This window comes from Papio anubis, chromosome 1 (assembly GCF_008728515.1).
Source record: "Papio anubis isolate 15944 chromosome 1, Panubis1.0, whole genome shotgun sequence".
In the NCBI taxonomy this organism is placed as follows: domain Eukaryota; kingdom Metazoa; phylum Chordata; class Mammalia; order Primates; family Cercopithecidae; genus Papio; species Papio anubis.
This window is the reverse complement of record NC_044976.1, coordinates 108,200,635-108,272,331: the sequence shown is the minus strand read 5'-3', so window position 1 is coordinate 108,272,331 and position 71,697 is coordinate 108,200,635. Positions and strand designations below refer to the sequence as shown.

Here is a 71,697-nt window from a genome sequence, read left to right as displayed (position 1 = left end):
CAAATGATGCTGGCCCACAGGAAAATTGCATGCCTCTGTCCTTTATAGTAACTTGGATAATACTTTGAATATGTTCTTTTTTTTTTTTTTTTCATGCTTTAAGTTCTAGGTTACATGTGCACAACGTGCAGGTTTGTTACATAGGTATACATGTGCCATGTTGGTTTGCTGCACCCATTAACTTGTCATTTACATTAGGTATTTCTCCTAATGCTATCCCTCACCCTGCACTCCACCCCATGACAGATCCCTGTGTGTGATGTTCCCTGCCCTGTGTCCAAGTGTTCTCATTGTTCAATGCCCACCTATGAGTGAGAATATGTAGTGTTTGGTTTTCTGTCCTTGAGATAGTTTGCTCAGAATGATGGTTCCCGGCTTCACCCATGTCCCTGCAAAGGACATGAACTCATCCTTTTTTATGGCTGCATAGTATTTCATGGTGTATATGTGCCACATTTTCTTAATCTAGTCTGTCATTAATGGACATTTGGGTTGGTTCCAAGTTTTTGTTGTTGTGAATGGTGCCGCAGTAAACACACGTGCACATGTGTCTTTATAGTAGCATGATTTATAATCCTTTGGGTATATACCCAGAAATGGGATCACTGGGTCAAATGGTATTTCTAGTTCTAGATCCTTGAGGAATCCACACACTGTCTTCCACAATGGTTGAACACTCCCACCAATGGTGTAAAAGTGTCCCTATTTCTCCACATCCTCTCCAGCACCTGTTGTTTCCTGATTTTTTAATAATTTCCATTCTAACTAGTGTGAGATGGTATCTCATTGTGGTTTTGGTTTGCATTTCTCTGATGACCAGTGATGATGAGCATTTTTTAATGTGTCTGTTGGCTGCATAAATGTCTTCTTTTGAGAAGTGTCTGTTCATATCTTTTGCCCACTTTTTGATGAGGTTGTTTGTTTTTTTCTTGTAAATTTATTTAAGTTCTTTGTAGATTCTGGATATTAGCCCTTTGTCAGATGGGTAGATTGCAAAAATTTTCTCCCATTCTGTAGGTTGCCTGCTCACTCTGATGGTAGTTTCTTTTGCTGTGCAGTTCTTTAGTTTAATTAGACCCCATTTGTCTATTTTGGCTTTTGTTGCCATTGCTTTAGTGTTTTAGTCATGAAGTCCTTGCCCATGCCTATATCCTGAATGGTACTGCCTAGGTTTTCTTCTAGGGTTTTTATGTTTTTAGGTCTAACATTTAAGTCTTTAATCTATCTTGAATTAATTTTTGTATAAGGTGTAAGGAAGGGATCCAGTTTCAGCTTTCTACATATGGTTAGCCAGTTTTCCCAGCACCATTTATTAAATAGGGAATCCTTTCCCCATTTCCTGTTTTTGTCAGGTTTGTCAAATATCAGATGGTTATAAATGTGTGGTGTTATTTCTGAGGCCTCTGTTCTGTTCCATTGGTCTATCTCTCTGTTTTGGTATCAGTACCATGCTGTTTTGGTTACTGCAGCCTTGTAGTATAGTTTGAAGTCAGGTAGTGCGATGCCTCCAGCTTTGTTCTTTTGACTTAGGATTGTCTTGGCAATATGGGCTATCTTTTAATTCCATATGAACTTTGAAGTAGTTTTTTCCAATTCTGTGAAGAAAGTCATTGGTAGCTTGATGGGGATGGCATTGAATCTATAAATTACCTTGGACAGTATGGCCATTTTCACAATACTGATTATTCTTATCCATGAGCATAGAATGTTCTTCCATTTGTTTGTGTCCTCTTTTATTTCGCTGAGCAGTGGTTTGTAGTTCTCCTTGAAGAGATCCTTCACATCCCTTGTAAGTTGGATTCCTAGGTATTTTATTCTCTTTTTGGCAGTTGTGAATGGGAGTTCACTCATGATTTGGCTCTCTGTTTGTCTGTTATTTGTATATAACATAGGAATGCTTGTGTATAGGAATGCTTGTGATTTTTGCACATTGATTTTGTATCCTGAGAGTTTAGTGAAGTTGTTTATCAGCTTAAGGAGATTTTGGGCTGAGACAATGGGGTTTTCTAAATATACAATCATGTCATCTGCAAACAGGGACAATTTGACTTCCTCTTTTCCTAATTGAATACTCTTTATTTCTTTCTCCTGCCTGATTGCCCTGGCCAGAACTTCCAACACTATGTTGAATAGGAGAGGTGAGAGAGAGCATCCCTGTCTTATGCCAGTTTTCAAAGGGAATGCTTCCAGTTTTTGCCCATTCAGTATGATATTGGCTGTGGGTTTGTCATAAATAGCTCTTACTATTTTGAGATACGTTCCATCAAAACCTAGTTTATTGAGAGTTTTTAGCATGAAGTGCTGTTTAATTTTGTCGACAGCCTTTTCTGCATCTATTGAGAGAATTACGTGGCTTTTGTCATTAGTTCTGTTTGTGGTGATGGATTATATTTATTGATTTGAGTATGTTGAACTATCCTTGAATCCCAGGGAGTAAACCCACTTGATCGTGGTGGATAAGGTTTTTGATGTGCTGCTGGATTCAGTTTGCCAGTATTTTATTGAGGATTTTCACATCGATGTTCATCAGGCATATTGGTCTAAAATTCTCTCTTTTTTTGTTGCGTTTCTGCCAGGCTTTGGTATCAGGATGATGCTGGCCTCATAAAGTGAGTTAGGGAGGTACTGGACTTTTTTTGGTTGGTAGACTATTAATTACTGTTTCAACTTCAGAGGCTGTTATTGGTCTATTCCGAGATTCAGCTTCTTCCTGGTTTAGTCTTGGGAGGGTGTATGTGTCCAGGAATTTATCCATTTCTTCTAGATTTTCCAGTTTATTTGTGTAGAGGTGTTTATAGTATTCTCTGATGGTAGTTTGTATTTCTGTGGGATCAGTGGTGATATCCCTTTATCATTTTTTATTGCATCTATTTGATTCTTCTCTCTTTTCTTCTTTATTGGTCTTGCTAGGAGTCTATCAATTTTGATGATTTTTTCAAAAATCCAGCTCTTGGATTCATTGATTTTTTGAAAGTTTCTTTTCTGTGTCTCTATCTTCTTCTGTTCTGTTCTGATCTTAGTTGTTTCTTGCCTTCTAGTGGCTTTTGGATTTGTTTGCTCTGCTTCTCTAGTTCTTTTAATTGAGATGTTAGGGTGTCGATTTTAGATCTTTCCTACTTTCTTTTGTGGGTATTTAGTGCTATAAATTTCCCTCTACACACTGCTTTAAATGTGTCCCAGAGATTCTGATACATTGGGTCTTTGTTCTTATTGGTTTCAAAGAATATCTTTATTTCTGCCTTCATTTCATTATTTACCCAGTAGTCATTCAGGAGCAGGTTGTTCAGTTTCCATGTAGTTGTGTGGTTTTGAGTGAGTTTCTTAATCCTGAGTTCTAATTTGATTGCCCTGTTGTCTGAGAGACAGTTTGTTGTGATTTCTGTTCTTTTACATTTGCTGAGGAGTGTTTTACTTCCAACTATGTGGTCAATTTTGGAATAAGTGCGATGTGGTGCTGAGAAGAATGTATATTCTGTTGATTTGGGGTGGAGAGTTCTATAGATGTCTATTAGGTTTCCTTGGTGCTAAGTTCAAGTCCTCATACCCTTGTTAACCTGCTGTCTTGTTGCTCTGTCTAATATTGATGGTGGAGTGTTAAAGTCTCCCATTATTATTGTGTGGGAGTCTAAGTCTCTTTGTAGGTCTTTAAGGACTTGCTTTATGAATCTGGGTGCTCTTGTATTGGGTGCATATATATTTAGGATAGTTAGCTCTTCTAGTTGAATTGATCCCTTCACCATTATGTAATGGCTTTCTTTGTTTCTTTTGATCTTTGTTGGTTTAAAGTCTGTTTTATCAGAGACTAGGATTCCAACCCCTGCTTTATTTTTACTTTCCATTTGCTTGTTAGATCTTCCTTTATCCCTTTATTTTGAGCCTATGTGTGTCTCTGCACGTGAGATGGGTCTCGTGAATACAGCACATTGATGGGTCTTGACTCTTTATCCATTTTGTCAGTCTGTGTCTTTTAATTGGGGCATTTAGACCTTTTACATTTAAGGTTAATATTGTTATGTGTGAATTTGATCCTGTCATTATGATGTTAGCTGGTTATTTTGCAGTTTCTTCCTAGCATCGATGATCTTTAAATTTGGCATGTTTTTGCAGTGGCTGGTACCGGTTGTTCCTTTCCATGTTTAGTGCTTCCTTCAGGAGCTCTTGTAAGGCAGGCCTGGTGGTGACAAAGTCTCTCAGCATTTGTAAAGGATTTTATTTCTCCTTCACTTATGAAGTTTAGTTTGGCTGGTTATGAAATTCTGGGTTGAAAATTCTTTTCTTTAAGAATGTTGAATATTGGCCCCCACTCTCTTCTGGCTTGTGGAGTTTCTGCTGAGAGATCCATTGTTAGTCTGATGGGTTTCCCTTTGTGGGTAACCCGACCTTTCTCTCTGGCTGCCCTTAACATTTTTTCCTTCATTTCAACCTTGGTGAATCCGATAATTATGTTTCTTGGGGTTGCTCTTCTCGAGGAGTATCTTTGTGGTGTTCTCTGTATTTCCTGAAATTGAATGTTGGATTACCTTGCTAGGTTGGGGAAGTTCTCCTGGATAACATACTGAAAAGTGTTTTCCAACTTGGTTCCATTCTCCCCGTCACTTTCAGGTACACCAATCAAACGTAGATTTGGTCTTTTCACATAGTTCCACATTTCTTGGAGGCTTTGTTCATTTCTTTTTACTCTTTTTTCTCTAAACTTCTCACTTTATTTCATTAATTTGATCTTCAATCACTGATACCCTTTCTTCCACTTGATTGAATCGGCTATTGAAGCTTGTGCATGTGTTACATAGTTCTCCTGCCATGGTTTTCAGCTCCATCAGGTCATTTAAAGTATTCTCTACACTGTTTATTCTAGTTAACCATTTGTCTAATCTTTTTGCAAGGCTTTTAGCTTCCTTGTGATGGGCTTGAACACTGTCCTTTAGCTTGGAGAAGTTTGTTATTACTGACCTTGTGAAGCCTACTTCTGTCAGTGAGAGACAGGACTAGCTGGATTTCCTAGGCCGACTAAGAATCCCTAAGCTTAGCTGGGAAGGTGATTGCACCCACCTTTAAACACGGGGCTGCAACTTAGCTCACACCCAGCCAATCAGGTAGTAAAGAGAGCTCACTAAAATGCTAATTAGGCAAAAACAGGAGGTAAAGAAATAGCCAATCATCTAACGCCTGAGAGCACAGGGGGAGGGACAATGATTGGAATATAAACCCAGGCATTCAAGCTGGCAATGGCAACCCCTTTTGGGTCCTCTCCCATTGTATGGAAGCTCTGTTTTCACTCTATTAAATCTTGCAACTGAGCATTCTTCTGGTCCGTGTTTGTTACGGCTTTAGCTGAGCTTTTGCTTGCTGTCCACCACTGCTGTTTGCCGCTGTCCCAGACCTGCTGCTGACTTCCACCCCTCCGGATCCGGCAGGGTGTTCGCTGTGCTCCTAATCCAGTGAGGTGCCCACTGCTGCTCCCAATCAGGCTAAAGGCTTGCCATTGTTCCTGCATGACTAAGTGCCCAGGTTCTTCCTAACTGAGCTGAACACTAGTCACTGGGTTCCATGGTTCTCTTCCATGACCCACAGCTTCTAATAAAGCTATAACACTCACTGCATGGCCCAAGATTCCATTCCTTGGAATCCCTGAGGCCAAGAACCCCAGGTCAGAGAACAAGAGGCTTGCTGTCATCTTGGAAGTGACCTGCCACTATCTTGGGAGCTCTAAGAACAAAGACCCCCCAGTAACATTTTGGTGACCACGAAGGGACCTCCAAAGCCGTGAGTAATATTGGACAACTTTCACTTGCTATTCTGTCCTAGCCTTCCTTAGAATTGGAGGAAAATACTGGGCACCTGTTGGCCAGTTAAAAATGATTAGCGTGGACGCCAGACTTAAGACTCAGGTGTGAGGCTGTCTGGGAAAGGGCTTTCTATCAACCCCCAACCCTTCTGGGTTGGGAGCGTTGGTCAGCCTGGAACCAGATTCCACTTTCAATTTTCCTAGGGAAGCCAAGGGCCGAATAGAGGCAGAAAGCTGTCATCCCAAACTCCTGACGTTAGCCAGTTGAGATCATGGCACAGCCAGAAGTTTCTACTCAACAGTTGCCCATGCGTGTGCCCCTACCTTTCCTTCTGACCCACACTTCCTGGGTCCCAACCATGACTTTCTTGAAAATGTAGCCCCAAAATTCTCCTTACCTCTGAATCTACTTCCTCTGATCCCTACTTCCTAGGTACTAATGGTTCAGACTTTCATTTCCTCTAGCAAGTTCTATCTCCAAAGGAATCTAAGGAAGCTCTACACTGTGTCCTTAGGCCCCTAAGCTATGAACCCAGAGAGTCTTGTCCCTGGTGTCCCTCCCAATTTAGGCATATAGCTCTCAACATGGGCAGTTATGTGGGACCTATTCCCCACCACCCTTGCCAGAGCCCTAAGTTTGTAAATGGCTAGGAGGATTGCTCTCCCATTGCGTAAGATGCTCTCCTCCCCCAATTTCTACCCAGCTTTCCCCTCTGCAATACAATCTCCAAGCCTTGGCTCCTTGGCCAGGACCTTAGAACTGATGACCTAGTACTTTAACAACTGGAAATGGGTCTACGACAACATAATAGATCAGGATGAAAGTGAATTGAGTAAGTCAAGGAGAGAAGAGACATAGAGACAGAGACAGAGAGATAGACAAAAGAGAGCGAGAGAGAGAAAAACAGAGATAGAAGTAGTAAAGAAAAAACAGTGTGCCCTATTCCTTTAAAAGCCAGGGTAAATTCAAAACCTATAATTGATAATTGAAGGTCTTCTCCATGACCCTATAACACTCCAGTACTACCTTGTTGTCAGTGTAAACAAGGGCTTAGCCTGAAAACACTGAGACCACTGACAACCAGTAACCTTCCTATCAAAAATCCTTAACCCAGGAACCCACTGATGGCCCAAATGCATTCAATCTGTAACGGCAACTGCTTTGTTAACAGAAGAAAGTAGAAAAGTAACTTTTAGAGGAAACCTCATTGTGAGCACACCTCACCAGTTCAGAATTATTCTAAGTCAAAAAAGCAAAAAGGTAGCTTACTAACTCAAAAATCTTAAAGTATGGGGCTCTTCTGTTAGAAAAAGGTGATTTAACATTAACCACTGAAAATTCCCTTAACCCAGCAGATTTTCTAACAGGGGATTTAAATCTTCATTACCATACAAAAGTCCGACCAGACCTAGCAGGAACTCCCTTCAGGACAGGATGATAGATGGTTCCTCCTGGGTGATTGAGGGGGAAAAAAAACCCACAGTGGGCATTCAGTAATTGATAGGGAGACTCTTGTGGAAGCAGAGTTAGGAAAATTGCCTAATAATTGGTTTGCTCAAACAAGAGCTGTTTGCACTCAGCCAAGCCTTAAAGTACTTACAGAATCAAAAAGACTCTATCTCAATCCTGACTCAAAATGTTACCTACACCCTCTCTGAAACGAATTTGCATAAGAACTGTTGTTTATGGGAATGCATCTTGATGGGGCAGCCACGTTGTTATGAAATACTCAGGAACCCAGCCCAGCTCCAGAACTCACCTCTGAGGGCAAAGGCAATGTTGTGCGTGCTGGTGAAGGACCACTAGAATCCAGCAGCCCAGAACCCTTTATCTGTGGTCAAGAAAGGCGGGAAAACAAGTGCAGGACTGCTACATCAGTGAGTGTAACTAATCCAATAAGCAGAGGTCCATGGGTGGTTACGCACCCTGGAAAGGAATAAGCACTACGACCATAGAGGATGCTCTATGACTAATGCTCATTGGAAAATGACTAGGGGTGCTGGCATCTTTATGGTTTTTTTTTCAGATGAGAAACATTTCCCCCAAGGCAAAACACCCCTAAGATGTATTCTGGAGAATTTGGCCCAGAGTGTATGTACCTTTCTCCCTGTCAGACTTGAAGCAAATTAAAATAGACCTAGGTAAATTCTCAGATAACCCTGATGGCTATATTGATGTTTTACATGGGTTGGGACAATCCTTTGATCTGACATGGAGAGATATAATGTTACTGCTAGATCTGACACTAACCCCAAATGAGAGAAGTGCTGCCATAACTGCAACCCGAGAGTTTGGCGATCTCTGGTATCTCAGGCAGGTCAATGATAGGATGACAACAGAGGAAAGAGAACGATTCCCCACAGGCCAGCAGGCAGTTCCCACTGTAGACCCTCACTGGGACACAGAATCAGGACATGGAGATTGGTGCCACAGACGTTTACTAACTTGCGTGCCAGAAGGACTAAGGAAAACTAGGAAGCAGCCCATAAATGATTCAATGATGTCCACTGTAAGGAAGAAAATCCTACTGCCTTTCTGGAGAGACTAAGGGAGGCATTGAGGAAGCATACCTCTCGGTCACCTGACTATTGAAGGCCAACTAATCTTAAAGGATAAGTTTATCACTCAGTCAGCAGCAGACATTAAAAAACAACTTCAAAAGTCCGCCTTAGGCCTGGAGCAAAACTTAGAAACCCTATTGAACTTGGCTACCTCGGTTTTTTATAATAGAGATCAGGAAGAGCAGGAGGAACAGGACAAATGAGATAAGAAAAAGGCCACCGCTTTAGTCATGGCCCTCAGGTAAGCAGACTTTGGAGGCTCTGGAACATGGAAAGGCTGGGCAAATCGAATGCCTAATAGGGCTTGCTTCCAGTGCAGTCTACAAGGACACTTTAAAAAAGATTGTCTCAATAGAAATAAGCCTTCCCCTCGTCCATGCCCCTTATGTCAAGGGAATCACTGGAAGGCCCACTGCCCCAGGGGATGAAGGTCCTCTGAGTCAGAAGCCACTAACCAGATGATCCAGCAGCAGGACTGAGGGTGCCTGGGGCAAGTGCCAGCCCATGCCATCACCCTCACAGAGCCCCGGGTATGCTTGACCATTGAAGGCCAGGAGGTTAACTGTCTCTTGGACACTGGCGTGGCCTTCTCAGTCTTACTGTCCTGTCCCAGACAACTGTCCTGCAGATCTGTCACTAGCCGAGGGATCCTAGGACAGCCAGTCACTAGATACTTCTCCCAGCCACTAAGCTGTGACTGGGGAACTTTACTCTTTTAACATACTTTTCTAATTATGCCTGAAAGCACCACTCCCTTGTTAGGGAGAAACATTCTAGCAAAAGCAGGGGCCATTATACGCCCGAACATAGGAGAAGGAACACCTGTTTGTTGTCCCCTGCTTGAGGAAGGAATTAATCCTGAAGTCTGGGCAACAGAAGGACAATATGGATGGGCAAAGAATGCCCATCCTGTTTAAGTTAAACTAAAGGATTCCACCTCCTTTCCCTACCAAAGGCAGTACCCTCTTACACCTGAGGCCCAAAAAACACTCCAAAAGATTGTTAAGACCTAAAAGCCCAAGGCCTAGTAAAACCATGCAATAGCCCCTGCAATACTCCAATTTTAGGAGTACAGAAACCCAACAGACAGTGGAGGTTAGCGCAAGATCTTAGGATTATCAAGGAGTCCTTCTATACCCAGCTGTACCTAACCCTTATACTCTGCTCTCCCAAATACCAGAGGAAGCAGAGGGGTTTACAGTCCTGGACCTTAAGGGTGCCTTTTTCTACATCCCTGTACATCCTGACTCTTAATTCTTGTTTGCCTTTGAAGATCCTTCGAACCCAACATTTCAACTTACCTGGACTGTTTTACCCCAAGGGTTTGGGGACAGCCCCCATCTATTTGGCCAGGCATTAGCCCAAGACTTGAGCCAATTCTCATACCTGGACAGTCTTGTCCTTCGGCACGTGGATGATTTACTTTTAGCCACCCATTTGGAAACCTCATGCCATCAAGCCACCCAAGCACTCTTAAATTTCCTTACCACCTGTGGCTACAAAGTTTCCAACTCAAAGGCTCAGCTCTGCTCACAGCAGGTTAAATACTTAGGGCTAAAATTATCCAAAGGCACCAGGGCCGTCAGTGAGGAACGTATCCAGCCTATACTGGCTTATCCTCATCCCAAATCTCTAAAACAACTAAGAGCGTTCCTTGGCATAACAGCCTTCTGCCGAATATAAATTCCCAGGTATGGTGAAATAGCCAAGCCATTATATGCACTAATTAAGGAAACTCAGAAAGCCAATATCCAATTAGTAAGATGTACACCTGAAGCAGAAGCAGCTTTCCAGGCCCTAAATAAGGCCCTAACCCAAGCCCCAGTGTTAAGTTTGCCAACAGGGCAAGACTTTTCTGTATATGTCACAGAAAAAACAGGAATAGATCTAGGAGTTCTTACACAGGTCCGAGGGACGAGCTTGCAACCCGTGGCACACCTGACTAAGGAAATTGATTTAGTGCCAAAGGGCTGGCCTCATTGTTTATGCGTAGTGGCAGCAGTAGCAGTCTTAGTATCTGAAGCAGTTAAAATAATACAGGGAAAAGATCTTACTGTGTGGACATCTCATGATGTAAACGGCATACTCACTGCTAAAGGAGACTTGTGGCTATCAGACAACTGTTTGCTTAAATATCAGGCTCTATTACTTGAAGGGCCAGTGCTGAGAATTGCGCACTTGGGCAACTCTTAACCCAGCCACATTTCTTCCAGACAATGAAGAAAAGATAGAACATAACGTTCAACAGGTGATTGCTCAAACCTATGCCACTCGAGGGGACCTTCTAGAGGTTCCCTTGACTGATCCTGACCTCAACTTGTATACTGATGGAAGTTCCTTTGTAGAAAAAGGACTTCGAAAAGCGGGGTATGCAGTGGTCAGTGATAATGGAATACTTGAAAGTAATCCCCTTACTCCAGGAACTAGCCCTCAGCTGGCAGAACTAATAGCCCTCACTCGGGCACCAGAATTGGGAGAAGGCAAAAGGGTAAATATATACACAGACTCTGAGTATGCTTACCTAGTCCTCCATGCCCACACAGCAATATGGAGAGAAAGGGAATTCCTAACTTCCGAGGGAACACCTATCAAACATCAGGAAGCCATTAGGAGATTATTATTGGCTGTACAGAAACCTAAAGAGGTGGCAGTCTTACACTGCTGGAGTCATCAGACAGGAAAGGAAAGGGAAATACAAGGGAACTGCTAAGCGGATATTGAAGCCAGAAGGGCTGCAAGGCAGGACCCTCCATTACAAATGCTTATAGAAAGACCCCTAGGATGGGGTAATCCCCTCTGGGAAACCAAGTTCCAGTACTCAGCAGGAGAAATAGAATGGGGAACCTCATGAGGACATAGTTTCCTCCCCTCAGAATGGTTAGCCACTGAAGAAGGAAAAATACTTTTGCCTGCAAGTAACCAATGGAAATTACTTAAAACCCTTCACCAAACTTTTCACTTAGGCATTGATAGCACCCACCAGATGGCCAAATTATTATTTACCGGACCAGGCCTTTTCAAACCTCTCAAGCAGATAGTCAGGGCCTGTGAAGTGTGCCAAAGAAATAATCACCTGCACTGCAGGCCGTACATTTCAATTCTTGTATCTTTAACATCCTTATTAAGTTTGTCTCTTCCAGAATCGAAGCTGTAAAACTACAAATTGTTTTTCAAATGGAGCCCCAGATGCAGTCCATGACTAAGATCTACTGCGGACCCCTGGACCAGTCTGCTATCCCATGCGCCAACGTTGATGACATCGAAGTCACCCCTCCCGAGGAAATCTCAACTGCATGACCCCTACTATGCCCCAGTTCAGCAGGTAGCAGTTAGAGTAGTCATCGGCCAATCTCCCCAAGAGCACTTGGGTTTTCCTGTTGAGAGGGGGTACTGAGAGACAGGACTAGCTGGATTTCCTAGGCTGACTAAGAATCCCTAAGCCTAGCTGGGAAGGTGACCACATCCACCTTTAAACACGGGGCTTGCAACTTAGCTCACACTCAACCAATCAGGTAGTAAAGGAGCTCACTAAAATACTAATTCGGCAAAAACAGGAGGTAAAGAAATAGCCAATCGTCTATCACCTGAGAGCACAGGGGGAGGGACAATGATTGGGATATAAACCCAGGCATTCGAGCCGGCATTGGCAACCCCCTTTGGGTCCCCTCCCATTGTATGGGAGCTCTGTTTTCACTCTATTACATCTTGCAACCGAACACTCTTCTGGTGTATGTTTGTTACAGCTTGAGCTGAGCTTTGTCTCACCGTCCACCACTGCTGTTTGCCGCTGTCACAGACCCGCTGCTGATTTCCACCCCTCCAGATCTGGCAGGGTGTTCACTGTACTCCTGATCCAGCGAGGCACCCATTGCTCCTCCTGATCAGGCTAAAGGCTTGCCATTGTTCCAGCATGGCTAAGTGCCCGGGTTCTTCCTAATCAAGTTGAACACTAGTCGCTGGGTTCCATGGTTCTCTTCTGTGACTTCTAATAGAGCTTCTAATAGAGCTATAACACTCACCGCATGGCCCAAGATTCCATTCCTTGGAATTCATGAGGCTAAGAACCCCAGGTCAGAGAACAAGAGGCTTGCTGCCATGTTGGAAGTGGCCTGCCACCATCTTGGGAGCTCTAAGAACAAGGACCCCCTGGTAGCATCAGCTTGTCAAAGTCATTCTCCGTCCAGCTTTGTTCTATTGCTGGCAAGGAGCTGCAATCCTTTGGAGAAGAAAAGACACTTTAAGAGTCAGGTCCCTCAGCTGCAGGTCTGTTGGAATTTGCTGGAGGTCCACTTCAGACCCTGTTGGCCTGGGTATCACTAGTGGAGGCTGCAAAACAGCAAATTTTGCAGAACAGCAAATATTGCTGCCTGATCCTTCCTCTGAAAGCTTTGTCTCAGAGGGGCACCCTCCTGCATGAGGTGTCAATCGGCCCCTACTGGGAGGTGTCTCCCAGTAAGGCAACACGGGAGTCAGGGACCCACTTGAGGAGGCAGTCTCTTCGTTCTCAGAGCTCAAACACCATGCTGGGAGAACCACCGCTCTCTTCAGCGCTGTCAGACAGGGACTTTTAAGTCTGCAGAAGTTTCTGCTGCCTTTTGTTCAGCTATGCTCTGCCCCAGAGGTGGGATCTACAGAGGCAGTAGGCCTTGCAGAGCTGCAGTGGACTCTGCCCAGTTCGAGCTTCCCCAGCCACTTCGTTCACCTACTCAAGCCTCAGCAATGGCGGACGTCCCTCCCCCTACCAGGCTGCTGCCTCACAGGTCAATCTCAGACTGCTGTGCTTGCAGTGAGCAAGGCTTCGTGGGCATGGGACCCACCGAGCCAGGCACAAGATATAATCTCCTGGTGTGCCATTTGCTAAGACCGTTGGAAAAGCTCAGTGTTTGGGTGAGAGTGTCCCGATTTTCCAGGTTCCGTCTCACAGCTTCCCTTGGCTAGGAAAGGGAAATCTCCTGACCCTTTGAGCTTCCTGGGTGAGGTGATGCCCCACCCTGCTTCAGCTCACCCTCCGTGAGCTGCACCCACTGTCCAACCATTCCCAATGAGATGAACCAGGTACCTCAGTTGGAAATGCAGAAATCAATGTCTTCTGTGTTGATCACCCTGGGAGCTGCAGACTGGAACTATTCCTATTCAGCCATCTTGGAACAGACCTCCAGAAAATCTGAATATGTTCTTACCAAATGTATGAATAATGCAAAGTTCACAAGGACGACTAATGTATTAAATGACAGATTCCACATTCAAATTAGTCAGAATAGCTAGAATGATGAACCAAAAGCCCCAAGACGAAATTTTATGGGGAAAAATGTAAAGCTAAACCTTCAGGTTCAAAAAACTACTTGCAAGAATGAACTGAAGGACTTGGATGAGAGCAACTCATGTGGGGAAATTTCTGGATATTGATAGTTGACACTAGCTTAATAGGAGATAGCATTATGACTTGATTTCTCAAAAAGGTAACCAAATTTTAGACCACATTGATACTGTACTAATATCAACTAACTCATCAATCAAGTTTCTTCCCAATAGATTAAAATGATTTTAAAATAGTTCATTGAAATGTTTACTGGGGCAAATGCTCAGCATCTATCAAATACAAAATGAGCAGCCTGAAGATTCCAAACGGTTTCTTCTAAATCGTGCACTTCTTCACAGAAGGAGCTAAGTATGTACCAGGCCAAGGACTTGGAGAAGCAGAAATAGATCAGGCTGGAGCTGTGGGGATAGCCATTGCCCTACAACAAACTACATGGGCTGCAGCAGCACTTGGTGCCCTGCCCCGGCACTCCCTCACTTCTGCCCTCAGAATTTCACACACAGGTCTCTTGCCCCCCACCCCCCCCAACTCCATACTATACAGAGAAAGGAATTCTGGGAGCTGTAGTTCCAGCTTAGTTAAATTGACACTATGCAAATCCAACACATCTAAAAGATTATTTTTTAACTTAGAAACCTTTCATTCTGAAATAATATTCAATTTCCAAAACACTGCAAAAAGAATTCTTGTATGCCCTTTACTGAGCATTCTTAAATGTTAACATCTTACATAACCATATATTATTACCAAAATCAGGAAATTGACATTTATACTGTTAACTACTTTATGGATCCTATTCAAACTAAGTTAAATGTCCCACCAATCTCCCTTTTCTGATATAGAAAATCCAATCCAGGCTTCAATATAGCATTTAGTTGTCATGTCTCCCTAATCACCTCTATTCTGGGATGGATCCTCAGTCTTCTGAAAAACTTTTTAAGAATAAAAAACCAGGCCGGGCGCGGTGGCTCAAGCCTGTAATCCCAGCACTTTGGGAGGCCGAGATGGGCAGATCACGAGGTCAGGAGATCGAGACCATCCTGGCTAACATAGTGAAACCCCGTCTCTACTAAAAATACAAAAACTTAGCCGGGCGAGGTGGCAGGCGCCTGTAGTCCCAGCTACTCGGGAGGCTGAGGCAGGAGAATGGCGTGAACCTGGGAGGCAGAGCTTGCAGTGAGCTGAGATCCGGCCACTGCACTCCAGCCTGGGTGACAGAGCGAGACTCCGTCTCAAAAAAAAAAAAAAAAAAAAAGAATAAAAAACCAGAAAATGTCCAGAATGGTGAAGGCCTGGAAAGCAAGTCCCCTGAGGGAATACTGCTGGAACCGGAGCTATCAGCCTGGAGAGAAGTCTTAAGGGATACATTAGTCATCTTCAAAGTTGTCTTCAACACTAAAGGATCTTCCTGCAGAAGATGGAATGGACTTATTCTGTGTTGCCCCAGAGGGTGGAAATAGAATTAACATATTCTGTGGAGCAGGTAATTCTATAGGTGGAATTACTACTAGGAAGAGTTCAACTTGTCACTATGTAGAAATTCTGTCAGTTAGAACTAACTGTACCCTAGGCCTGGGTGAGAGCAAACAGAGCTGGATGAGAGCAAACAGATAGGCCTGAGTAATAAGAAGCTAGGTGGAGGCAGGTGGGAGGGGGAGGGGATGGCAGGAGCAGGAATAGACAGGGGCAGCTGGCCAGGGCCCACATGACTTAGGGATATTGCATTCAGGGCAGAGAGCAAAATGAACAGATACTTCATTGGCAGGCCCAAGTGAGAAGGTGGGTGGGGCAGCAGCAGACACAGAGGACACTTCCACCCAAATGGTTTCCTATCAAATTCTATTAATAGGCAACTTGAGCCACTACCTGCAGCCCTACCTGAGGACAATTCCTCTAGTTTGTCCAGTCTTCAAAGGTCTCTTTTAAAAGGACCTGTGTCATGAGAGAAAGGGTGATATGGAGGGACAGAAATTGCCTTTGGTCTGGGAGTTCTGTGTTGGGAGCAGAAGTACAGCAGCACCTCTTAGCAGGTACTGAGGCATGCTGGGAGCTGGAAAGGAGTCAAATCCTTGGCATGGCTTAAGTCTGGTCGGTACTTGTAGCTGAAGGTTTGACCAGGATCCTTCAAAGTGATGATATCCATCTGAAATTCATGTCACCACTGAAAACAAAGCCAACTAAATGGCAGTGAGGGAAAGCAATTAGCCAAAGCATACACAAAGATCTTAGTTACATTTCTACTTTCCAAGTCAGTCAATAATTGGGATTTCTGGTCCAGTAAATATTTAGTTCAACAAAATCATCATGAGTAAGTAGCTAACAACTGTATCACAATGCAATGCTGTCATTACCATGGTCTCATCCGTCTGCTCACAGATTCACATATCTGTTTGTCCATCTTGCCATTAGTCTGTCCATCATCTGTTCCTCCACCCATCCATTCATACTTTCTCCATCAAGCAAACCTTGATTAATTTACTTATGGTCTGCTGGGCGTGGGGGCCACACCTGTAATCCCAGCACTTTGGGAGGCCGAGGCAGGCAGATCACTTGAGGCCAGAAGTTCAAGACCAGCCTGGCCAACATGGCAAAACCCTATCTCTACTAAAAATACAAAAAATTAGCTGGGTGTGGTGGTGCACACCTGTAATCCCAGCTACTAGAGAGGCTGAGGCATGAGAATCACTTGAACCCAGGGAAGAGGAGATTGCAGTGAGCCAAGATCATGCCACTGTATTCCAGCATGGGTGACAGAGTGAGATTCTGTCTCAAAAAAAAAAAAAAATTAGCTATGGTCTGATAGATGGTGAAGGGGTAGAGGTAACAAAACAATGAAGCTGTCAGCAGCTGAAACCCAGACTTAAGCTAAGGAAATTTAGATTTCCATTTAAAACTCATCCAACTGAGAAATTTCTTTTTCTTTTTCTTTTTTTAGTTGTTTATTATTATTATTATCATTATTATTATTATTATTATTTTGGAGACAGAGTCTTGCTCTCTTACCCAGGTTGGAGTGCAGTGGCACCATCATGACTCACTGCAGTCTCAACTTCCTGGGTTCAAATGATCCTTCAGCCTCAACCTCCCAAGTAGCTGGGACCTCAGGTATCTGCCACCATGCCCAGCTAATTTTTTACTTTTTGTAGAGACTGGATCTTCCTGTGTTGCCCAGGTTGGTCTCAAACTCCTGGTCTCAAGCAATCCTCCTACTTTGGCCTCTGAAAGTGTTGGGATTACAGGTGTGAGCTGCCACACCCAGTCTAGCAATTTCTATACATGATTCAAAGTGATTTATAGGCAATAAGTAAAAGTTATTTGAATTTCCACAGCAGGTTCAGATTTTATGTGACTGATGAGAAATTCTTGGAATTGAAATCAGATTCAACAAAATTCCATCAACTAGGAAGACAGGGATCAATATCCAATCCCTCCCTCTTTCCAACTCAAGACTATGGGAACCTCTCTGATGAGCTGATGTGGTCCCTGCTGAGGACCACTAGTGGGAAAGGCCACCAAGAACCACCAAGGGAGAAACTTACCAGACGGGAAGGGACTGAGAAGAGGTAATTTGACTGTTGCCTCCTGACCCAGCTGCTCTGGCAAGGTGGGCACGTGTGTGGGAGTCCAAGTGCAGAGCTTTCTTAGCTGAGCATGTCACCGGAGCATGGGAGTTTTCTTCCTCAACAAATCACCAAGGCTTGCGCAGGGGTCTGAATTGTCAGTGCCTTTACAGCAGCAAGCTGGATGAGGCTGCCTGTGGCCAATGATCACCGTCATCAAAGGACCTGAGTTCCTGGCACTGCTCTGTCACTCACTGGCCACCTGACTTGGCTCAGGTTCCCAGCCATGAACTGGGGACATTACAATTTCCTTCTCACCAGAATCCTTTAGAGGCCTAAAGGCTACATTGAGAGGATACTGGCAGAGTAGGGGAGGGGGTGTCAAAATCCTGGCATCGTGAAGTGGTAGACTCACGGGTTGGTAAAAAGAACTTACCGACAACAGGATATGTTTGCAAAAGGAAAGTTTATTAGAAAGAACACTGCAGAAGGCTGCAGCAGGCCACCTCAGGGAGAGGACTGAGCTTGCCACAGTAGATTTTTCCTCAAGGGTACTTATGGACCTTAAGATGGGAGCTTGAGGGTAATTTGAACCATACTAGCCACGTAAGTCATGATACATGCTTACATGTATAGACATTTTGGTTCCTTAGGTTGCACAGTGAGTTTTGGCATAGCATTCCAGAGATTTATAAAAAGTCTAGTTATGGGCCAGGCTCGGTGGCTCACACCTGTAAATCCCAGTGCTTTGGGAGGCCAAGGCAGGTGAACCATAAGGTCAGGAGTTCAAGACCAGCCTGGCCAACATGGCGAAACCTCATCTATACTAAAAATACAAAAATTAGCTGGGTGTGGTGGCGTGTGCCTACAGTCCCAGCTGCTCAGGAGGCTGAGGCAGGAGAATCGCTTGAACTGGGACCTGGGAGGCAGGGATTGCAGTACGCCAAGATCACGCCATTGCACTCCAGCCTGGGCCACAGAGCGAGACTCCATCTCAATAAAATAAATAAATAAATAAATTATAGTTATGTATAAATTTTTTTGGGGGGGGTAGAAATCTGGAACCAGATGTCTGCTTTATATAATACGAAAGTCTAATTACTTCTAATTTCCCCAGATGAGGAGTTTTGCCTCCAGATGGCCTGTTTGATGATCACCAGGTGGTCTTTGCTCCCTTCTAAATCCCTCAGATAAGGAGTTTTTGTCTCTGGGGCCTGTTCAGTGATCACTGGGTGATTTTTGCTCTCCTGAGATACCTGGGAGTGTGTTTCAGGAACCAGATCCAGCCAACTTTTCCCCATCCTTAGATGGGCAATCAAGCATCACCTCCTACTGATTAGCGCTTTGATCTTCACTGAGAAATTGTCGACAAAACCTTAAATCATCAGTCATTTTGCCCTACTTTGAACAGAGGTATCCTTTGATTTCTTTTTCTCTTTTTACCTAACATTTCTGAGCTTAATTCTACTATAAGATAGGGGTAACAGAATGTATCTCATTGAGTTACTATAAAAATTAAATGAGGTATTAAGTGTCTACTGAAAGGCAAGGTCTGGTACAGGCTTGGTATGAGAAATCAATTCCTGCTTCATTGATCCTTGGATCTATAGCTTTAATGAATATGTGAAGAGTAGGTCCTCAGAAAGAGTTAATCGTAGCTAAAATTTATTGAGCGCTTAGTTTAGGTCAGCACAGTGTTATATATCCTTTTTATGTTAACTTGTTTAATCCTCATAACAGACTTATGGGTTGTGTACAAATACAATTCCCATTTTACAGAAAGAAAATAGGAGCACAGAGAAGTTAAGTAACTTGCCCAAGATCACACAGCTGGTAAATAGTAGAGCCAGTGCAAGAACCCACACATTCCACTCCCAGAGCCCTTGATCCTAAGTGCTGTACTGCACTACATTGTTACCGAGGCAGAAACACAAATTCAGTCCCAACTCAGCTTGAAAGTAGCTAATAGTAATGAGATATAATTTACCTCTAATTTGTGGGAAACTTGGCTAGACGGGGCTTAGTTCCATCTACTTTTCTCTGCCTTTCTAAGTCATCTCAATGATGTGTTTTAGTCTGTTTGTCTCCCTTGATTTCTTTATGCTGATCCCCTCAAGTCAGAGGCAAGTTGACCTTTTATGTTTTAATACTGCTAAATGGTCAAGGACTTGAGAGAAAGAGAGAGAGAGCAACAAGATTAACACAATAGTATGTGTCATAAATGGATTGTAGCCTGGATCTAGCTAGACATTAAAAAAGTAGGCCAAATAGGAACGGGGTAAAAAGGGAGATCCTCTTTTGAGCAACATGATCAGAAACTAATTGCCACCTGTAAAGCACAGTAAAAAATAAGGATCTCCCATATCAAAGAAGCCAGGAAATTATATCCTATGGCCCCAGATGATCAGTAGGAGACAGAAAGAGAAGTCCGTCGGTACCAAGGTGGAGGATGCAAGGAATGAGAGACACATAAGCAGCCAGGAAACAGGAGTCACCATGTCAACCCACCAGCTGGGTAAAATGGCCCAGAAACACAAGGGAAGGGGAACCTCCCAGCCAAGGATGTGGGATGGGCAGGATTCTACGTGAAGGGCTCTTTGCCTGGCTGTCTGTCTAGTGTGGCAGACAGGAAGGATTCCAGTTGTCATAAAAACAGGGGTGAACTATGCCACATTTATGCTCTGAGCACATGCATCTCACCCCTTGGTGAATGCCAGGATGCACAAATGAACAAAAGATCTTACCTACCTTCCCAAAATTCACCATCTCCTGGAGCAGATGGACCAGCAAGGGTGTGATTGTCATGCTGTGTAATGGTTGCTTTTTTATGGACTTGGGGTAAGAGGAGCAAAGAGGAAGGGGGTCCAGGTACAGAGATAATATGTCTGAGTTGCAACATGGAGAATAACAAGGTGTTTTCTAGGTGGATGGCACTGAAGTTTTGTTATTCCTGGCAAAGGAATCATTTGTAAAGACACTGGAATCCCAACTGGTTTGCCATGTTGGGGAAAGTATGTGGTTGGGTAGGATGGGAGTGGAAGGCCTATGTGGGAACACACAATGGAGGAGCAGGAGACCCGGACAGAGTCAGATCAAGGTGTTAGTTTATCCTGAAGGCATCACTCACCTCTGACAGTTGCTGAGGTCACCGAACCTTCCCTGCTGGGGTGCTGTGCCCCCAGGGCAGTACTTTTCAAACTACAAGTCACAACCCATTGGATAATGAAATCAATTTAGTGGCTGAAAACTAGAATTTTTTTAAAGTAGCAAAATAGACTAGAACAATGCCTTTCAAAGGATCGATTATAGAGGATTTACCCTTTTTTTTTTTTTTTTTTGAGACAGAGTCTCACTCTGTTGTCCAGGCTGGAGTGTAATGGCACAATCTCTTCTACTGCAACCTCTGCGTCCTGTGTTCAAGTGATTCTCCCACCTCAGCCTCCCAAGCAGCTAGGATTACAGGTGCGTGCCACCAAGCCTGGCTAATTTTTGTATTTTTAGTAGAGACAGGATTTCGCCATGTTGGCCAGGCTGGTGGCGAAGGGATCTGCTTTTTTTTTTTTTTTTTTTTCAATTCCAATCTGTCATGAATGGATACTTTTGCAAAATGCAATAAAACAATAAAAATGAATTACTAGGAAAAGGATCATGCTACCATACTAATGTCAACCTACTATAAGTGTCTAAACTACTCTGTTTTTAACAGCTTTATTGAGATATAATTCACCCATTTAAAGTGTACAATTCAATGGTGCTTAGTATATTCACAGAGCACCACAATCTATCTTAGAACATTTCCATCGCTCCTAAAAGAAACCTTCTACCCATTAGCAGGTAATACCCATTTCCCTCAGATTCCCATTACCCCAGCCCTAGGCAACCACTAAACTACTTTCTATCTCCATAAATGCGTCTATTCTGGACATTTCAGATAAATGGAATTATACACCATGTGGTCTTTGGTGACCGGCTTCTTTCTTTAGCATAATGTTTCAAGGTTCATCAGTATGTGTCAGCATTTCATTTCTTTTTATTGCCAAATAATGCTTTATTTTGTGGATATACCACATTTTGTTTATCCATCCATCAGTTGATGGACATTTGGGTTGTTTCCACTTTGGGGCTATTATAAATAAGGCTGCTATGAGCATTCATGTACAAGCTGTTGGGTGTACACCCAGGAATGGAATTGCTGGGTCATATGGAAACTCTGTGTTTATCTTGTTGAAGAACTGCCAGACTGTTTTCCACAGCAGCTGCACCACTTCACATTCCCACCAGCAGTGCACGAGGCTTCCAATTTCTCCACATTCTCACCAACACTTAGGATTATCTATCTTTTTTACCATAGCCACCCTAATGGGTGTGACGTGGTACTCCATTGTAGTGTTGGTTTGCATTTCCCTAATGACTAATGATGTCAACACCTTTTCATGTGCAAAACACTTTAATTTCTCTGAATATCTGCACTCATCTCCTCCCTGGCTGGTGATCTGGTGATAAGCAGTTCAGGGATCACACTTCAAGTAGCACTGGCCTGGAAAATATGAGTGCATCACTTGGAGTGAGGTTAAGTGTTGTTTCTATGGAATTTTTGCTTCACCTAGATACATATGTTTATGTATTCAGGACTGCGACATAAAATGAATTTGTATTGCTTACTGTTTGTAAACCCCTAGCCTGAAGATTTCCTGCCATTCATCCTCACCCAAAGTAGAACAGGTCATCCTTGAAGAGGGACATTGTCCTTCTAAACATGCCTATGGCAGAAACCAGTCTATGGCAAAGTGCCACTATCTCAGCCCTGGGAGAATCTGACTGGCAGCTCCAAAATATGAAGCTAATTTAAAAAGGACTTAAGTCCCAAACCATTTTAGTCAATAAAATAGTCTCCCTGTTTTGAACTCAGTAAAACATTTTAAAATTTTTCTTAATATTTTCGTTGTGTAACCACCCAAGGTTGGTTTGCCTACTGCCTAGACAGAGCCGATTCATCAAGACAGGAGAATTACAATAGAGAAAGAGTAATTCACGCAGAGCCAGCTGTGTGGGAGACCAGAGTTTTATTATTACTCAAATCAGTCTCCCTGAGCATTTGGGGAGCAGAGTTTTTAAAGATAACTTGGCGAGTCAGGGTAAGCCAGTGAGCCAGGAGTGCTGATTGGTCAGAGATGAAATCACAGGGAGTCAGACCTGTCTTCTTGCACTGAGTCAGTTCCTGGGTGAAGGTCACAAGATCAGATGAACCAGTTTATTGATCTGAGCGATGCCAGCTGATCCATTAAGTGCAGGGTCTGTAAAATATCTCAAGCACTGATCTTAGAAGTCGTTTAGGGAGGCTCAGAATCTTGTAGCCTCCAGCTGCAAGACTCCTAAACCATAATTTCTAATCTTGCCGCTAATGTTAGTCCTACAAAGGCAATCTAGTCCCCATGCAAGAAAGAGGTCTGCTTTAGGAAAGGGCTGTTACCATCTTTGTTTAAACTGTAAACTCCAAAGTTAGTGCAGCCTACGCCCAGCCTACAAGGACAGGTTAGAGGTTAGAAACAAGATGGAGTCAGTATAATTAGATCTTTCACTGTCTGAGTCATAATTTTGCAAGGCGGTTTCAATCCTTCCCTTTGGGTTTTGTAATGCCTTCATCTTATGATGTAGGCTATGAAGATGGGAAAAGGTGGTTGATCGCTCTGGCTTCTTCCTGCCAACAGGGGACGTGGTGGGAATGGGAGTGAACCCCATGGTGAGAAGAGTTGAACTGCTTTGCCACTGTCTAAGTGACTCAGGCAGGCCTGGATGGGCTTTCATGGCAAAAACATTAGTATTCTCAACTATAGTTTTACTACAGTACTGAAGTGAAACAGCCTATTATAAGGTAAATAATGAGTCCTCGGATGAGGAGTACAATTCCCACTTTAAAAAAAAAAGATTTGAAAGCATTAGTTTGAGGACTTCTAGTCCACAAAGAATTTGGAATTTAGTCTAAACTGCAGAAAAAAACCTCAAGAACAGCTAACAACAGCGTACTATAGTTTTTCTTTTGAAGCATAATTTTCTCTCTTTCCAGTCCTCATTTTCATTAAAAACAAATCACGATAGAACTGATTTGTTTACAAAATAAAATTTAGTCTTACTGTACTTGGCCTAATTATTTGCATAAAGTACAGCAAAAATAATTATTTTTCACACAGGCTTTTTAAATTGGCTTTGATAGAACTCTGTTCCATGAAGAATCTCAGATAAGACTTTTTAAAAGCCAAGCCCAGCCATGGGTTTGTACCCTCAGATACCTATGAGTTGGGCAAATTCCTCTCCTCTTGAGTTCCCAAGATAACTTGGGGTTCCTGGGCCTGTTAGAAAGTGAAATTCCTTACTTACCACAGGTCAGGAACCTTGTACAGGGACTCTGTGCCGACAAGGTATGAGGCCAGATTCCCCACCAGGCTTTAATTGGCTCTATAAGTCAGCTTTGATTCTTTAAAGGAAGCATGCCATTCCAGTCAAAACCTTGGTAAATTAACCAATTTCTCCATCTGTGTTCTGTTACAGAAGAAAACAGCTTCTTATTGCACTTATGCAATTAACTATACCGCCATAAATTGAGAATATTAATAAATAGTTTCCAAATTCTGGAGAAATCAGGTAGAGAGGAACAAATGTGCTCCAAATTTTGTTTACAGGAGTATATCTTATTCACTTGTTAAAAGCTGCAAATACCTCTAAAGAAATAAGTTCTCTTGACTCTGGAAACAAAAGGTTTAGCAATGTTTAACACATTAGTGCTCCATGACAGTCCTAGAAGTTTGGTTTTTTCCCTCTATTCCAACAGCACAATTTTTAAAGTTATCTGAGACCTGTGCTTAGAGTCCTATATTTGATTATAAACTGACTTTTGAAAAGGACCAAAGCAAGACAAAATGTCTGTGGATGACAAGAGTCTATAGCCACTATTAAAGCTACAACTGACGAGGAATTTTGGTTACTTTTGTGGTGTACAATTTTACATAACAATATAATTATTAATGTACACTAAATTATATCAACATTGTAGAAGTTTCCCATAATTTTGGAACACATACTAATAACACATTAATACAAATACAGTCCAAAGTGAACCAAACACCATTCACTCTTCTATTTGAAAGTTTTTCCTCTATTCTAATATTACAATCTCCAGAGTTATTTATCAGAATCCTACATTTAAGAGCACCTGTTACATTTTAAAACCGATTATAAAACCATCTTTTAAAGAGGACCAAAATGAGACAACAATTATCTGTGGATGACAAAAACATTTTAGGGCAGTTAAAGACACAATTGACAAGGAAATTTACCTCTGTAGCACACAGTCTTTCTTTTTTTTTTAATACTTTAAGTTCTAGGGTACATGTGCACAACGTGCAGGTTTGTTACATACGTATACATGTGCCAGGTTGATGTGCTGCACCCATTAACTCGTCATTTACATTAGGTATATCTCCTAATGCTATCCCTCCCCCCTTCCCCCCACAATAGGCCCCACACACAGTCTTTTAACATAATAATTATAATTATTACAGATAACATAGACTAAGTCATAGTAGAGTTATAGGAGTTTTACATTATTTCAGAACATATACCAGTAACACATTTACACAAATATAGACCAAAGAAAGCCAAATACCATTTCATATTTGACAATGCTTCCTGTGTGATTTTTGTACCAAATAAGCCAAATGTCATTTTTGGTCTTTAAAGGACCTAATAGCTAAAATATTAGGTTAGAAAGAGACATAATTTATAATTTGATATTGAAAAGTTTGTCAAATATCAAAGGTGTAAAACACAGGATATCACAAAATAGAATCTCAGGTCACCATAAGTCATTCATTTGGCCAAAATAATAACTTCAAAACAATTTTTAAGAAAGAAAAAGCTTTACTCTGATACAGAAGACTTAGCTTTCCAAACAAGACCCAATGAAGATAGCATGAGGCCAACTGAATCTCTTATCTCTTTTCTTTTTTTCCCTGCCGTTTACCCAAGGAGAAAACAAAACCCTTTCATTATCTTTTAACATTACATAAAAATCATCTTCAAAAGAGAAAACCAAATTTCATGTTTGCATTAGTGCATCTTTAATGTTAAAGCTAGTTTTTCAGATAAAATTTTATATCTCTATCCAGTTTTAATTAGTTTCACCATAAGGTAAGATTTTCTTAAACTTTTTAGAACCCTTTACAATTTTCCATCAAACAGCAGATAATATTCTAAGAAAGCCCTGTTATTCAGACACATGGGCCCAGATTCTGGTCCCACATCAGTATGATTTTAATGTTTTAACCTATGGAAAAAAACTAAATAATTTCTTTTTAATCTTAGTCAACTTGTTTATACCCACAGAATTTTTACAAGATCAACCCTTTACAAACCCTTTTCACTTTGCTTAAACCTTCAGCTTTGTTCCATTACTCTTTTAGGTTAAGACAATCTTTAAAACCCTCTGAACTAGACAAAATTACATTCCCTTTCACAAAAGCCATATTCCCATGCCTTCTTATAATCTTTTACCAAAAACACATTGGCTACACACCTTGTATGTAAAACTGTTTCTCCAGTGGTCTCAACTACATGTTGCAATATTAACTCTTAGCAACTTTTATATTTAGTGAAAAACCTGATAAGTAAGCGATTTTAATTATGTACTAGGGGTGGAGCCTAGGACATCAGACAGAAACAAAGATAGGATCTGACTCCTTTTAGCATAGCTAGCGGGCATGGCTCTCCATATATCCGCAGGCCTTATCTATAATCTAATGCTCCAAAGTAGGTATATTGAACAGTTTTCAAAAGCCAAAGAAACAGTATGACCTTAAAATCTTTAGCAAATCTGATATCTGACCTTAATTTAGACCAAATGTCTACATTTTCAAGATATTTTATTTTACCAATAGTCTTTAAAAACTGTCTTTATTTCCAAAAGATTACTGAAATCACGAGAACAAAAAGGCATTAAAGTTTCTATTTTTCTGACAAAATATTTGATTTAAGTGCTTATTTTTCCAAGCCAATTAATCAGAACTCTTTTATACCTAAACATACAACACATATAAATACACAAACAGAGAGAAGATTCAGGACTTGTAAGACTTTTCATTTGCCAGTTTCTTAATTGAATTACTGGCTTCCGGGTGCAGCCCTTGGAGGAACAGGGCCAGGAAAGCATGCATTTCTAATGCCACATAAGCAGCAAATAATCAGCTGAAGTCAAAGACAGATCCCCAAAATTAAGGGTGCCATTTTATACTGATCCTGGATCCCAAAAGGAGGAAAATACTACGGGAGAGGACAGTGCAGTGCTTCTACCCTGCATTTCATTGCAAGACAACCCAAAGCCAATCAGCCCATGTTGTAATCGGCCCATCCCTCATGAGAGTCTCATCTCCCGGGCAGGGGGTGGGGATGTTTCCTTATCTACCAGGTGGCCAAGAGCATGCGTCCCCGATGCAAGTGTGCAAAAAGTCAAGTATCCCTCCAAAACTACTATTAGTCATCCCTTACAGTGTATTTCCTACCTAGTTATTACACACCAAAGCTCTCTCATAATGTGAAGTAATTTCTGATACCCCCAAAACTCAAAACCGTCAGATAACACAACGCAAAACAGAACGAACCTTTGACTTTGAGAGGGATCTATCCGCTTTTAATTCCTGGGGTTTCATGATGAAGACAGAGCTTTTTTCCCCAAAGTGGGGTCTGCAGTGCCTCCTCTGTTTTTCCCAAGGAGTCCCAGGCTACCATAAACTATCTTGGGGCTTCTCGTTTGTGCATTAAGAATGGCAAGACAAAAAAAATGGAGAAAAATAATTCAGTCAACTGAGAAGGAAAAACCTTTTTCCAGAAAAACAAGTTCCAAGAAGAGAATAACAACGGCCTTTTAAATACATCTATAGCTTGTTTATCCACTTTTAATTAACCTAACTTTTAACCATAGTGCTGTTTAAAAAAGAAATCCTTTCAAATCTCTTATTACCTGACTTTAGCCATGCCAAGTGGCCAATAATTCTAGCTTCTGAATTTTACCAAATGTAAGCTCCTAGGTGCTTCAAAGACATGGTAAGCAGTTTCTTTTTTTATAAGATTTAGAATCTCCACAAAGTAGTTCAAAGAAACGAAAATTCAAGAGAGGAAATCAGAAGCTATCTACCAGGGGAAAAAACCTCAATAAATGGCAAAGTTACAAAAATAACAAACCAGAAAAGAATCATTTCAGCAGCCAACAACTGAACCCAGGCCACCACTGTCGAAAGATAAAGCCTTAGCTACTGGGCTGCGCAGCATTGAGCAGTTTCTATTGCTTTTCCCAGAAGGAACCTAGAGAAGCCAATTTCAAGCTTGCAAGGCTTTCAATTGCTCAAGAAAAATTTTTAGGCTGGGCACAGTGGCTCACGCCTGTCTGTAATCCTAGCACTTTGGGAGGCCGAGGTGGGTGGATCACTTGAGGTCAGGAGCTCGAGACCAGCCTGGCCAACATGGTGAAACCCTGTTTCTACAAAAAAACACGAAAAGAGGCAGAGGTTGCTGTGAGCCGAGATTGCACCACTGCACTCCAGCCTGTGCGACGGTAGCAAGACTCCATCTCAAAAAAAAAAAATTTAGGATTATGACATGAACCCCAAAATTTCTATCCTCTGGGTGGTGGAAACCAAAAGAAAGTATCCCCCATGGTCATAAGGTTAAACTCTTAAGTACAAAACAAAACAGAGAAATTTCATCCTGTATTGGTTTCAGGGACCCGTAGCAAAGTTTGTAACTGACCAGCCGGCCAAACGGATTTGAAAAGCAGGCCTAGGGGTCCTACACCCATATTCTATCCTGTGATACCTCTCTCTCCATTACAAAACACAGAAAAACAGATTCTTAGCACAAAGTACACCAGATTTGAACAGCCTAAGACTAGTCTCACAAATCCTTTTTTCTGTTAATCAAACCCTTGCAGAGGAGACAAATAGTTTACTGTTTATTCAGACAGAGGAAGCAAGACAATCAGAAACTTGGCCGGTAAGCATTTTTTACCCTTTTTGCTGGCATACCTGGTTTCTGGATTCCCTTTCCCTGCAGCTTCCAGAAGAATGGAGTGGCTTCTGATGATCCTGCTTGCTTGTGCTATAACTTTGGGGTTCAAGCCACCTTACAAGAGAAAATCACCCTTTAAGACAAGATTCTTAATTTGCAATATGCTGCCCAATGGGCTGCATGGGGAACTGAATTAACATTTTCCATCCCAGCAAAATACACATAACAAAACAGACATTAGTCACCTTGTTCAGCAGCCAATATCAGCCTGGCAAAGCTCAAACTTTTTCCTGTTGGCCCCTATTGTCTTTGATCCACTCCAGGTGGGGACGGACAACCTCTGAATGGTAATTCACAATGGGGTCTCTGAGCAAGAGGAAAAGCAGATATTCACTCGCTGAGACAGGCCTGTTGAGCCTTCTTAAAGCTCATCGAATGTGACCAGACAAATAAGGAGAGTTCTCTGAGTTAGGCCTGCTGGACTTCCATCAGCAATCCCTCTGAGATCCCTTCCTAATATACAAACACACACAAAGACAGAAGGCCTTCTAAATCAGATCCCTAATCAAGAACTCCAAGAGTATTCCTCCCAAACTATCCTCCTAGTCTCCTTCTGAGAAACCTCCTCGAAATCTTCCTGATTGAAGACAAGTCTCCCAAACCAGGACTCCTCCTACTAGACCTTCAGAGTTCTGTGACTAGTTAGAAAGAGCCAACTGAGACCCCCCAGGAGCTGAACAGACACCCCACAATGGTGCTACAGACACCCTACCACAGGGCTACATAACCGGTCAGGAGAAGGAAGCAGCTGTTGGCAATGCCTAGGATACTTACCAATCCAGACACCCCACCATGGGGCTACAGACAGACACCCTGGGACAGGGCTACTCCCCAGAACAATTTCTCCATTGCAATTAAATCCATGCACATTGGGTTGGCAGTGCCCTGCCAATAGAGAAATACCAGAGTCAGCCCCCAGTCCAAGAGAACTAGGCCGCCCCTTGGGCTGGCTTCTGGATCCATCGCTAAAGGAGGAGGCCACTGAATCATGGGCAGGTAGCCACAAGGGCAATCCCAGACGAGCCCCCAAATTTGTAACTGCCCAAGGGGTTCACCTTGCCCGCTGCCTAGACAGAGCTGATTCATTAAGACAGGGGAATTGCAATAGTGAAAGAGTAATTCATGCAGAGCCAGCTGTACTGCAGACGGGAGTTTTATTATTACTCAAATCAGTCTCCCTGAGCATTCAGGGAGCAGAGTTTTTAAGGATAATTTGGTGGGTTAGGGGAAGCCAGTGAGCCAGGAGTGCTGATTGGTCAGAGATGAAATCATAGTCTGGGCGCGGTGGCTCACACCTATAATCCCAGCACTTTGGGAGGCTGAGGTGGGCAAATCGTGAGGTCAGGAGTTCAAGACCAGTCTGGCCAACATAGTGAAACCCCATCTTTACTAAAAATACAAAAACAGCCGGGCATGGTGGCAGGCACCTGTAATCCCAGCTACTCAGGAGGCTGAGGCAGGAGAATCGCTTGGACATGCAGACGGAGGTGGCAGTCAGCCGAGATCACACCACTGCACTCCAGCCTGGGCAACAGTGTGAGACTCTGTCCCAAAAAAAAAAAAAAGGGAAAGAAAGAAAGAAGAAAGAAAGAAAGAGGAAGGAAGGAAGGAAGGAAGGAAGGAAGGAAGGAAGGAAGGAAGGAAGGAAAAGAAAGGAAGGAAGGAAGGAAGAAAGAAAGAAAGAAAGAAAGAAAGAAAGAAAGAAAGAAAGAAAGAAAGAAAGAGAAAGATCACAGGGAGTCGAACCTGTCTTCTTGCACTGAGTCAGTTCCTGGGTGAGGGCTACAAGATCAGACGAGCCAGTTTACTGATCTGGGTGGTTCCAGCTGATTCATCAAGTGCAGGGTCTACAAAATGTCTCAAGCAATGATCTTAGGAGCAGTTTAGGGAAGATCAGAATCTTGAAGTCTCCAGCTGCATGACTCCTAAACCATAATTTCTAATCTTGCAGCTAATATTAGTTCTACAAAGGCAATCTAGTCCCCAGGCAAGAAGGAGGCCTGCTTTGGGAAAGGGTTGTTACCATCTTTGTTTAAACTATAAACTATAAACTAAGTTTCTCCCAAAATTAGTTCAGCCCAGCCTACAGGGGCAGCTTGGAGGTTAGAAGCAAGATGGAGTCAGTAAAGTCAGATCTCTTTCACTGTCTCAGTCATAATTTTGCAAAGGCATTTTCAATTGCATTTAAATGCTCTGTTAATTTGATAAAAGTTTTTAAAACCTGACATTATTTCATGAAAATGTGATTGCTTTACAGAGTTAGTTTGCTCTAAGATATACCCCAAGGCAGGTTATGCCTGGATCTACCCTCAGTGGAGGCATATGTATACACCACACTTGAATGCGTGTCCATATCTTTATGCATATGTGTACACACATGCAAATGTCTTTGCTTTAAAAGATGATGCTGCTCACCCTTGTTCACTAAAGCATTACTTACCACAGCTAAGAGGGGGAAGCAACACAAATGTGCATTGAAGGAGGAATGGATAAAGAGAAGGTGGTAAATACATGTGATGGAATATTATTTCTTCTTTAAAAAGAAAGAAATCCTGTCATATGCTACAACATGGGGGACATTAAGCTAAGTGAAATAAACCAGTGTCAAAAAGACAAACACTGTATGATTCCACCTAGATGAAGCATCTAAAGTAGTTAAACTCAGTCTGGACACGGTGGCTCATGCCTGTAATCTCAGCACTTTGGGAGGCCAAAGTGGGTGGAATGCTTGAGCCCAGGAGTTTGAGACCAGCCTGGCCAACATGGTGAAATGCCATCTCTACCAAAAAAAAAAAAAAAAATTACAAAAAATTATCCAGGTGTGGTGGTGCACATCTGTAGTCCTAGCTACCAGGGAGGCTGAGGTGGGAGGATCACCTAAGCCCAGGAAGTTGAGGCTGTAGTGAGCCGTGATCACACCACCGCATTCCAGCCTGGGTGACGAGTGAGACCCTGTCTCCAAATAATAATAATAACAATGAAAGTAGTCAAACTCATAGAAACAGAAGATAGAATGGTGGTTGCCAGAAGCTAAAGGGAGGAAGAATTGGGGAATTGTTATTCAAGGGGTATGGAGTCTCAGTTTTGCAAGATGAAAAAGTTCTAGAGAGTTCTAGAGTAGACACATTTAACAACCTGTATACTGAAAACTTGTTGAGTAAATTTTATGCCTTTTTTTTTGCCATAACTTAAAATAAAATTGAATTTTAAAAAAGATGATGCTACTTGGAAGTCACACCATTTAACAGTCAGAAATTGGGTACCGGGCCAGGCACAATGGCTCACACCTGTAATCCCAGCACTTTGGGAGGCTAAGGTATGCAGATCACCCAAGGTCAGGAGTTCAAGACCAGCCTGGCTCATGTGGCGAAACCCCATCTCTACTAAAAATACAAAAATTAGCCGGAGGTGGTGGTGGTCGCCTGTAATCCCAGCTACTCGGGAGGCTAAGGCACAAGAATCACTTGAGTGCAGGAGGCAGAGGTTGCAGTGAGCCAAGATTGTACCACTGCACTCCAGCCTGGCCGACAGAGCAAGACTCTGTCTCGAAAAATAAATAAAAGAAATTGGGTACTGGATCTGACAGGACTGAATATAAATCCCTAATCCACTTCTTCGGAGCTATGTGACCTGAGCAAGCAATAACTTCCTTTGAAGGGTGAGTGCCTTTAGCTGTAGAGCAGCTAAGTTCTTAGTGCCATCAGGAAGGTCGTCCGGGAGAAAAGTGCCTGGCAGGAATTCAGGGAAATCCAAAAAGTTGTGTCTTCCAGCTGCAGTATGCAACCCACAGCCCCTTTGCACTGCACTCCCATCTGTGTGCCTGTCCTCTGTCTGTCTTCTAGTCTATGGAGCCAGTTTGCAGAGCTGTGGCATTGCTGCCTGGCCATGCTCCCTGTGCAATCACAGCAAGCCCCTCTCTGAGGAAACAGCCTCCTTGCCACCTAAAGCTAAGTTGCAACCTCTGAAGGCAACTTTCTTCTCCTTAAGAAATTCTCTGAAGCTCCATGGCCTCAAGCCTTGGGGTTCCTCATGAGGGTTTTTTACCAGCTCAGCTTGGCTTCCAGTCTCATAATAGGCAGCTAGAGACAAGTTGTGGGATTTCAGGTTGTTTCTGGAGAACCAGCGGGGACTTTCTGTGCCCAGAAGAACTTCCCAGCCAGTCAACACATCCCTTGGCTCGACACTTGGCTCTCTCATAAAATACACACATTCCTGAGATCATACTAATATGCTTACAATTAAATAACTTTACAGTTTCCTAAGAACTTTCACATGCAGAATATCCACCCAACCTGATCACAGACTGAGGTAGGGATATGATCTCTGCTTTTACAGATTAAAATTTAAATGAGCACCTACTATGCTGGGCACTGTTCTAGGCTTTTTCCCAAGTAATCCTCTCCCATTTAGTAAGTGGCCCAGGGAGGCCTCAGAGCCTGGTCTTTGGGGCTCTTTCCAGAACACCTCAGCTGCCTTCTGAATCATTTTCACCTCAGGCCCCTTCCAGAGAGGAGGTTTTTCTCAGGGAAAGAGCATAGCAGGAGGCTTCCTAAAAGAGGCCTGCCAATCAGGAGCGTGTGCAGTTGGGGGTGGCAACAAGGGAGCCACAGGAAGGGGGAGCCCAGGACTGCAACGATCTCAACTCCGGGCCAGCCTTCCCTGCCCGAGTTCCCTGGGCTCTCTCAGTGTCTCTCTTCAACCCCCTCCCCACCCCTGCCCTATCCCCCACCCCTCCACAATGTAGTGGATAGGATCACTAGCTTGGGAGTCAGACAGATCTGGGTCCAGGTCTCTGCTAAGCTCAGCCTCCCTATCAATGCAATGGGGTAATAAGAGTACCTAACCCTTAAGTGGCTCCGAGGATTCAGAGAAATGATGTCCATGAAGTGCTCAGCACCATTACTAGCACGTGGTAAGAACTCAGTAGATGCTGCTCTAGCGGCTTAGGTCCCTCCCTCCATGGCCAACCCCATCCTTTCCATCCTTACCTCCAGTCCCAACACCCATCCCTCTCCATTCCCTCTTTTCTTACCTAATCCTGCTCCAGCCAAATCTCCACCCTTGAAAAAGTCACAGAAAGTTGCATAAAAAACAGAGAGACAGCTGGGACAGGAGAAGAGCGAGGCGGCAACCGAGTCCCTACCATCTCCCGTTCCTCATGGAGGGCAGCCTGACCTCTCAGGCCCAGCCTCAGGGACCAAATCCAAACACCCTCCTTCCTGTTTACTGTATCAGCAGCCCTGGCATTTAACTTGGCCCAAGTGAGAAGAGCTGTGGTTCGGCTCAGTCCTGAGGAACAGCAAAGGTCCTGGGCTGGGAAAGCCACTGGTCCATGGCCCCATATGCTGTCCCATCCTGCAGACAGGCTCAGGGCAGAGAAGACTTGCAGCCGGCAGGCGGGCAGGCCTTGCTGGGCTCAGACCACCGAGAGAGCGTTCTGTGCAAGCTCAGTCTGATGGGCACACTCCTGCGAGTGACATCCCAGAGGTTGTCATCAGTCCTTAGAAGTCCTATGTCTCTCCCTAGCCCCCATCCTGGAGTCCCACCACCTTGGAATTCTCTCGTCCTGTGCGGGAGTGTCCCACCGTGACTGCCTTGCTGTCATTCTCGAGGCACTCACATTCTGCCCACTCTAGGCCTTTTCATCAAGACCATACAGATGGACTATAAAGATGGAAAGACCATGGATTTCGGAGCCAGCACACTTGGATTCAAGCCTGAGTCACACTACGTATGTACTAAGCGTTCCTTACCCACTTGGGACCTCAGTCTCCTCACATCTAAAGTGAGTCTAACAGGCCGGCACAGTGGCTCACGCCTATAATCCCAGCGCTTTGGGAGGCCAAGGTGGGCAGATCACTTGAGGTCAGGAGTTCAAGACCAGCTTGGCCAGCATGGTGAAACCCTGTCTTTATTAAAAACACAAAAATTAGCCAGGTATGGTGGCATGTGCCTGTAATCCCAGCTACTCAGGAGGCTGAGGTGGGAGGATCACTTGAGCCTGGGAGTGGGAGGTTGCAGTGAGCCAAGATCGTGCCACTGCACTCAAGCCTGGAGGACAGAGTGAGACCCTGTCTCAAAAAAAAAAAAAAAAAAAAAAAATTAAAATTAAAGTGATTATAACAACACTTTCTCCATAAGGTTATAGTGGGGATTAAATGAGATGACCTATGAAAGTACCTACCCACTGTGTACATATGAAGGGTGCTTGATAAATATTGCTTACTCTTGCTTCTTCTGGAGGGAGGGCCCTAGGCTGTAGCTTAGTCAACCAGCCAATTAGTGCCCTGCTCCTTTCAGAGTGCTATTTGGTGCCCTAGAAATGATTAGCGGGATAAGAAACATTGCTTCTGCTCTGGAAAAATTTCCAAATGGTGGGGAAAACTGTAATTCACGCGCTCTATAGCAAACCAAGAAGGCACCATCCGCATCTTCTTTGGTTTTCACGTGTTGGGCAGCCACCACGGCTGTGCCTGGGGCGCGGCCAGCGCAACTGCAGTGAGTTTCCTTCTGATAAGAAGTGGAAGCTGCAGTACTCGTTTAGGGAACTCTGTCCCTTTATTCAGGAAAATCTCCCCATATGGGCCTTTTAATTACAGAAATGTAAACCAAAGGCCCTGTCCTGAAACGGAGCTGTGATTTTTAGAAGATTCTGGCTGTGTCTGTTGAAGGCAGAGTTGCTCCCTGTCAAACAGGCTGCTGTGGACAAAATGTGCGCCTGCAAGGAGACGGACAAGCCTGATGATGGGGTATTGCCATGTTTCTTTCCATTTGACCCTTAGCCCAAGCCTGGGACCCCTGTTGTGAGTGATCTAAGGGCCAGACACTGATGACTACTTTGTGAGAGGCTTCATGAGACTCTGGCCACAATCACAGGTGCTGAGAGACACAGGTGGCAACGTGAGGGAGTAAGTGAAACGCCAGTACCTCTGAAAGCAGTTACGGCTGCCTCTTTTTCTCCTGGTAAACTCTGTGAGAAGTCATTGCTGGCACACAGGAAAGCTACTGATAGCAGAGTAGCTAAGAAGGCAGACGCAGGAGGTGAACTGCCTGGGACTTGGGCAAGCCACCAAACTTCCCTGTGCCTTGGTTTCCTTGTTTACAAAATGAGGTAACGCTTCTCCTGCAATCGCAGTGGAAGGGAACTCAGTGATGCATGTAGAGTGTTTAGGACAGAGCCTGGCATGGGTTGTGTTCTGCATAAATGTTGGTTGTTATTTTTTAGCTACCTAAAAAACTTCAGTTATATTTGCCTTCCAGTGAATTCTCTTGGGTTTTCTAGGTATGCAATTGTATCATCTGCCAGTTCTTCCCCCCGTAATCCTACTATTTCTATTTCCTGCATTTTCTCATTGGGTATATTGCAGGCCTTTTTTGGGTTCATTGGAATGGGGAAACCACGTTGAAATTTCAAGCTGCTTTGGAAAGGATGGATGTGAGATGACAGTGGTCCAAAGCAGAGTGATGGGGAGAAAGCTGTTGTGTGATTTAGGTGTGATGTGAAGACTTGGCTATGGATAACACCCTAAAGACAGGAAAGAGGAGTTCTATGTAAGAGACACCTTAGAATACAGTTGACTGGACTTGTCATGATACTGATCATAAAAATCGAATCTAACACCAACTATCAAACCAATTCCATTACAATGTATTCATCTGAAAAGGAAGGAAAGAAGGGGAAAATTTCATAATCTTAGTTTATGGTTAGTCTTGAAACACAGATTCAGGAGAAGTTTGCAAATACTTTCATTATCTCCACAGTTTGACACAATTTGACTATTTCTTAAATACCTTACAATTGGTTCATGTCTGCAAAAATGACTCTAGTTTACAAAGTCACCTGATGTATTTGGCCTTATTTAGTTCTCACAAAATCCTCTTGGCAGATATATTAATAACTGAAGTATTGGACGTGAAACACTGTGACATGACAGTTAAAAGCGTGGCTCTGGAGACAGACTGCCTGGATTTCAAAGCTGGTTCTGACACTTACTAACTGTGTGACTTTTGTCAAGTCCCGTAACCTCTCTCTGCCTGTTTCTGCATCTATAAAATTGAGGCAGGCCGGGCACGGTGGCTCACACCTGTAATCCCAGCACTTTGGGAGGCCGAGGTGGGTGGATCACCTGAGGTCAGGAGTTCAAGACCAGCCTGGCCAATGTGGTAAAACCCTATCTCTACTAAGAATACAAACATCAGCTGGGTGAGGTGGCGGGCACCTGTAATCCCACTACTTGGGAGGCTGAGGCAGGAGAATTGCTTGAACCCAAGAGGCGGAGGTTGCAGTGAGCCAAGATCACGCCATTGCCCTCCAGCCTGGGCAACAGGAGCGAAACTCTGTCTCAAAAAAAAAAAAAAAATGAAGTAATAATAGGCTCCCCATCACGGGGTTGTTTAGCAGTATGTTAAGTAACTATAAGGGTTAGATGTTATTATGAATATCTGGGAACTTTATGGCTTGCAAAGCCCTTACCTGACCTTCTTGGATGCTACTATGACCTTCAACTTCGGGGCCGCCTGAGAAGGCAAGCACAGAAGGGGAGGAGGGAAGGGCAATTCACACTACAGTTATACCAGGGGCTGTCCTGTTACCTGTGTACCTGATGAACCTGTCTCAACCTTGAAACCCTGTTTCAGTCAACACTGAATGAATGCTCCCCTGGGTGCATGTGGTGGAAGGGAAAGGTGCAGACCTGGCTGAGTTGCCCTGCCAAGTCCTGGAGACACAACAGGAGCTTAGTTCCCTATGCCCTAGGGGTCTGTGGCAGCCCCTCTGAGTAGGGTGGCCATATAGTTTATGGTGCTATTAAATAATTAGAGCAAAGGCAAAAGCCAGACCTGCAATGGGTAACCAGGCTGTGTGCTCACCTGACCTTTAGCAGACCTGTTTATCCTCATCCTCACACCAAAGTCTGGTCTCCTGCAGTGCAGAAGCCTAACCTTCCCTCCCTGCCCTGCCTACAACAGGCGGCTCTTCTACTGCACGTGAGCACACACAAACAGGGCTCCATGACTGATTCTGCTTCAGGGCCTGTTTTCCTTCACCCCTGCTAAGACATGCATAGAAGAAGGAAAACAATGAGGAAACAGAAGGCAGAGGCCTGTAGGCACACGCTGGGGGAGGCAGTGGTTCTGAGGAGCAATTTGCAGTGGTGGTTGTAAGGAGGAGTAAGGTGTGGTGGGGAAGAGATGTTACCGTGTGCCTGCATGTAGGGCAAATGCAGAACCAGGTTAGGCCCTTGGCAGGGCTGGGAGCAACTGTTTGGCTGCAGTGGAAAATCCCAAACGAGAGGCAAGAGTACCATTCAACAAATATTTATGGCACCTACTCAGTGCAAATAAGAGGGCCAGGCTGAGTCACTGAGCACAGCCCCATCCTGGCATCATGGTGTTGTGGACAGAGGGACCTCCAAGACCACTGGAGCAGATGAGGGGCTTGGAGAGGGTGCAGGAGCCGGGCTGGTTGCTGAGGACCTCCAGGCCCCGAGCAAAGCCTCGGCCCTGTGGAGACCAGAGTTCAGCAGCCAGCTGGGGCTCCACCCTCTGGCCAAGAACTGCTGAGTCACAGACCACTGGAGACACTGCCCATGCTGAGCCAGGGTGACCCTGGGGCAGAGAGAGTTGGAGTTGCCGCCATGATATGGGCTGGGCAGGCCGGAATGGAGGCGTCCGCAGGCCCGTGGAGCTAAAAAGCCCTTCCCTCCTCCACTTCTGCGCTTGGCTTCTCAGGTGGCCCCAAGGCTGAAGAGGCTGAGAACAGGGGGTGTGGGGCGGTGGGGGTGAAGGCAGCAGACTTCCTTGCTGAGATCAGGGACCTCTGTCCTCCTCACTCTTCTAGTTTTCACTCAATCCTTTTCTCTGTCCAGCCTCACTCACCTGCTGCCCCAGTGTTCTGTTTTGCCTCAGGGTCCCTGTCCCACTGGGGGTCCACTGCCCCTACCCTCTCGTGCCTCGCTGTCCAGCCTCAAGGCTCAATTCAGGCTGCGGACCCCTTGTCTCTAAGTCTCTGCAGCAGACCTCAAGGCCTTGGGCAGTGACAGCAGGTCCCAAACAAAATGACCCCATAGAGTCTAGGGAAAAGTTCAGAAAACATCACCCTCTGATGACTGGGTGAGAGCAGCCTTCCGTGGCAATTCCCCAGGAAATGGTGCCCCAAAAAGGTCAACACAGAAGCAGCTGCTGCTAAGGTGCTACCACAGTGATGCCTCAGGTTTGCAGAGCTGTTTACAGCTAGCAAAGCAGTGTCACATCTGCTTACAGAAACCCCAGTCACAGTGATTCCCCACTGCACAGACGGGAAACCAAGGCTCAGGGGCATTAAGTGACCAGCTCAAGCTCAGCAGGTGCTAAGCCGTAGAACCTGGACTCCAAGGCAGGCTTTCCTGATTCCAGGCCCCACATTCTTTATGCTAGAGCAAGATCTGCTCCCCTTCTTCACCCAAGCGTGGACTGGCAAACCCTCTAGAGGCCGCGCTGGCCTCCCCATTTAAGCAGCCATGCTGAGGACTTGTCACAGCTCCCACCACCTTCTGCACGTCCTTTCTCCCTTGCACCTCCTTCGGTTTCCCTGGCGCTGGGATGCTGCCTGACCTTTGTCTGCAATGTCCTTTCCCATTCTCCTCTCGCAGCCAGTCACCACTTCTTCTTCAAGAAGTGCCACCTCCTCTGTGAAGCCTTCCCTGTCGTGACTCAGCAGAGCCAACCCCTCTCTCTGTGCCCCTACACCTCTCTGTCCTTGGACCTCTGCATGCAATGACATTGACTTGATAAATGGCAACTGACCATTTGTATATCAGTGTCCCAGCCCTGGACTCCCAGAGCACTCTCCTGTTTCTCCTGCTTGGTTGTTAAATGAATAAACAAATGCAAGTCCAAAGAGTCCGCTCTCGGGTTACTAAGGAGCTTGCGTCAGGAGGGCACCCTGTTATCTTGAGAAACTGGAGAAGCAGAGGCCAGGAGCATGACCTCACAGGCCCTTGAGCCACCCGAGGGTCACACATCCTCCTTATTTTTGGCCATTCCCCGTGAAGACATTACTCAGCAAGCCCTCAGCTCCACCCACCGCTCATTGCCTTACCCAAAGAAGGGACAGCTCATGGAGTCATCTTTCCTGCCTGCCTCAGTCCTTTCTTTCCACTGTCCATGGAATCTCCCTAGAAGCACCTGCTCCCTCAGCCCTGGCCCTGTCCCCTTGCCCTAGAGAGGCTGCCCTGGGTTCTCCCTCAGACCTCCCACCACCCTCTGATTGGACCAGAGGGAGTCGCCAAATCTGAACCAGTGACTCACCCTCTGATCTTTGAGGCCCTGCATTTGGTGAAGACAGTGATGCCAGAAGTCTCCTGACCTCCCTCTCTTGAACCAAGGGCTGACACCCGCGGCCTTCTGCACAGCCACTCCGCCCACCCCCACGTGGACCCTCAGCACACAGCTCCAGGAAGCCCCGAGAGAATGCTACCCCATCTTGGAGTCTGGACCTTCTGAGTGTCAGAGCAGTGGTCTGAGAAGACAAAACAGCCCCCACCTGCCCAATCATGGCTCCCACCCCGGGCCCTCGGGATGCTTTGCATTCTACTGTTGTTCATTCTTTTGATGATGCCCAAGGCTTTAGGGGAAGGCCAGCTAATCTGGGTTGGTTATTTACATCCCTCTGAGGAGCCAGCTGGCAGAGATGGGATCAGAGGGCAGACCTGGAGAAGGGCACTGGCTTCTGGGCAGGGCATCAGGACCAAGAGTGACCCTGGATTCTCAGGCTGGGAGAGCTGGAAGCCAACGATATGATCATCGCAGGGAGGAAGGAAACAAGTTCAACTGCCTCCCAGTCCTGCCTTGGGTCACCCCAGGTACTAGGCCCCAGAGGAGGAGGGCTGAGGAGGGGGCAGGGCATAAAGGGGTTAACCTGGGCTGCCCAGCCTCCATGCAGAGAAGAGGCTCCCAAACCCTCTCTGGCTGTAAGTAGCCAGAAACTAATTTGCCCTCCTGGGTGTAAGTAGTGGTAGGAACTAAGGCCAGCCTGGGCTTCTCAACCCACAGCCTCCCCAGGGTATCCCCCTCCTACTCCCTCACACCCCCACCCTTCTCTGAATCCTTCCCCCAATCCCAGGAAGCCGGCAATGCTGGCATGGGGCACGGGCCACTGACTCATCAGCACGAACGACAGCTTCCTCAGCCACACTCACATCAGCCACATGTGCTTCTCTCTGCGCCTGCTCAGTTCTCCAGCCAAACGGGCCCTGCTCCAGCTGAGAGGAAGATGACCAGGCTGGCCTAGGCAACAGTTGCACCACAGGTCCCAGTTGCTCAGGGCGCTCATCACAGAATTCCACCACAGCGTGTGTGGGTGTTTGCTCCACTGGCACCTCCTAACTGCTCTCCCCACACCACTCTTACAGTCAGAGTGGGCTTTTTCAAAAACAATTACAACCACATTACTCTCCTGCTCAGAATCCTTCGATGGCTCCCTGCTGCCCTGGCATGAAGGACTTGCCCTGCAAGCTGGTACTGAGATGGTCAGGATGTGACCCTTCCCTCCCACAAACCTGCCCTCTCACTTTTCCCCAGCTCCAACCACCCAGGCTATGGTCATCCCTCGGAATCTGTTGGATATTGGTTCCAAATCCTGCTGCAGATACCAAAACCCACAGATGCTCAGGTTCCTGATATAAAATGGTGACGTATTTGCATATAACTTATAAACATCCTCCCATAAACTTTAAATCATCTCTAGGTTACTTATAATATCTAATACAATATAAATGCTATATAAATAGTTGTTATACTCTATTGTTTAGGGAATAATGACAAAAAACAAGTCCCTACATGTTTAGTACAGACACAATTTATCCAGGGTATATGCAGTTGGTTGAATCCACAGTCGTGGAACCCACAGCCCTGGGGGAACCTCCTACCAAACAATTTCCCAATAAGGGCCTGCTCTGACACCCCACCTTTGCCCGTACCATTCCCACAGCTAGGGATACCTTGCCCTTCATTCCTGGTCTGGCTCCTACATCCTTAAAGGATCTGCTGTCTAGGTTTTCCCTGACCTTCCAGCAAAGTAAGATGCTTCCGACCACTCCCTCAAAGGGCAGGGACCACCCTTAGTTGGGCAGGAACCCTGCAGCCCAGCACAGTTACAGGCCACAGAATGCCCACAGACCACCAGCCTACTATTGATGGCCCTACTATGAGTTGGCAGGGACAAGGCTAAGGGACGTCATGAGGTCTTCAAGGTTGAGTGACCGCAGGACCTAAATGTCCTGAGGATTCAACTCCTCCAAACAAACAAACAAACAAACAAACAAAAAAGTCAGGATGTGTCTGACCACTCTCATTATCTGTACCCCTGACCAATGCTACTCTCCCCACCCATCCCTGCCCTGGCTGCGGACACCAAGCTGAGGACACTAAGCTACCTGGAGATTCCAGCCTGGGGTGAAGACCTCTCCTGTACCTACCCCCAAGACTTTCCCCCAAAGCCTCGCCTACTCTTCCCCCTGTTCCTCTTTCAAGGGCAAGAAGGAGGCCCAGGCAGAAGGCACAGAGGGAAATCCCTAGCTCCCCAAGCACTGAGGCTTGTGGCTCCCGGAGGAGCCCTGGGAATTGAGGGTGAGAAAAGCAGCCCAATGACCTCTAGGCCCAATAAGTAGAAAAGACCACCCAAAATGTCTAGTGGGGGTAAGGGAGAAGGTAGGAGGGAATGAGTGGGGCAGTTGCGCTAAGAACGGAGACTATGAAGTCAAACTACCTTGACTCAACTCCTGACACTGGCTCTGCGTGAGACCTTCTTTCTGAGTCCTGGTCTCCTTATAGGGAAAGTGGGATAACAGTGGTGCCTGTAAAGTGCTCAGTACAGAGTCTGGCAGAGAGAAGTGCTCAGCAAATGGCAGCCGCTGCTACCGGGACTGGGGAAAACGGCCCCAGCCTGGGAGACTCTGGGCAGGTCCCTTTCCATCTCCAGGCTGCAGCCATCCAGGCTGTACAACAAGATGGGCCCACCCGCCTCCTGGGGCAGTGGCAGGAATCAGCGGATTCATGGGCAGAAGAGGTTCCCATAGTCACTCTTAGCCTCTGTGCCCAGGCCACCAGGCCCAGAAAGCACGTGCCTGCTCCCAGCTCCTGATCAGCCACAGAGCCACAGGGAGGAGGAGAGACAGGGCCATGTGGCCTGTCCACTGGCTTGTCCTTTTGAAAGCTCTCCCCACTGCCCAACCGCCCAGGCTCTTACCCTTGACTTTTCCTCTCCTGCCTGGCCCTATCCTCGCTCTCCTTTGTATCCCCAGAAGTCGGTCCCTTTCTCTGCTGAGAGTCCTTGCCTGCTTTACTTCCTTCTACTAGTGAGGCTGGTGACTGTGGGGCGACTTGATATCTCATGGTCTTACTTGCAAAGGCTACAGTGTTCCATGACTATTTGGATTTGTCAGAGCCATTGCCTGGGGCTCAGGGAGCAGCTCCTCAGCTATCCTATGCACCTCGTCCACACCCTACTCTGCCTCCCACGAATGGGCCTCACAGCAGAGGGAGTCAGGACGGACTAGGGAGCCGGCGCAAGGTTGAACACTCAGTAGATTTACGTCGGAGGTGCAGCTCATCCCCTTACAGCTGGGTGACCTCTGTAGAGCTGGGGTGTCCCTCAGGACTGATGTGACTATGCTTTGCCAACAGCAAAGAGGCATGTGAATGGGAGGCACATCTGTCATCCTTTGGGGTGGCTGTTAGGAGACCTGAAGAGGAGAAAGGGGTCTCTGTCTTCTCTGTGCTCAGAACCGGCTGAGATGGGGCTGCTGAGCCTGCCTAAAGGGACAGAACAGAGCCAGGCAGCAGGGGAGGCAGTGCCCAGACAGAGGTCACAGGGCAAGGACAACACTGGAAGTGCTTGTCCCCAACAGCAGAGTTGAGGAGATACAATCTTTTCATTACATGCTCAGGCTTCCTGGGCTGCTGGCCAGGGTACACCCAGCCCTCAGCTTCCTCTACAGGCCCAGCAGGGACACTGCCTTCCTCTGGGAAAAGAGGAGTTCTGGGACCCCAAAACAGAAGAGAGGCAGCACAACCAGCTGGCTGAACTTGGAGCTCTCATCTCTGGGGTTGGGGGTGAGGGCAGAGCAATGAAGCCCAGACCAGTTCAGTATTCCCCCACAACACACCCACTCGGGTTCTGCCAAGACCTGGGTGGGGCTGAGGAAGGGAGGAGCATCAGTCCTGCCCCCTGGAACATCCAAACCCCCTGGTCCAGGTTCTCCGAAGGCAGGACTCAGTGAGCTCATGGGCCTGCCATGCCCAGCCCTGTGTAAGACAACAGGGAAGGGTGGGCTCTGTGGGTGAACTAGAGAGTGGAACTTATCCCCTCCCCAGAAGACACTCAGAATTTTTTTTTCTAGTGTGGTATTTTTGCTGGACCAAAAAAGTATGTCTGCCTGTCCAGGTGAGAGCTGCCAGTCTGCAATCTCTTCACCCAGTTTCCTTTTACCTCTGAAAGATTCCAGCGTCCACACCCCCAGCCCCATCTGAGTCCAGGTGAGCAGGGGCCCCTCTCTGATGGGTCCCATAGGGCAGGGCTCTGCCCTTCCAAGAAGGGCCTTTCCATTCGATGTTCCTTTAAGGCTCACAACTCTGAGACGAGTGTTTTAACCCCTATTTTGCTAGTGAGGGAAGAGAGGCAAGCACAGTGACAAAACGACAGGAGTTGCAGAAAGTGAGCATGGGATCTGGCTGCTTGTGGCTTGCTGTCTCACAGAGGACACGCAGCAAACCAACTTGGATTTGCAGAGCAGTTATGCGTTTTAGAGAGGGATTTCATGTATCAAAGCGCATCCAATCCCTTGGTATACAGAGGGGAGGTCTGGGACACAGAGACAGTGACACCTCACGTCAAACCTGGGAGAACGAGGACTAGAAGCCAGGTCTCTTCACTCCAACTTCTAGGCTCTGTTCATCTAAGACGTCAGGCCATCCCTGAGCAGGCACAGACAGCATGGGCACCTGTTCATTTCACCCCAGGACCCTGGGGGAGACCACTCATCCTCCTTCTGTCCCTCTCCCACAGGTCCTTCCCACAAGGAGAGGAAAGGAGGCTGCTCCCCTTCTAGTCTCAGCATCGAGGACCATCCTCGGTTCTTGTAGGCTATTTATCCACACACTGCCCAGTAAATGTGAGCAGAATGGAACCAGCTTTGCCCCACACCCAGGCCTGAGGACTTTGCATTGGTTCCTCCAGGACACCCATCTGAGGTCTGTGCCCAAAATCTGAAGGATAATTCCCCACCCTGCTCATAGTCACAGGCTTTGCAATGACCCAACAGGAAGAGAATACGGAAGGTGCTAACGTAGAGCGCATGCAGCTGGGAGACCTCTCCAGGCAATCGCAGCCCTGACCTCAAAAGAGCTCAAGGGCCCACCTGGGGCAGGCCCAAATCAGCTGCCCAGGACAGCTTGCTTCGCACAGAGAAAGGCTTCCCCATCCTTCCTCCAGCCAGCCAATACAATGCAGGAGGTAAGAGCTCTGATCCCAGAGCCCTTCAGGCTGGGTTCAAACCCCAGCTCAGCCACTTGGTAGCTATGTGCCCTTGGACATGCTCTTAACCTCCCCGTGCCTTTGTTTTCTCATCTGTACAATGAGGACAATACTAATAGCTACCCCATAGGATAGTCACGAGCAGTGTATAGGTTAATAAATGTTCCGTGCTTGGAGCAGTGCCTGACACATTATAAGGGCTACATAAGTAATTGGTTGATTATCATTGTTGTTATTGTTTTCTTAACCAAGAGAGACTATGGATATCAATCAAAGCAGACAAAAACCTAACATGCTGGGGGAGGTTCTGTGGAGGAGGGTGCCAAGGCCTGTTGGGTAAAGGGCTGTCACCCTCCAGAGGCAGGTGGCTCACCAAAGGGATTACATCAGGCGGAAATTGCCATTAATAGCAGTTCCCTCTTGGGCCAGACACAAGCCTACAGAGCACGAGGAAGTGAGAAATTTTACTATTGCAGGAGTGAGAAATATTACTACTGGGCAGAATTCCATTTTTAGAACCTGGGAAGTTATTTTGAGGGTTAGTGTTTTCATTTTTTTTAATAGCTTCTGCGCTCTAACAATACTCAGGGCAAGAACTGCTCTGAGGAGAAACCAGGGCACAGTGGGGAGCCCTGCCAGTCTCTGTGGTTGCTGGGCAACCCCTCACCGCCAGCAGGGCTAGTGGAGAGCAAGGGTAGGCTCCACACTCCCACACCCCTCCTCACAAGTGCCAGAACTCATTAGATAAGCCCCTCTCAAGGGTGTCTAGAAGAAGCAGCCTCATTTTCTTTTCAGCCCGGGCAGCTTGGAGTGAGGAAGGTAGGCCCGCAGGAAAAAGCACACCGAACAGCTGCAGGCCAGCCTCACTTTCGACAGCTATGTCAGGTTCCTACGGCTGCTGTCACAGATCCTCATGAATTTGGTGGCTTAAAACAACAGAAACGGATTCCCTCATAGTTCTGGAAGGCAGAGAAGTTCAAAATCGGTATAACTGGCCCAAAATCCAGTTTCAGTCAGGCTGCACACCCCTCTGGAGGCATCATGGGAGAATCCGTGCCTGGCCTCTTCCAGCTTCTGGTGGCTGCCAGCATTCCCTGGCTTGTGGCCACATCACTCTAGTCTCTGCCTCTGTGGTCACATGGCCTTCTCCTCTTCTGTTGTGACAAATCTCCCTCTGCCTCTCTCTTAAGGGTATCTGCGATTGCATTTAGGCCCTGCTAGGATAGTCCAAAACTATCTGCCCATCTCAAGATCCTTAATCACATCTGCTATGACCTTTTTTCCATATAAAGTAATATTCACTGATACCAAGGGATTAGGATCCAAAGTCTTTGGGGATTATGATTCAGCCTACTACCCACGCTGACATCTTCCTCTAACAAAGCTGACCAGCAGCTCACCGCTCCACCCCCTGGCATCCTGGTCCTGTCACTCTTCACCACCTGGCACCGTACACCAGGCTCAGGATGACTGGGCACATGGCCCTGCCCCTGAGGCCCTACCCACCCTGGAGTTGTCTCTCACAGACCCACAAACAAGCCAAGCAAGGCTGGAGTTTCCTGGAGCAGCAGGGATGTTTAACTACACACAGGTTGTGGCAGCTCCCTCGAGGCCTCCAGTTACTGTCACAGAGGGAAATAGGGAGCTATAGACCAGAGGCCAGCACTGTAAAAATTTTATTTAAAAAAATCCTTTTATTATACTATACAAATTCAGTAAAGGAGTGGAAAAAAATATAAAATGCAAAGCCTTTGGAATTCTAGCACCCAGAGATCATTTTAAAATTTGTTGTGCAAGCAACCTTCCTTCTAGACCTTTTTCTATTCAGATAGAACCATAGACTTACAGTTTTAAAAAACAGAAGTGGCATTATATACTATACATTCTGCTTTTCAACCAGGTTTTTTCAATAAATGATTTATTCTAGGTGCCTTTCATGGCAGTGCATAGAGCATTTCTTCTTACATCTTTTTAAAGGCTGCAGAGGATCCCCCCACCCCCCGCCCCACCATGTGGATGAGCCACGATTAAGTTACCCTGCTGATGAGCATTTGAATTGTTCCTAGTTTTGTAGCTGAAACTAATGTAGTGAGGTAATTCAGGGAGAGACTAATATCTGACTAGTTCACATCATTATAGGAGGCTCACAAAGACAAGGAGGCATTTTTCTCTCACCTCCATATGCCACCTCAACACTACCTCAAAGCAATGAAGCCTAGGATGAAGGAAGTCAGGACTTCTTCCCTCACTCCCAAGAAGAACTAACAAAATGTTGTTCTCTGAGGCAGAGCCTTACTGAGACAAAGAACCAGATGGTCTGCAAGGAGGAGGGACTCTGTCTTTGTGGAGAGGCTTCCACTGCAAGCACACAAACATCTCTTCTCAAACTGGCTCAGATAGAGAGAATGTATGGCCTCCAACATTAGAAAAGCCCAGAGGCTCGGTGAGATTCTGGTGTGATTTGATCTAGAGTTTCACAACATCATCAGGCTTTAGTTCATTTCTCTGTAATTGACTTGGCTCAGGCTTGCTCCGTAGATTAGCTTCATCCTCAAGCTCATTTTTATCCTTGCAGAAAAAGAACTAGAGCAGTTCAGATCACATATCTATCTATGACATCTATAGGAAAAGAAGATCTCTGTCCTTATACATCCAACAGAACTGCATTATGATGGGAATACCTTGGGCCATGTGCCCGCCACCGAACCAACAGCTGTGGTGGGAGGATGAAATATTCGACAGAGTTAGTCTAGGTCACATGCTCCCCTCCAGAGTTCAGGTACAGATGGCTTTCCCAAAGTCAGAGGGATTTATTTTCCAACAAAAAGTGAGCTGTTAGAAGAGGGGAAGTGGGGATTTATGAGAGTTTTTGTTTTGTTTTGTGTTGTTTTGATGAAGTTTTGCTCTTGTTGCCCAGGCTGGAGTGCAATGGTGGAATCTCAGCTCATCGCAACCTCCACCTTCCGGGTTGAAGCGATTCTCCTACCTCAGCCTCCCAGGTAGCTGGGATTACAGGCATGCACCACCACGCCTGGCTAAGTTTGTATTTTTAGTAGAGGCAGGATTTCTCCATGTTGGTCAGGCTAGTCGCAAACTCCCGACCTCAGGTGATCCGCCCACCTCAGCCTCCCAAAGTGCTGGGATTACAGGCATGAGCCACTGTGCCCGGCCTATGAGAGCTTTTAAGGGTGTAAGGGCTTAGAGAGAAATAAGTGAGTTTACTGGACTGTATAAACTCCACACCCCAACTGCCTATAGAATCCCAAGGGGATTAATACAAAACACTACCCTATGGAGGAACAAATTCACACTGACTCCCCAAAAATGCACCATAAACACCCTGATGTGTGGTGTTTATCCTTATTCTATAATAAATTCCTAGCGATGGAATCTGAGTCAAAGGGCTTGAGTATTTCAAACTTTAATCGATATTACAAAATTGCCCTCCAAAAACGTTTCTACCAATTTTTCCTTCCAACTATACAGGCTATGAAAATGCCCATTAACCCACACCTTGTCAATACTAAATATTATTCATCTTTTAGCTGAGCACAGTGGCTCACACCTGTAATCCCAACAGTTTTGGGGAGGCTGAGGCAGGAAGATCACTTGAGGTCAGGAGTTCTTGACTAGCCTGGCTAATATGGTGAAACCCTGTCTCTACAAAAAATACAGAAAATTATCTGGGTATGGTGGTGCATGTCTGTAATCTCAGCTACTTGGGAGGCTGAGGCAAGAGAATCACTTGAACCTGGGAGGCGGAGGTTGCAGTGAGCCAAGATTGTGCCACTGCACTCCAGCCTGGGTGACAGAAGGAGACTGTCTCAAAAAGAAGAAGAAGAAGGAGAAGAAGAAGAAGAGGAGGAGGAAGAGCAAGAAGAAGAAGAAGAAAAAAAAATATATATATATGTGTATATATATATTTCATCTTTTTAATGTTTGCCATCCTGATAGATTTAATTTGATTTTTTTAAACTATGGGGGAAGGTGAACATCTTTTCATACATGTAGTAGCTAATTATAATACTTTTTCTATGGATTACTTGCTCCTGGCTTTTTTTGCATTTTTCTGATGGGTTGTTTATCTTTTTCTTGTTGATGTGGAAAAGCTCTTTGTAGATTAGAGATACAAACCCTTTGTTTTATCTGTTGCAAGTATTTTCCCCAGCTTGTCCTTTGTGCTTTGACTTTGTATACAGAGCTTTTGTTGTCCAGAACATTACAAATTTTATGTAATTAAATGTATTAGGCTTTTCTGAGTTTCTTCTTAGAAAGGTCTTCCCCACTCTAAAATAAAAAAAAATAGTCACTCCTGTTTTCTTTCATGTCTTCTGTGGTTTCTTTTTATATTGAAATATTTTTTCTATCTGGAATTTGTTTTATATTATAGATGTGAGGCAGGATGACTTAGCTGTTTTTTGTTTTTTGTTTTTTTTAAAAGAGACAGCCGCTTAGGATGTAGGGACTTTTCTTTTCTTTTTTTTTTTTTTGTGAGACAAAGTCTCGCTCTTTCACCCAGGCTGGAGTCCACCGCAACCTCCGCCCCCCAGGTTCAAGTGATTCTCCTGCGTCTGGGTCATTTTTATATTTTTAGTAGAGACGGGGTTTCACCATGTTGGCCAGGCTGGTCTGGAACTCCTGACCTCAGGTGATCCACCACCTCGGCCTCCCAAAGTGTTAGGATTACAGGCGTGAGCCACGGCCCCCAGCCGGATGTAGGGACTTTTAAGATTCCAGAGTCTCTGCAAGTTCCCTGTGGTTCTGATATTTGTTAACATCTTGTTTCCAGGGAGCAATGAGAAGGAACTAGAAGGAAGGCTGGTGCTTCTCTTCAAGTCCGGGGACAGCCAGGAAAGGAGGACCCCGTGAGAGTGGGACATACTCCTCAGACGATGTTAGGAGGATGGATGCAGGGCCTGGAAAAGGGGAAACAGGCTGAGCCCCTGCAGCAAAGAAGAAGGAAGGCAGGAAGAGTCGCTCTTCTCTTAGGAAGAATCCAGGGAGCAAGAGAGAAAGACCCTAGTAGCGGCCACCGCACCCCATGGACCCGATACCAGGGAGCATTCTGTTCTTTACTCTCTGCATTCCAATCTTCCAGCCTAACTGGGTGGGCTCATTAGCGTGTGTTCCGCAAATTTTTTTTTCTTTTTTTTTTTTGAGACGGAGTTACACTTTTGTTGCCCAGGCTTGAGTGCAATGGCATGATTTCGGCTCACTGCAACCTCCACCTCCCAGGTTCAAGCAATTCTCCTGCCTCAGCCTCCCAAGTAGCTGGGATTACAGGTGTGAGCCCCCATGCCCAGCTAATTTTTGTATTTTTAGTAGAGATGGAGTTTTGCCACATTGGCCAGGCTGGTATTGAATCCCTGACCTCAGGTGATCCACCTGCCTTGGCCTCCCAAAGTGCTGGCATTACAGGAATCAGCCACCACACCTGGCCATTCCACAAATATTTTTTGTGCCCCTACTCTGAGCCCAAGAAAGCATCACTGCATCCTGCTCTAGTCATAATGGAAGTTGGGACTAATGGCCCTGAGACAAGAAGAAGAATGCTGTGGGGAATCTGCCATGCTGCAAGAGGCAGGAATTCATCTTTTTTTTTTTTTTTTGAGACAGAGTCTTGCTCTGTTGCCCAGGCTGGAGTGCAGTGTTGCAATCTCGGCTCACTGCAACCTCTGCCTCCCGGGTTCAAGCAATTCTCCTGCCTCAGCCTCCTGAGTAGCCGGGACTACAGGCACCCACCACCACACACAGCTAATTTTTGTATTTTTAGTAGAGACAGGGTTTCACCATATTGGCCAGGCTGGTCTTGAACTCCTGACCTTGTGATCCACCCGCCTCAGCCTCCCAAAGTGCTGGGATTACAAGCGTGAGCCACCGTGCCTGGCAGGAATTCATCATTTTAGAAAGACTTCCTTCAAACATGTCATTTAAAATTTCGTTCTTCAGATCTGAAAAAGTAATCACCCGACTCTGTTAGATAAAAGAAAATGGGTGGGTTCATTGGTGCTGTCATGGTGGTGTGCTGAAGAAGAACCCGGGATTTGTGAGACTGGATGTATGCAAGAGTCCACTGGAGAGGCTGAGAATACTGCATGCAAAGATTCTTGATGTTATTAAGCAAAACCCTAAAAATGCAACATACAGAAAGTATACAGAACAGATTACAAATGAGAAGCTGGTTAAAATGGTTAAATGGTTAAAGCAGAACCAGATGTTAAAAAATAAGAAGACTGACTTCAAGGTTGCCAAAGAGGTGATTCTTCAGGCTCAAAATGAATGAAGTCTGGCGAAAAAAATAATGCAGTGGAAACCATGGGACTTCTTAGCAGAAGAGCCTCCTGCCAATCAGCGGAAATGGCCAATATAATCATTAAATGACTTTGGTGGGTTGATGGGAAACTGGTGTAATTAAGTGTTCTGGTATATTAAAAGTACATCCACATTATTGATATTTTACAATCAAGAAAACCAATACAGAAAATATTTAGATGTTAAAATTGGTGGTAACAGCAACACAATCTTGTGAATCAATTTTTGATTTGTAAATTATTCCCACAAATTATTTCAAAGATGATATTTCTTCGAACATAAAACTTGTGGGAAGATTTGAAAATTAATTAGAAAAATTCCTACAGATCGTCAATGCAGAGGCCAAAATCAACAAAGTGGTTTCTTTAGTAGTATCTTCAATATATCATTTAATTTTTTTATTATCCTGACAAAGAAAGGGCCCTTAATTATTATTGTCTAAACAAATTTATAAGTCACTGTTTGAAGTAAATTAGTAAGAGTGGATATTTTCAAATGTGATAAAATAGCACAAGTGGCTGATGATAAAATTGGAAGTTATAGTTAACCTGGTTGGCTGTGATCTTATGTATAAAAGAAAAATTTAAATATATTATGAGATACCGATTACAAAAATCCATAGTAAATGTCATTTTATTTTAATCTTTATTTGAATTATTATTCCATTTACTCTATTTTCATATAATCTTAATTTTATGATACTTTGTTGTTACTCTATTATTTTTGGAAACCATCAAATTAGAATTTATTATACAGTTGAAGAAATTCATTTAGTACTTGCAAGAAAGATTTCTTGCACAGAGGTAGTTGTGCAAGAAATTTTCCTCTGTTTGCCTTTAAGGAACTTGGTTTTCTGGCCCTTGGCCTTTAATTTTCTTGATCAACCCAACTACATCAGAATAGGGGTAGAATTCTCATAAAAGAAGAGATATTAAGAGTTCTCGAAGTTTATCTGGCATATGGATAAGCTTATATTCAAAATATCTTAGTCATGCGGCTATAAATTCAAAGTAGAATCACTAAGTAGTTTTCATTAAGTTCCTGATATGAGCGTAGGTGGGTATGAAAACAAGACAAATGCTGTTCAAGGGAAAAAGTTGGCAAGCTTAAGGTTAAACAAAAGTAAAATTACTTTTCACGTGTTCTCACCTTTTCTTCCAACCTCCCTATCATTTCTAAATTTCTGTTAAATTGAACTTGGTATCTTTTTCCGTCATAGATAGGACTTTTGTGGGTTGTGTGCACGTGTGCATGCACATATTTGCATATATTTGTATATTTTGCTATCTTGTGGCAAAATGAAATCTTTCAGAATGAGAAAAAAATGTATTTCTTCTTTTTTTCCAGCATATTTCTTCCCTCATAGACCTGTAACATAAATGCTAGCTAAGTATTAAAGTGGGTTGAGTTACTTCCTTAAAAAGAAAAAAAAAAAAGGCTCTATTATTAACTGTCAGGCCACTGGTGCCTTCCCTGGGAGGGGCTCAGCCCCTTCTGGCTGGGTTGCCTGTGGACGGTCACCACTGTCAGCAGCCATTCCAGCCCCCATAGCAAGGACTGGCCATCCAGGGCTCACAAGGCAGTCGATCCCAACAGCTTCCACAATAATATGTGTATATCTCTGTCCCTACACGTCCACATCATTCTGGAATCATCTTTTGGGCGATCTTCCCTACTTGAAGGGACTGTCAAACATCTTGGTGTGGTAGGTGCTTCACAAAGTGCTAAATGAATGAGTGAGTCAGTGATGGTAGAGAGCAGGGTGTGGGGCTGGGGATGCAGGACTGTTCCAGGCTGAGACTAGCTGGGGACCATGGGAGCAGAGGCCCAGGTCAGAGCTCAGCCTGTAGGAGGGCATAGACCCTGACAGCTGCATAGGGAGTTTTCCAAGAGCAGAGGCTTTGGATATAGGGTTGGCTGGGAAATTACCATCGTCACCTGGTCCCATGCCCATAACCCTCTATCCCCTGGGTGGGTGACCTCCAGTGGGCAGCCCCCGATGACGAATGGCAGCCCTCCCACTCTCAGAAGCCTCATCAATTCTAGGCCCTGTGGGTCATTCACCTGCCTGGCATTCCCTGAGCCCTTCCCTGCTGACTCACCATAGTCCTGGCTAGTCCAAGCTTCCTGCCAGCGGCCCAGCCAAGACCAGAGGAGAGGGAGGTAGGAGGCCAAGGAGACTGCATCAGGACCCAGGAATGCTCTGCTGGGTGGGAGCAGCGGGGAATAACTTCCACCGCTCTGAAGGGGTGACCAGGAAGTGGACTGTCTAATGGCTGATGGATGCCTCTGTCCCTTAGTCACAGCCAGGCCCTCACCAACCCCCATTCAGAGAACAAAGTCTCCCCAGGCCCTGACCCCCTGCTGTATCAAAGCACCATCCATGGCCTGTGACTGCCTATGCTTGCCTGCCACCGTACTGGTCGTGTGTGATTGCCTGTGACTGTGTGTTATGCGCCGATAGGCGTGGTTGAATGTGACTGTGGTTGTGTTGAATGGTACAAGTCTCTGTGTGACTACATGTGACTCAGAATCCCTGCGTGTAACCATGTCCAGCTGTGATTGAGTGCAGATGGAGGACTGAATGCGATTGCACCTGGTGCTGTATGGTTTTGTGTGATTGTATGTCACGGTGTGTTAGGCATAATCACCTGTGGTTATGTGTGTTCTAGTGGTTGTGTGGTGCTGAGTGTGATGAAGCATGCCTGTGGGTGCGTGTGGCTGTGGGTGGCTGTGTGTGACTAGGTGGGACTGTGTATGACTCTTCAGGACCATGCACACACCTGTCAACCCCCACAAAATATAGGCTGCAGACCCCCAATCTTCTTGGCACAGGCCCAGGCCCAAGAAAGTCAGGGGTCTGCAGCCTATGTCCTGTGGGAGATGACAGGTGTGTGCGTGCCTGCTGTGTGCATCCTCCTTTGCCAGGTTCTGCCCCTGAGGAGCCCGGACCAGCTCCCATTTATGAAAGGAGGTGGAGCCGGGCTGCAGGGTGCTCTTCCCTGCCGTTACCGACCATGTTCAGAGTGTTTTCTTGGAAGCCAGTCTGGGCTTTGGGGGAGTGCCAGCCCGTCTGAGCCCTTGCAACAGCTGAGTCCCAGGCTAACAAAGTCTCAGCTCCGCCGTGACCCAGACCCAGGCTGCCTTCCACCCTGCAGGAGCACAGCCAGCACCTCCCAGCCCTGGCCAGCTGCTTCCACCCTCCCCAGACCTCATCTGGGTGCAAAAAGAACACAGGAACCCAGCTCTGCTTCTTTTCCAACCCTGAAGACATGCTTTGTAAGGGCTTTACCACTAACTCCTTGAGAGAAATCAGATGGGATAACAAAAACAGCCCGGGAAGAAACTGACAGTTTCAGATGTTTACAGGCTCTTCCAGGCCCGGCCCTAGGCTGCTGTCTCTGGGCTTCTGTCCTCCACTTTTCTACCTGAGGAAGGAGGGTGAGCTTCCAGTCTGGCTGCCCCTAGTCACAGGCCAGGTGACCCCACCCACGCAGTACCCTAGCTTCTTGCTGCTACCACCCCCTCCCACAGCTGAGGCAGGCCTTCTACCTCTCTGAGGACGCTCCAACTCTCAGGGCCAGGGTCCAGCCCAGAAGTGACAGGAAGGATCCCTCTGGCTTATTTCCTGCAGATCAAAGTTGGGCAACAGCTGCCCAGATGTGTGAGCCTCAGACTGCTTCTGTCCCTGCCGGGAAAGAATACACTCAGGGTCTGGACCATCTGCCCCAGCTGGTTCTGGGCCAGGCGGGGGTGAGGGATGTGGGACGGAGTTGGTAAGAGGCTGGAGCAAAGTTCTGGAAGGAAGGGTGGCGGGAAGGAAGACACTGTGGGTGGGAGTCAGAGCAGCCTATATGAAGAATCGGGCTAGGGCCAAGGCAGGCACGCTCCCCTACCGACACCGGGGGGCCCACAGACTTGGGTGGGAGGGAGTGTCACAGAAAGGGAATCCTGGACCAGTGGCTCAGGTCACCAAAGCTCTGGTCCTAACTTTGCCACCTAGCAGCTGTGTGACCAGGGAAAGCTGCTTTCCCTCTCTGGACTTTGGTTTATCCACCTTGAAGACTGAAAAATGGTGGAAATGAAGTATGTAAAGTGCAGAGCCCAGTGGCACAAGTAGTTGCTCAATAGACACAACTCACTTGCATCCTAAAGACAGTTACTGACCCCAAGTCTAAGGCCCTTCCTGGCCCAGAAGCTCTATGTCTCTGAAAGAATCAGGCTTCTCTCCCCACATTAGAAGGAACAGGGCCCAGCAGGGCGCGGTGGCTCACGCCTGTAATCCCAGGACTTTGGAGGCCGAGACGGGCGGATCACGAGGTCAGGAGATCGAGACCATCCTGGCTAACACGATGAAACCCCATCTCCACTAAAAATACAAAAAATTAGCCAGGCATGGTGGCCGGCGCCTGTAGTCCCAGCTACTCAGGAGGTTGAGGCAGGAGAATGGTGTAAACCCAGGAGGCGGAGCTTGCAGTGAGCTGAGATAGCGCCACTGCACTCCACTCTGCTCTGGGGGTAGGGGTGTGAGGGGAGCTGAACAGAAAGAATGGAAGAAAGCCTGGAGCAGCCAGGGGTTGGGAGGGTGGGTGGGCATGGCAGCAGGGTCGAGGTGCTTCCCCTGGCAGGATCTGGACTCAGGGACCTGCCAAGACTCTTCCTGCTCCTCCCAGCTGTCACCTAACTTGCCCATCCAACCCATGTCTGCTCCCTTCTCCCCACCAACCATCACTTGTCCCCTGAGGCTGCAGCTCTGAACTCAATTACATCATTCTAGGGTGCAATGGCTCAACACTTACAGAGCAGCCAAGCTAAAGCCAACATCCTAAGCTGAACAGGCTAAGCACCAGAGGCTGAAAACATTAGTAAGATGGGTTCTTATCTTCCAATAACTTTTAATTAAAATGATAATAACACCTGTTGATCGTTCCAGTTAATACCACATGGCAAATTCAACTGCCTTCAAGATCCAGCCACGTGATAAAAGTGACCGCAGCAGCGTGGTGGAAGCAACAGGGCAGGTGCAGCCTGAGGACAAGCTGTGAGCCAACATTTCAAAGTGGGCCAAAGTAAAGACAGCTGCTTATGCTGCCTTCTGTGACATTTCCTGAGTTCTCACTAAGTGCCAGGCATTCTTTCACTTAATTCTCTCCAGAAATCTATGAGATAGAGATTAGCATTGCAGGATTCAGACTCTAGCTCCTAGAGCCCTAGAGTGACTCCATGTTCATGTCTTTCTGTGATCGCCAACCCTCATGGGGCAGGGCCTGTGAGTAGCTCCTAACCAAGGAAATATGGCAAAGGGAATGGGATGTCACTTCTATGATTATGTTATACTGTAAAAGACGTGGGCTGTCAAGGATGACATGCAAATTCATGAAGCGTTCCATAAAAGACCTGGGCTTGGCTGGGCACCGTGGCTCATGCCTATAATCCCAGCACTTTGGGAGGCCGAGGCAGACGGATCACCTGAGGTCAGGAGTTTGAGACCAGCCTGGCCAATATGGTGAAACCCCATCTTTACTAAAAATACAAAAATTAGCCAGGCATGGTGGTGGGTACCTGTAATCCCAGCTACTCAGGAGGCTGAGACAGGAGAATCGCTTGAACCCGGGAGGCGGAGGTTGCAGTGAGCTGAGATCATGCCACTGCACTCCAGCCTGGGCAACAAAGAACAAAACTCTGTCTCAAAAAAAAAAAAGACCTGAGCTTATTAGCAGACTGGTGCTAGACATTTTCTTCCTTGCTGAATTTGAAGAAGTGCCATGATCTGAAGGGGCATCAGAGAGGCTTTGTGGTAAGGAAGTACAGGTGGCCTCTAGGACCTGAGAGCAGCCCCCCACCAACAGTTATCACAAAGATTTTAGTTCTACAACCACAAGATGAATTCTGCTAACAACCTTCATAAGCCTGGAAGTGGATCCATCCCCAGTTGAGCGTCCAGACGAAGAACCCCGCCCTGGCTGACACCTTCACTGCGGCCCTGCAGAGGACCCAGCTAAGCCTAACAAATGTGTCCTGTTCTAAGCCCCTAAGTTTGTGATCATTTATTATGAAGCGATAGAAAACGAAGGTAAGTACCATCTCCATCTTACAGATGAGAAACCTAAAGCTCAGAGACTTTGACCAGAGGCACATGCTTAGCATGAGGCACAGCAGGGACAGAGTCCAGTCTCCAGACTCGGCAGGCTGGTGTTCTCTTTAGGACTCCAGCTGCAGAGCTGGTCATTGTTCTTTCAGGGGCCACCTAGATACAGGAAGAGTAACCTGCATAGTATTGACTGAAATACATCTTTTTTCCATTTTAATTTAACAAACATTTGTTGAGCCCTCTCTGTGTGCCCAGCACTGTGCCAGGTGCGAGGGATTCCAGGCTGTGGTGGGACTAGTGGTGGATGTGGACAACAGACAAGTCATGTCAGTGTGATAAGGGTTACAACATGAGGAGAGATGATGTGCTGGGAGCATGTGATGGGGCAACCAGCCTCTACCAGGGGCCAGGGACAGCCTCCCACAGGAAGTGATACACAGGTCCCTTGGGGTGGGCCTGGTGGTGAGCCAGCCCCTCTGAATTGCAAGTGAGTGAGTAGGTGAGTGGGTGGGCTTTACTGGCAAAGGGGTCTCCAGAGAAGAGGACTCTTCCAGCAATGTGAAATCACCCTGCTTCCATGCACTGGCTTCCAGGACACCTGTCTCAAGGACCCAGGGCCTCTATGACTGCCCTATGACGCCTCAGAGCTCAGATCCCAATGAGCACCACTTCCCGGATGCATCATGGGTGGCTGGGGTGGGGAAGTAGTTGTTTGGCTGTGACTCTCATCTTCTAGACATCCCCAGACATCTGGCAGGGGAAGAACTGTAGGTTGGGGTGGGAGGCAAAGCAGGGAAATAGGGGGTACATGGATGAGGGTATGAGCAGAGCCAGAAAAAGGAGCAGGAATTAGAAAGGGCCCCCCCCCCCGCCCCCATGGCCCAGCTGCAGTCTGTAGTGACTCGGCAGACCCAGGAGTCCTTGCTCATCAACTGGCTGGATGGTATGGATCATGCAGGGTCCCAGGAGGAAGCTGTCAACACACTCAAACTGGGGGATTTGAGAAGTATCCAATAAGGAGACTATTGTCAAAGGTCTTGGAAAAGGATTGCAGGAACCTGGACCAAGAGCATCAGGCTTTTCTGCTGCTGGACCTGATGAGCCCAGGGGAGGTCACCAGACCTGCAGAGCTCTGGAGCTGAGTAGATAGGGCTGCCTGGCAGCAGCTGTGGCCTCATGGAGGGATGCAGTCAGGCTGTGGCTACCCTGCAGGAGGTTAAGTGCCCTGACCTCACTCTCCTCTCTGCCTCCCATAAGCTGTCAGTGCTCCCCAGTGACCGAGGCAGAGGGTAAGGGCACCCACGGATGTAGTTCCCACAGTCCTAGGGGGCAGACCAAGATGGAGAAAGTTGGCAGGCAGACTGGAAGAAGACACCCAATCCTGACTCAGTTTCCTTCTTTGTACAAGAGTGTTGATGAGCATGCTTATGTTTTGGTTGTTCCAAATTTGAAAAGCAGTCATGTATCTAAGAGCCCCAGCCTGGAGTCCGGCAGGCACAGGCTGGTTGCCAGCATTTGGTTTCCAAGAATCAACAACAAGAACACAAAATCGGGGCCACTGAGAAGCCAGTCGCCAGCCCCAGAAGCCCTGGGCAGCAGAACAATCACTGACGAGAGGTTGGCTCAGGAGGTCTTAGAGTCCTTGCCGGGAATGGAACCCAGAAACCCTTTCTCCGCACACTCACTCACACCCCAGTCCTGCAGCTGTGGGAGGGCGGGGTGCCTGACCTCTCTGCCGTGCTGGAGAGCAGCAGCAGCAGGCCTGTGGGCAGCGCAGCGTCTGCCCTCAGGGTGGCAGAGGGGCAGGCAGCTAGACCAGGAGGCCCAGCTCTGCCTAGAATTGTGGGCCCAGCTGGTAGGAAACTAGGCAGTGCTGCATTCACTTCCCCCAGTGTGGGGATACTCCCATGCACCCTAGACAGTAGCATCTAGGTGGGAGGAAGCTCGCGGCCCCACTGGGCTCCAGGGCAGCTGGGAAGCCTGGTTATTAGAAAGTAGCCGCCTGGCCCTGGATGTCTCCAGCCTAGGGCCCGAACAACCCAAGCCCTCAGAGCCTCTCCAGGCCCGGCCCCACCTTCTACCCACTGTGATATTTATTCCCCTTCAGCGACCATAACAAAGGCCCCTGGTGAGACCCACAGCCCTCTGCCCTTTTCTTTATCACTGGCATCACAAGTTCACAGGAAGAGGGTTTTCAAAGCAACAGAGTCAAGACTGCACTGCGGTCAACGTTTTTCAAAAGAAAGGAAACCAAAATGGATCAAAGAATTGCAGGTGCAGCAGATTAAGACTCTGCCTGTGACCTGTGCTGGGAAATGGGCCAGGGAAGGGTGTGAATGCCTTGGGGTGGGGGCAGCCCCTTCCACTGATTTACTGCCTTTCCAGCTCTCCAGGGCAAGGGCAGGGGAAGGGACAGAGAGGTGAAGACCATGGCGGGTGAGAAGACTCAAATGTTTGGGAGCCAAACCATTGGGAGGTATCTTCACTCACCCAAAATGCCCCGTGCTGTGAAAGGAGGGCCAAGCACACAGGATCAGTCAGAGGCCCACGAGGAGCACCTGCTTCCCTGGTGGTCAGCTCCTCGTCCTTTTCCTCGTTCTGATCTCTGCCCAGGGAGGCCCTCTGCAATAAATCCGTCCAGCCCCTCTCTCCCCTGGGCTGCCAGAGCTGTCCGTGGCTCTCATCTGCACCCGGAGAAACAGGCTCTGAACTGTTCACCCACCTCGGGTTTGCACTGAAATCCAACCTCCATGCTGGATTGGTAAATTGAGCTTTTCTAAGCAACATTCTATCTGTTTCTTACAGATTGACTGTAAGTTCCAGGACTAAAGTGCTTCCTAGAGCTTAAAATGAGAAACATGAAGTTCCTATACCGCCTATTAAATTTCTCCAGCTGCTTGTAAGAAAGTTATCTAGGCCAGGCATGGTGGCTCACACCTGTAATCCCAGCACTTTGGGAAGCTTAGACAGGCAGATCATTTGAGCTCAGGAGTTCGAGGCCAGCCTGGCCAACATGGTGAAACCCCATGCTACTAAAAACACAAAAATTAGCTGGGTGTGGTGGCACATTCCTGTAATCCCAGCTACTTGGGAGGCTGAGGCAGGAGAATGGCTTGAACCTGGGAGGCGGAGGTTGAAGCGAGCCAAGATGGCACCACTGCACTCCAGCCTGGGTGACAGAATGAGACTCAAAAAAAAAAAAAAAAAAGTTATCTAATGCATTTAGTATGGGTTATAAAGTTTTTTGTTTTACTGCTCTTGTTTTCCTTTTGCTTCATTTTTTTCTGGTTTCTTTTTAATTTACTTTATCTTGTTATGTTGAATGAATTTCTAAACTCTTTTTCTAAGTTGTGAAATGCAACAACTATTTGGAAAAGCATAGGGAATTGTAGAATGAACATCTTTGTACCCACCAACCAGCTTTACCAATTCTTTTTTTTTTTTTTTCCTGAGACAGGGTCTTGGTCTGTTGCCCAGGCTGGAGTACGGAGGTACAATCATAGCTCACTGCAGCCTCAAACTCCTGGGCTCAAGCAGTCCTCCTGCCTCAGCCTCTGGAGTAAACCACACTTGGCTAAGTTTTACAATTTTCTGAAGAGGCAGATCTCACCATGTTGCCCAGGCTGGCCCCGAACTCCAGCTCAAGCAATCCTCCCACCTCTGCCTCCCAAAGTATTGGGACTACAGGTGTGAGCCACTGCATCCAGCCCAGCTTTAGCAATTCTTAACATGTTGCCACATTTGCTTCAATTTCTTCTTTTTTTATTGTAGTAAAATATGCTAACATAAAATTGACCATTTTCACCATTTCAATTTCTTTTTGAAACACAATATTGGAAATACAGCTGAAGGGCCCTATAACCTCTGTCCTATTCTCTTCCCTCCTTCCCTTGAGATAATCACTATTCTAAATTTGATTCTCCTATGAAACTGATTACATGTACATTGTAAAATAACCCATACAGTAAAGAAAGGTATAAAGCACAAAGATAAAATTCTCCTGCTACCCCCAGCGTGAAACTCACTCCCCATGAAGAAACCACTGTCAAAGCTTCCTGTAAATCTTTCCAGGTATTGTTGTTTTATACTTATGAATTATATCGACTTGTTTTCTTTCTTAACACAAATGGAATTATGTTATCCATACTACTCTCCAGCTTGCCTTCTGTTTCCTATTATCAGTGCTCCTTGGACATTTTTCCATGTGAATACTACTGAATCTATCTTATTCTTTTGAACAGCTGCATGGAATTCTACTTTATTTAATGTTTCCATGGATGGACATTTAGGTGGTTTCCAGTTACTTTGCTATTTTAAGCAAGCGTACACTGAACATTCTCTCTCTCTCTTTTTTTTTTTTTCAGACAGAGTCTTGCTCTGTCGCCCAGGCTGGAGTGAAGTGGTGCGATCTTGGCTCACTGCAACCTCCACCTCCCGAGTCCAAGCAATTCTCCTGCCTCAGCCTCCCAAGTACCTGGGATTACAGGCATACGCCACCATGCCCAGCTAATTTTTGTATTTTTAGTAGTGATGGGATTTCACCATGTTGGCCATACTAGTCTCCAACTCCTGACCTCAGGTGATCCACCCGCCTCAGCCTTCTAAAGTGCTGGGATTACAGGCATGAGCCACCGCCCCCGACCTGAACATTCTTGACAGAGTTTTTGCTCATTTGTGGGAATATTGTACATCTGTAGAATAAATACCTAGAAGAGGAGTTTCTGGGTAAAAAGGTATGGAACATTTGGCACCTCAAAAGCTATTGCCAAATCTAAAAATGATCAACTTAAACACCTACTGACAATGTCTGAGAGTTCCTGCCTCCCCACATCCTCAAGAACACATATTTTCACACCACCACTGGCCTTTTTTTAATCTTCTGTGAACTGTCTGCTCCTATGCCTTTCCTCTAGCCTTTCCTGTGTTTATTTTTCACATGTGACTCTTTGATCCATCTGGAATTAATTTAAGATGCAGCATGAGATAGATGTTCTTTTCAATGAACATTTATTCATGTTTCCCACTCTGTAAATGATTGAATTAAGTGCCAAGACAAAGGGAAACGCAGATCTCTCTCCATTCTTAACAGGCCAGAGTCTACCTCATTTTGCCTCCCCACTTAGAACTAGCCCACCCGAGGCTCAAGGTTAAGAAACGGAACATTGGCTGGGCGCGGTGGCTCACGTCTGTAATCCCAGCATTTTGAGAGGCCAAGGCGGGTGGATCACTTGAGGTCAGGATTCAAGACCAGCCTGGCCAACATGGTGAAACCCCATCTCTACTAAAAATACAAAAATTAGCTAGGCGTGGTGGCAGGTGCCTGTAATCCCAGCTACTTGGGAGGCTGAGGCAGGAGAATTGCTGGAACCCTGGAGGAAGAGGTTGCAGTGAGCCAACATCGCGCCCCTGCACTCCAGCCTGGGCAACAAAGTGAGACTCCATCTCAAAAAAAAAAAAAAGAAATAAAGAAATAAAACATTGTCTCTGCCCACCCATCTTCATAATGGATGGGCTGGACATAGCTACTCTGCAACATCCAGTCAGTTAGTTGTTCAACAAATACGCAGCAGCAGATACCATCACTGGGATTCGGGTTTTTTCCCCCTAGGAGAAGTGTATTGCATATGTGGGGAGTGAGACACTTAGATGTTTGGTAGCCAGAGAAGTGACTGTGACAGATTGCTAACAGTCCACGAAAATCTATTCTCCTTTCTTCTTTCTCTCTCTCTCTTTTTTTTTTTTTTTTTTTTTTTTTGAGGCAGGGACTTGCTCTGTTGCCCAGGCTGGAGTGCAGTGGCACTACAGCTCACTACAATCTCAACCACCTGGGCTCAAGTGATACTTCCACCTCAGCCCCCTGAGTCGCTGGGGCCACAGGTGCACCAGTGCATCTGGCTAATTTTTGAAGATATGTTGCTCAGGCTGGTCTCGAACTCCTGGTCTCAAACAATTCTTCCACTTCGGCCTCCCAAAGTGCTGGAATTATAGGCATGAGCCACTGTGCCCAGCCTCTTCTTCCCTTGTAATGCAGTTGAAGCTGTCTAAGTAGGGACAGCATTTTCCAGCCCTATGCATTTAGGTGACACCATATAACTACACTCTCACAGGTGGAATGTGAGTAAAATTGGCATGTGCCCCTTTGGGCTGTAGTGGTTTATAGATATGGCCACAAATTCTTCCACTCTCTTCCCATCAAGAGGTGGGGGGTCTAGGACACCTCTACTTGAACCTGGGCAGTCTTCTATCAAAGAGTACCATGGGAAGAAAAGTGACTTCTGAGGCTTAGGACACAGAAGGTTATGTAGCTTCACCTTGTTCTCTGGGAACACTCACTCTTGAGCCCTGAGCCACCATAAAAGAAACCCAACTCCTTTGAGGCCACCACGTTGGAGAGGCCACATGTTGGTGCTCTGGTACAGTCTTCCAGCCACGTGCCAGGTAAGCAAAGATGCCTCCAGACGGTTCAGACCTCAACCATTTGGGTCTTCCCAACTGAGGCCCAGACATTGCAGGGCAGAGACAAGCCACCCTCACTGTGTTCTGTCCAAATTCCCCAGAATTCCTTGCAGACTCACAGAATCTGTGAAGATAATGAAATGGTTGATGTTTTACAGCACTAAATTTGGGGTGGTTTGTTCTTCTATAATAGACCACCGGAAGGAAGCCAAGACCCAGAAAACCAATTCCCTTTCCTGCTGGCTTCAACCCAGATGTGGCACTGATCCGGCCTCAAGTCCTAGGGATGACAAGCATGGAAGGACCTATGCTGCTAAATAACCACATTGAGTGCTGCTGCTTGCTGATGTGAAGCACTTTGGAAGGTTACATATAAACATCTTTTTTTTGAGACAGAGTCTCACTCTGTCACCCAGGCCGGAGTGCAGTAGCATAATCCCAGCTCACTGCAACCTCCACCTCCTGGATTCAAGTGATTCTCATATCTCAACCTCCCAGTAACTGGGAGTACAGCCTTCTGCCACCACACCTGGCTAATTTTTGTATTTTAATATGTTGGCCAGGCTGGTCTCCAACTCCTGACCTCAGGTGATCCAGCTGCCCTGGCCTCCCAAAGTGTTGGGATTATAGGTGTGAGCCACTGCACCCGGCACATATAAACATCTTTATTCCTTAGGCCAAACAAACAAAACAAAGATATAGCAGGGACCAAGGCAGATGTAGTCTCTGCCCTCCGTGAGCTTATGCCTGGCTGAGGAGGAAGGTGGAGGGGAGGGATTGCTACAACAGATGAAACAGTTTGGTTGTTTAACAACAGTTGTAATCAGTTCTAAGCAGAAATACATAAGGAGCTGTAAAAAACATTCACAGAGGCTCTGACCCAAGCTGGGAGAACATGGAAGGTAACCCTGAGGAAGTAACACTTGCTTGGAGACCAGAAGGGTGAGTAAAAACTAAGTAGGATCGGAGGAAAGGAGAGAACAAGAATGTTCTGGCATCAGAAAGGGACGTAGCATGTACAAAGGCTCTGAGTCAGAAAGGAGACACTGCATTTGAGAAACTGAAACAAAACAAAACTCAGTGTGGACCTTGTGGGCTGGGCTGAGGACTTCAAATACAATCTCTAAGAAATGAGGATTGGCCGGGCGCGGTGGCTCAAGCCTGTAATCCCAGCACTTTGGGAGGCCGAGACGGGCGGATCACGAGGTCAGGAGTTCGAGACCATCCTGGCTAACACGGTGAAACCCCGTCTCTACTAAAAAATACAAAAAACTAGCCGGGCGAGGTGGCGGGCGCCTGTAGTCCCGGCTACTCGGGAGGCTGAGGCAGGAGAATGGCGTAAAAACCCGGGAGGCGGAGCTTGCAGTGAGCTGAGATCCGGCCACTGCACTCCACCCTGGGCGACACAGCGGGACTCCGTCTCAAAAAAAAAAAAAAAAGAAAGAAATGAGGATTGTCCGATCAGATAAGCCTTGGGAGGCTGTGAGGGAAGAGGCTGGGGTCGGGAGGCTACTGGACACTTTCTCTGGGTTGGGGCTGTGGAGATAGAAGTGCTAAAGTTCAAGAGATATTTGGGAGGTGGTTGATAAAATTTAGAGGGAAAGAGAAACTTGTTAAGAGAAGAGTCAAGGATGAAACACTAGTGAGCTGATGTCTAGTCTATGAGTAAATTATGATGTCATGGCCAGAGGAAACCGAGACGTGGCCAAATTCAAAGGGAGCTCAGAACATAGAAAGGGGATTAGGTTTGTTAGTAGGTGCCTTTGAGCATGCCATCTTCCACGTCTTTGTCTAGAATGTGAAAATTATCATGGCTCCATCTATGCTACAGGACTCTTTTAAGTATAAGGATGATGCTTGCATTCATTCACCTAAAAAAACTTGTGGAGAGTAGTGCCTACAATCTACAATAAATAAGATTGGCCAGGTGCAGTGGCTCATGCCTGTAATCCCAGCACTTTGGGAGGCCAAGGTGGATGGATCACTTGAGGTCAGGAGTTCAAGACCAGCCTGGTCAACATGGCAAAACTCTGTCTCTACTAAAAATATAAAAATTAGCCAGGTGTGGTGGTGCACACTTTTAGTCCCAGCTACTCAGGAGGCTGAGGGATGAGAATGGCATGAACCTGGGAGGCAAAGGTTGCAGTGAGCCAAGATCACGCCACTGCACTCCAACGCCTCCAACCCAGGTGACAGTGCAAGACTCCATCTCAAAAAAAAAAAAAAAAAAAACTACAATAAATAAGATTAATACATAAAGTATATAGTGTATTCATGAGAAGTGCCAAGGAGAAAAAATTAAGTGGTGGTGGCTAGAAGGAAGAGTAAATTCTTAGGTAGAATGTTCCAGGTATATACTCACTAGCAGGATGGACCTAGGTTCTGTGGAAACTGAAGTTTATACAATGAGGGGATGCGAGATGCTCCTTTATTAAAAGAAGATAAAAACATCTTACCTTTGCAAATTTTACAAAGATATGTGACCATCTGAATAGATTTCTAGGGCCTTGGAAAAGGCCCCTGTGAGTGCAGGGCCCCAAAGCACAAACCTGCATATTTCTCCGGGCGTCCACCCCTGCTCAGGAGTAAGGGCAGGGGGTGGGCTGTGGGTATCACAATAAGAACCTGTTTTCAGGCCGGGCGCGGTGGTTCACGCCTGTAATCCCAGCACTTTGGGAGGCCGAGGTGGGCGGATCACGAGGTCAGGAGATGGAGACCATCCTGGCTAACATGGTGAAACCCTGTCTCTACTAAAAATACAAAAAAAATTATCTGGGTGTGGTGGTGGGCACCTGTAGTCCCAGCTACTGGGGAGGCTGAGGCAGGAGAATGGCGTGAACCCGAGAGGCAGAGCTTGCAGTGAGCCAAGATCGCGCCACTGCACTCCAGCCTGGGTGACAGAGTGAGACTCTGTCTCAAAAAAATTAAAAAATTTAAAAAAGAACCTGTTTTCTGTGACTTAGAGCAAATCATCCAACCATTCTAACCCTCAATTTCCTGATCTGTAAACAGGGACCACAGTATCACATCTTTACAAGGTTTTAAGGAGTAAATAGCGGTGTGTATGTGCTCAGCTCATAGTAAAACATGGTAGCTATGTTTAAAACTTTTAATTCCTACTAAATACAGATGGCAAACTACAGTCTCAGTCTCTGGGAGGGACCAGAAAGAACTCAAATAAAAAGGGAATTGCAAACTCTGAGAGCAGGCAGGCAGGCCCCAGGCTGCCTGTGAGTGCTGGGCTCAGTGGCGCCAGATGTATACACTGTTTGCGTGGCCTCTGACATGTGGAATGGGTCTGTGGCAATGACCCTCACATGCTCCACTCTGGAACAGAATCTTATGGAGACCAAACATCCAGGAAAGACCCAGCTGTCCCCGTAGGCGTGGGTGTTTGCATGGAAAGAGCAGAAAGAGCAGAGGCTGTGAGCTCAGGAGGACCTGGATCAGAATCTTGCCTCTGCCTCTGCCTCTGCCAGCCTATGAGCACCTGTGAGCACAGCCAGTGACTGCCCGGTCTGGGCGGCTGCCTCCTCACCTGCAGCCTGGCAAGGCAGTCCTAACACTGCTGCACAGGGGGTTGTGAGGATACGATGAGGTGAAGTGGCAGGCACACACAGAGTGAGATAAATCCTCCTTCCTTTCTTCCTCTTCCCCATCAGGCATTCCAGGGTCTGCAGCAAAAAGGCCAAGCTGTGATGCCTGGAGCACTCGGTGACTCCGGAAGTTCTCCTCAGGCCCTGGGTGTGTGGCTGCCTTGGCAAATGCTCACTGGCAGATAACAAAGCCAGTTTGACCCGCAGTGGGTGCCCATGACGTTCAATGACCTAAAACAATTAAACCCATAATCAGAGAGTGCTTAGACTTGGCTGCTGTGGGTTTGCCTACCCACAAGTCACAATCATCTTGCTGGGCTTCTATGTCGGCCGTTAGCCCTCAAAGTCCTGTTGCTAAGAGATTATGAACCAAATGATGTTTCCAAAAAACAACCACTACAGGATGTCCCAGGGGAGAGCCATAATAACAGCCTAAATGGAATGGACCTGCTGTTACTGATAAAACCTTATAGAGTTGAGGAATGGGGTAACTGAGGTAGCCTCGCCATACACATCCTATGTAAATTACTGGTTTGCAAAGGTTTTGAATAGAATAAAATGGACTCAGTGATACAACTGTGATGGATGTAGTCTAATGTCTTCATAATTCCAAAGGTTCTTCAGTCAACCAAGATGTATTTGTTGGTGGTCTATTATTTTATGCATATTTACGACCATCTCAGCTACATTTAGTTGCAGGCAGTGACTAAGTCTAACATAGCTGTAACCACCCCCGTTTGGCAGAGTGCCTGTTTGCAATAATTAAGTGATTTAACATAGCCATTCACACCCACCTCCATTATTGCTCTGTTGCTGAGGCAACAGGAACCAGTCAACTAACAGAAGCCAGGTTAGAGTAGGACAGAAGGAAGTCAGTAAACCGGGCACTTGCCAAAAACTGGCTGTTATCTGGCAGCTGGAGTCGTTTTGCCCATGGGATTTTCCTGGGAAGATGCAGTCGTTTTGTTCTGTGTCTTCACCAAAGGCTGCTGGGTCACCCCCGATGATCTCTATCAGGCAGATGGATTAGTGCAAAGTAGCTGTTCCATAATCTGTTATGAAAGGAAATCCTGATCTCTGCTGGCCTCTCTCCAGACCTGGGAGCCTAGTAGTGTGATACCAGCCCCCGACACTCCCTTCCGGCCCCCTTCCCTGATCTCCTCCCCTCTCAACCCCCGCCATCCACTGCTGCTTTCCATCTGCTCAGGCCCGCTGGCTGCAGCCGACTTAGGGTCTACATTTGATCTCCCTGGGGCAGGTCATGGAGAGAAAGTTTTTGTATTCTTCTTTTCTGTTTTGTAGATGAGGGAACCAAGGGGGAGACAAAGCTAAGTGTCAAAGTCACACAGCTAGTAAGTCAGGAGACAGGCTCATGTCTTCTAGCCCCACATCTCAGGATCTTCACTGCTCACGAGACCCAAGCCCCCTGTGATAGGTGTGCAGGAAACTGCTGGATGTTGCAATGCCTCCTAGAAAGGATCAGTGTTTCCATGGGCTGGCGCTGGTGACCCTCAATCACTGCGTGGCACCCAGGGGAGGGGGCAGAGCCACAGGAACTCTACACTTTTTCCTTCCTCCAAGAGGTAGACGATCACGCAGAGCATTTAAGATCCCAGTCTTGGAAATGTATTCTGCCACAACCAGAGTGAACTTGGACAAGCTACTTACCCTTCTGCAAGGCAATTTCCTCTGCAGAAAATGAGGGTAATACTGGTACCTACCCACCTGATAAGGCTGCCCTGGGGAGCACCTGGGTTTAAACAGGTAGCAGCGGTCAGCAGGATGTGTGGGAAACAATGAACGCTAGCAGCTGCAGCCTGACTCTCACAAGATGCGCATTTTCACCACCACCATCATCATCCACTTCTGCTCAGGACCTGAGGTGCAAAGTGGGGCAGGAGCCTGTGTTATGAGGGGCCTCTGGTGACAAGGAGACAGATTTCCCAGGATTCCTGAGATCTTTAATCCTTGGAAGCTGGGCTGGAAGAAGCAGCTTTGTGGGTTCCGTGCCCATCTAGAAACACGTGCTTCCAGTTGGCTCTCCTGGGCTGGAATTCCCCAGGGCCCGGCCCAGGCCAGCTCCTGCCACTGCCCCATGCACCCCTCACCCCGTACTGGACTCCCTTGGCAGGCCTGGGGGGTCTCGAAGGCTGGCTGCCTCCCTTCACCAGTTATCCATTCCAGCCTCAGGACCCTTCCCAATTCTGTCTGAAAGTTGGTGGAGGGGGTGAGTTCTTGCCGCTCTGAGAGTCTGAAAACCCCAGCCCAGAGAATGGCTTCTAAAAGAGGGCTGGGGGAGTGGGAGGCGGGATGAGGTGTGGGAGGGTGGAGATGAAGCTGAGGCGGAGGGGTCATTAATTCAGCAGCTCTGCCACTTGGCACCAGCCCCCAGGGCAGCGGCTCCAGTTGTCCTGTGGGGCCAGGAGGCTGTTTCTGCCGAGTCATCCTTTCTTGCCCAGAGGGATCCTGGCCCCAAGCCACATTCCTAGTGGGGTCTGAGTGCTGCAGAGTAGGAAGCTTCCTTTCTCACCAGCCCCCAGCGCTCCAGCCATGCAAACAGGCTGGTCTCTCAGCAGCCTCTGCCGGCCACGAACATGCTTCTCCAAGTTTGTCTGCATTCCCCCAGCACCCCAGCCCACCTGGATCCCAAGTTCTGGGAGCTAAAAACACTCCCCAGGGAGGTACAGGAGGCGAGGCGGGGCCTAACGGGAGGGGGCCAGAGGGAGATTAAGGAACGATTTTAAATGTCTGCCTTCCCACGAGGGGCCCTCCTGCTATAAGGGTCCAGTAGCCCCATTGAAAAGCGCTGAATCTCAGCCCAAAGGCAGAGGCAGCAACCCCAACCTCTCTGTGTTGTGTGAAATGTCAGCGTCCCCAGACAAGCAAGGTAGCCACACCTGCTGCAGAGCTCATGTATCAGGAACAGGTTCAGAACACCTACTATGTGCTAAGCACTGCTCTGGGCACTGGCCTTGCAGCAGTGGGCAGGGCAGATGCGGCCCAGACCCTGGCGTTTCTCCCAGCCTTTCCAGTCCCACCACCACTGCTTCCACTCGTGGTCTCCTCCCAGATTGCCCAGGTTCAAATCTTGGCTCCCCACTTCTAGCGATGTGATCTTGAGCAAGTTACTTTACCCCTCTGTGCCTCCATTGCCTCATCTGTAAAGTGGAGTGAAGTAATGCCTATCTCATGGGAATGATGAGAGAGGTAAATGAGTTACTATGTGTAAAATACTTAGAACAGTTTCTGGCACAGAGCTCAATCCATTCCTGTGTGTTCTGGACTCTGTGCCTGGGCTCAGCCCTCCCTCGTCCTGGAATGCCTTCCCCTCTTCCGGAACCCATAAATCCAGCCTCTTTGCTGAGTTTCCAGGTGGGAAGACCAATTAGGGGCAGGCCCACAGTCAGCCCACAGCCTTACTAGGGCCACCAACACTGGCTGAGTGTTTTCCTATTTGCCCAGGGTTTTAAACAGCCCTGTGAGGTAGATAGGGAAGGGAATTCGGGGAGGGAGACACGCGCCTGAGGGTGCAGAACCAGCGAGTGTTGAATCTGAGAGTGGAACTTGGATCTTCTGACTGGAAGTAGCACTGTCTCTGTCCCACCCGGTGGCGTTGGTCCTAAGGAACCTTCAGACATCCTGAGGCTATCACCAGGGCCTCTGAAGCTAACCCAAGGCTCGGCACCCAGAAAATGGGGCCTTCCTGGCCCTTCAGAGGCCCTGGAATCAGTTGAGCTTCTCTCAGAGCCAGCTGGGGCCCACGAAGGCCTCAAGACAGGGGGCGCTGGCTAGCAGAGCCCTGAGGAGGGCCCTGCAGGAAGAGCTCAGCGGAAACTCTGAGCAATGCTGGCAGCCACAGGCCTCCGGGCTTCCTGCACCCTCCACACAGGCTGCCCTGTCAACGTCAATGTGTTTGTGAAACACTGCTGGGTAGGCAGTAGGAATTCAAGGGGCCCCAAGGGTTCATAGGCTGTGGTCACCCTGTTCCTTTGCAGCCCGGGAGAAGGTGGCTTTCTAAAGACTGCTGTCCACAGTGTAATGGGATCCAGCTGCTGCCGAAGACAGTTACCTGAAGGAGGCCCTACGGTCTCCTTAGGCCTTGGGCCTCCAGATCCCATGGCTTCTCCCTGCGGGTCCATATCTTCCGGAGTCCCCATAGATTCAGGGAACCCCCAGACAGAGCAATAGAGTGAAACTTGTGGTTGAAGGACTTTGGAGTGAAAGATAATGTGGGTTATAAGCCCAATTCACAGCTTTGCTAGCTGTGTGACTTTGGGAAAGTTAGTTAACCTCTCTGTAGAGAGCCTCAGTTTTCTCATCTGTAAAATGGTGACAGAAAGTACCTACCTTGTCATGAAGATTAAATAAAACAATGTAAATGGGAGATTTGGCA

At 46.5% G+C, this 71,697-nt stretch overlaps 1 long non-coding RNA gene and 1 pseudogene across 3 annotated transcripts; one reads left to right on the top strand and one right to left on the bottom strand.

The window, feature by feature from the left end:
* Positions 1-22,376: 22,376 nt before the first annotated feature.
* LOC108580883 lies at positions 22,377-34,234 on the bottom strand. 3 transcript variants are annotated; one of them, XR_002515505.1, is made up of 5 exons: positions 29,114-29,473; positions 28,525-28,645; positions 28,297-28,393; positions 26,878-27,018; positions 22,377-22,521 (listed from the first exon to the last, which is right to left on the bottom strand). It is a non-coding gene; the product is annotated as an uncharacterized LOC108580883 (long non-coding RNA). The 3 variants fall into 3 exon arrangements; XR_002515503.2 differs by lacking the exons at positions 22,377-22,521; positions 29,114-29,473 and adding an exon at positions 33,372-34,234 and having other exon boundaries at positions 24,746-27,018; XR_002515502.2 differs by lacking the exon at positions 22,377-22,521 and having other exon boundaries at positions 24,746-27,018.
* A 6,555-nt stretch (positions 34,235-40,789) lies between these two features.
* Positions 40,790-53,185, top strand: LOC101018849 (annotated as a pseudogene).
* The last annotated feature ends 18,512 nt before the right edge of the window (positions 53,186-71,697 follow it).